General features: G+C 37.9%; 1 long non-coding RNA gene across 1 annotated transcript; it reads right to left on the minus strand.

Moving 5' to 3' along the window:
- Nucleotides 1-24,835: 24,835 nt before the first annotated feature.
- Nucleotides 24,836-58,446, minus strand: LOC136790256 (uncharacterized). Its single transcript, XR_010829796.1, has 3 exons — nucleotides 58,258-58,446; nucleotides 26,473-26,693; nucleotides 24,836-25,508 (listed from the first exon to the last, which is right to left on the minus strand). It is a non-coding gene; the product is annotated as an uncharacterized lncRNA (long non-coding RNA).
- Nucleotides 58,447-68,750: the final 10,304 nt, after the last annotated feature.

Raw genomic sequence — 68,750 nt, forward strand, 5'->3', positions numbered from 1 at the left:
TAAACACAGATATTTATTTATTTATTTGCATTCCATCTAGGTTGTGAACATTAATGAAATCAAGAATGTTGAGATAACTGTATTGCAATCAGAAGATTAGGAAACTATTCTTTTTATGATCTGACTAACCTCTGAGAGTAGAACATCAGCCTGTAGAGAAGAGATACTCACTTTCTAATTTATCATTGTCTTTTTTTGAAGCTAGGTACTAGGTCATAGCCCAAATAATTGGCAACAACAGTATGTGTAGCACTGCACTCACAAATATGTTTTTGTTGCTTGCTACAAGGAGTGGATATATATATATATTTATTATTAATTTTATATAATTATCCCCTTTGCATCTACACCTGTAATATTTATATTCATCACTCTACTGTCATCAGTGCAGTATATTCTGTTCTAAAGGCTTGGAGATTCTAACATTATTTTCTGTTCAATCTTAACATTTAAATAGTTCATTAAAAAAGTCAAATAATTGTGCAATTGCCTATTGCAATTGCTCAACTACACTGCATTGTACCCAGAAGTTCTACATCCATAGTTCTGTTGATTCTTTGTTTAGGTAAATTCTAGGGTTGGGGCAGTTTTTCACCAGGGAATTCTATTGCTAATGTTAGTCAATTGGCTAGCTGGGAATTGACTGCAAGAGTCATCCAGATGCACAAAAAATAGGGTACCAAACAAAAACAGGTCATGGAAAAGCAAAAGCATGGCTTATAATAGTAATGTAAAATCAAGCAAATGAAGATATTTTAAAATATATTTTAAAATATAATTAAAAAAAATATCTTTGGGTTCACTACCTATTATGTTCTAATTAACATCTGCTTTTCTTCCCCCTCTCTACTCCCTGTACAATGACAGGTGAGTTTTGACTAATGATGCATTCTTTGTATCAGTCTCCAGGGGAAACTTTCTGCCATGAAGTGAGCCTCAGCAGCCGTGCATTAAGCAGGCTCTTAGCATGGTCAAATTTTGTCTCTGGCACCGAGGAGCTAATTCTTTGCATTTGCCCAAACAGCCTTAGTCATTTGGCTCAGCAAAGACCCCTTCAAGGCTCTCTTTCTACTCCTGCCTTGTGCAGGCTGCCAGTAGTCACTGCGGGAACTTGATAACAGCACTGGGTTTCTCCAGTATAACCGTATTTAGCTGAGTATGAGGAAATGTCATGTGGTGCCTTTGACAATGCCATACCTGTTACCTTTAAATCTTTAGTGGATCAGCAGACTAATGTAGTGAAGTAAAGCAATTTGAGAGCAATGGGAACCATCTAAGGTACTAAATGGCATCTTGTGGCAGTTGGGAATTTAACTTAATGGGGATGAATTGTTGTTGCTGGAGGTCTTTTTTCTTATTAGACAAATTTCACTGTGTTTCCTTTGTTGGTGTTATTAAACTAGGGGAAAAAAAAGGTTTAATGGAGTTTCTAGTTCTCACTGATTATTGCAATGTTAGGAAATAGAAGTCTCAAACTTTTGTGCAGTGTAGGTCATTTTGTTAGGGAAACTGCCTTGCTGATGATCATTGTTTCTCATTTGAACTGGGTCACTTTTTGAGCTGTTCACGCTTGTGAGGTCAGCTCATTCTACCCATTTGGGGCATCTCCAGGCAACAGCTGTAACTGCCTATCTGGAAAAACAACACCAGGAAAGTACCAAATACTTAAGTATATATATTGCATGCCTTTTATTAATACATAACATTCAAACCCAAGAGAAGCTAATGCCATGAGAGGAGGTTTTTTGTTTTTTTTTTCTTCCTTTTCCTCTAGGAAACCATTTTGTGAAATTACTGTTGTAAAGAGAACTACTGTAGAAACATTACTGCAGTAAAGGTCATCTCTCTAGACCCTGCTGAACTGCCTTATAATATTTCTTTATGCATGTAAATGCCCACCAGGGCTGGTAGGGTGACCTTGCTCAGTTCTGTGATGACCTTAAAGGTGTCTGAGCTGAAGAGTCCGTTCATACTGTAGTTCCCTAAACTACCTCTCTCCTTGTTTTGGCATGCTTTTTTGTTGCTGTTTTTCAGCGTAGTTTCATTCTTCTTCCTTGCTGGTTTATTTATCTTCAAATGATGACCTATTTCTTCACCTTATGTGCTTTATTCTATGTCATATATTTCTAGCTGCTTCCTTCTCTGTTTTATAGATCTTCATAAAGTGGAATAATTTAACTCTATTATACAATTCTTTCTGAGTTAGATGTTTAACTTTTTCTGTACCAAGTTATTTTTAACCTTTCTGCAAGTCTCTGAAATAATTTTGATATTTTTCCTGTTTAAATCATAGTACAAAATATGCAAATCTTTGCAAAATCTGGAAAACCTTTTAAATTTACTATAGTATTGTTGTTCTGTTGGCATTTCATTTTGTTGCTGTTAGAAACATGAGTGTTGCTGCCACTTCCAAAGGGAATGCTTTAAAGAACATCCATTATTTTTTCTCACAAAAAGAAATCTAATCATATTAAATATTTCAGTAATTTTTCATTTTGCGTTCCAGTATTATTTAATCAGCTCCATTTCAAAGAGTAAATTTTCCTTCTAACCAAGCTGATCATGACAATGCTCATTTCATCAACATTATTCCAAACTAGAAACACCAGTTTGACCTTTACAGTCTTTTTTCCCAGTGCATTAATTGCCATTTTCCTACAAGCTTTATTATCCTCCTCTGCTGCCATGAGAAAACAAAATCCAGGATAAACCTCTGGAAATTAAATCTTTGCCCTTTTTCATCAACAGGAGTTTTGCTGTGGCCTCAGTAAAATCAACTTTCCATGTTGGTTTATGATATATTAGTAGGGCCTAGTGTTCGGAAGACACTAAGTCTTAATTCTCTATTACCTTATATAGTTGTCTTTACCTATGTAAAGAGTACACAGTGAAACAGAGTCAAGAGTATGAAGCTTCAGGGCTGTCTTCTCTAAGTTAAGAGCAAGGGGAAAATCAGACCCACACTGCGCTTATTCCCAACTCTTCTTTATCTTGGCTTTTACAAGTTCCAGTTCTGGTACCTATATAAAAATTTCTGAGTGTGACATTGACCAAAACCCTACTCTGGACTAGTATGACTACAACAAAGTTAAAGGATGGTGGGTTTAACCATTTAATGATTTACTGATGGTGGTTTATGACCACTGGGGTGTTGGAACTAGATGATCTTTAAGGTCCCTTCCAACCCAAATCATTCTGTGATTCTATGAAACTGTGATTTATGGTCTCAGCTTTCTTACTACTGGTGAAGCTCACAAGAATTGCAGAATTGCAATGTGCATATAGCAAAACAGTTAGTTATCCAGCTGAGAAAATGCTTTTGTCTTTATGAGACCTCTGGTGAGTCTTGTATTGCCTTATCCCTAATGAACAGGTTTCATGACATTATAGAAGTATACATCTCACATACTGACATGCACATAATGAATATAGAATCATGTTGCCCACATATCCCTGTCAATAAATAACTTCTAATCTATAGGCATCTCTGTGTATATTACAGGTGTGCCCAGGCAGCCAGACACATATTGAATTACACCATTTTCAAACCTGTAAAGTTGTCTTACAGGGTGTAAAATAGACTCAAACTAACAAGTTATCTGTCTTTACAAGATATCTGCCTAAATGTCTAGTCACTTTTGCATTTCTTCCCTAATACCCTTTAGAGAACTTGTACTGGACACCCATCAAACACAACCTGTGCTAGCATGGACATTCTGCTCAAGAAGAAAAGATCAGCCGAGCTTACAGTGCTTTCCTACTCTGAAACTCCAGTGACCATTTGAAAGCAGAGACAGAGACAGCATTCTAGTTTAAAGAACAAGTGTTCAGATCCATCACAGACACTTTCCAAAGAAAGAAGATGCCTATTTGTTTCATTCTAATCCTAGCAGAGTGAGCAGCCACACTGGAGTTTTTCTACAAGTGTGTCTGCTGCACTGACAGGCTGAAACAGTTTTTCCTAACCTGGTTTTGACACAGCATCATTCAGTTAAACAAGATGCATCTCTAATTTTAGACTGAAAAAAAAAAAGGTGTTTTGTGTTTTTTTTTTTTTCTTGTATGTTTGTTTCAATTAGGCAGTCAAGGATGAAGACTGTGAAAACAAGAAGCAAAATATCTCTGATTAAAATGATCTCACAGCAGAAAAAATATCCAGCACAGATTTCACTAAGTAAGAGTCTTCATCCTTTTTGTACACTTTTGACACTGAATGTATTATCATCCTTTTTTACACAATGCAGCTTGCTTTTTGTGAGCTTGTTTCAGAGGAGGTTACCTTCCATGGTGAATTGTGGACAGGGAAAGACTGTAGATGTAGCTTTTCTTGACCTGTTGATACCTTTTCATTAATGCCCAACTGGCAATACAAATGGTCTTAAATCCTGTTGAGGAGAGGTGGGTGGTGAATATCATTACAAGCTGAAAAGCCAGCAATTCTGGGACATTCATCTGCAGACAGAATGGGTTACAGCAAGGGCAAAGGAGGCATTAATAGCCATCTAATAGGTTTCAACTACGATCCTTGGAGCTCAGTTATCTGAAACCTCTGCAACTTATCATCAATCACTATGTGCTGCTTCTGACCTTCCTGACAAAGATTAATAATCCTATATGAGCATACAGGATGCCAAAGACTGTAGGAATAGGCACACATTTCAGATCTGTCTGCAGTGCTTTGCATCCAAAGTCATCATTTATAGCTGCAAAGCATTACCAGATTAGCAGAGAGTAAATTGTTTAATTAAGGATCCAACATTTGTTCCATTAGTTACTTCTCTGAAAATAACTGACTGACAATGCTTAGAATAGAGGGACATATAAGATTTCAGGAGGCTTTTAAAATTCTCCCTCAGTCTGCTCATGCAAGTGACCAAGAGGCAAGACCCTGAAAAGGCCACCTTTCCAGGTAACAAAGTATTTCTTCCTTCAGTCAGGAACTTGAAAGAGCTTCCTGTGAAGCTGAAAACTTCTTTTATTTTCACTTACTCACCCTGACAGTTGAAATGAACAATGTCCATCTTCTTGGGTTAGTCTTTTCTCCCTCTCCACCTTGCATTGACATATTTTAGATTATCCACTCTTATCACAGAGGTCCTGATTTGCTCCACTGAACACCTGATTTTCTGGCTTAATCTTTTGACAATAAGTTGTTCAATTTATGATTCATCCTCAGTGCTTTCATTAACATTCTCTCTTAGCAGGTGTTGCCTGCTCCTGTCTGTTTTTTCTCTTCCTCCTCAGATATTTTCTTTTATTGTACTTCACTTCTAGTACTGAGCAGCGTGCTGGACCTAGGTGAGATTACTTAGGTGGGACATCTGACCTACCAAAAGGCTTCTTAAATTTCTCTTCTAAGGAGTTAAAACCTGTACCATATATAAACCTGCTATCCATCTATATAATATAGCTCTACCCAAAATGTATAAACCTGTTCGTAACCCAATTTGTCCGCAACTTTCCAGATAACTCATAAGTTTCATGAAACCAGAGAGAAAGAGTTTTGTTATGGATAATCATTGTTTTGTCTTTATTTATTTATTTATTTGTTTGTTTTCCTGGAACCAGAAGGGCATTCAAAGATTAGTGTAAAACTGCTGTTCTTTGGTCTTCTGAAACAAAGATTTGTAACAAAGACTTGGGTTTCCTTCCTTTTCGAACAAAAAATGGATTGGATAGCAACAATTGACACTCTGCCCTGTTTCAGTGGCCACCTCCTTCATGTTGCCTCTTTCTTGAAGTACACGGGACATCAGAAGATAAGGTTCAAGATCCTTTCTGCTTACGCATCATATACACATCACAAAGAAAGTTTTATGCTGAAACTGCAGAATCAGAATTACTTGAAAGGTGGATACTGTTGCCCACTCTGTAGCCTCAAGAATGTTCACTTTCAGCCTCTCACATCTTCTTTTAGGAAGATATCAGTCTCCCAAATAAATTATCTGTTGAGGGTAGGAAATGAAAGAGAGCTGAGATTTCTTAGCATTGGTTCAGAAACCAATGTTTTCTGACATGCTTATTTTCTTATGTTTCTCAATCATTCATTTTTTTCACTTTTTGTTTTATTTATTTATTTATTTTAACTATATCTGAGGAGGACAATGATAGAAGCCATGGCACAAATTTTTTATTGCAAGTCTTTACCAGATAGACCAGTGTAGCTGATGTTTTAGATGCAATAAGTAAAGGATAGGTCGAACTCTATGAAATTGGGATAGGTTGCAAATTAAACTTACGGTTCATTTTTCAGGCAATGCAGATTGGGGTACATAGCATAAACATGCAATAACCAAGGATTTTTGTTACTGAATGTTCAAATCTGCCTGTGCTTTGGTTCTCCTCTCTGAAATAAGGAAAACAGTATCTTATCAAAATGTCTAATTCATTGCTGTCAGTAAATGCCTGGAGGTTTGTTCATGGAAAATCATAGAATCATACAATCATAGATTAGAAGGGACCCACAAGGATCATTGGGTCCAACTCCTCAGTCCCCAAAGGACCACCCAAAAAAACACCCCCAAAAAAAACAAAAAACACAAACAAACAAAAAAACCACCAGACCCTGTGTCTGAGAGCGTTGTCCAAATGCTTCTTGAACTCTGTCTGGCTCAGTGCCATGACCACTTCCCTGGGGAGCCTGTCCCAGTGCCCGACCACCCTCTTGGTGAAAAACCTTTTCCTGATATCCACCCTGAGCTTTCCCTGAGTATCAGAAGTTTACTGCTGTTTACAACAGCATTCTTATTTTCTACGAAGTCATTCAAAAGGCTCTCACTCTACACCAATTTCTCATGGCCATGCATCAGTAAATTTCATATATTTACATCCTGTACCCTGCTCAATATAAGCTATGAGAGCAGACATGCTGTGGTGGCACAACAGCAGTGTGCTGGTAAGGTATGTTGTATGAGCTGGTCCTGTGTGATTCTTGATACAGTTTATGTTTCTCAAATTCTATATGCCCAAGCTCCCACTCGCACCACATATATATAGAACATACTTATTTCAACACCTATGCTCAGCAGACAGGTTTATTAATAATTACTTAGCTGTCTTTAATTAAACAGAGTGGAGGCATGAATTTGTTTGCTTTGATCTCTGAGCCACCTTTATCCAGTGTGTGTAATTTGTCTGTGAATTTTGTGTTCTGTGAGAATCAAGCGTAAAAGGTCTGTTGCCATTTACTCTTTTTTTAAGCACTGTAAGTCATTGATTCTGCATAAAATACTGTGTTATAATTTGCAAACGAAAGAAGCTTTATTTTTGCTGTTATATTCTACCTCTGCTTATAAGGTTTCCCATACCATGCTGGCTTGTCAGAAAATGAACAAAATAATTGGAGATGAACATTTAAAATTCTACTTTGTCCTGGCATTTAAAAGGAATTTGTTTATAAGCAATAAAAATACAGGGCAATAATTAACAGAAGACAAATTGGGTTTTGACATTAGAGTTTCTCTTATATTTTAACCGAGACCCCTTCTTTTTCAAAGCCTAAGAAATACTAATCAATACATCCCTTCTTGTCAGCTCCATTTTCTGACAAAATGGCTTGTGTGATCTTTTGGTCCGTGACACTCAGACTAATCTATGTGATCATAATTGCCAGTCTGAATGTGTGTCACTAATGCACATGATAAGGTTAGCTTGCACATGTCCTTTCCCATTTCCAAGCAAGCTTTTCCTAAGGACTTGTGCATTATTTTTCTTTATGAATTGCATTTGGTTTATTTCTTGTAAAAATGCGAGGAACTACTTTAACCTGGGAAAGAAAACTAAGAAGCTCAATAGGTAATATGGTAAAAGATGTGCATTTAAAGATTTTGATGGAACAGTCTACTGTTGTTCTGTTGTTTTTTTGTTGTTTGTGTTTTTTTTTAAGATTAAAATGAGATAATTATTGAATTAGAGTGAATGAGAAGATTTCATACATATGAAAAGTTGGGTTTATTTAGTCACTAAGGAGCATCAGGCTGTGGTTTGTAACAGAATATTACAAGCTGTTGGATATTTATTACCAAAAGATCTGTTGATAATCTTCCTTGGGCTTCACAGGGAAAATGGTCACATTTCAAGAAATGGATTCATGTCATATCTGCTGACAGTTTCTACTGATCACTTCTTCCTGAAAAAAAAAAAAAAAAGTTCTAAAAGCAGGGGAACAATTAAAAAAGCAGGGGAAGCAAGGGAATATTATTTCAAAAAGTTTTAATGCACCTTTTATTCTTCTAGAAAATAGAGAACAAATGCTTCTGATTAGTTCATATTTGGTGTATTTGTATATTTTTTCTGTGTAAACATAACAGCACAGAGCAAAACAGTATATCTGTCTAGCTTTGCTGAATATCACACATAAATCAACCATGCCTCAAATCAGTCATTTTAATCATCTTGGGTAACACAATGAGCACAGATCTCTGAAGGAGATGTAGAGATACAAACGGTGTAATATAACACCATAGGAAATAAAGATATTAATAAATATCTATATTAATAAATAATATGTATATATTAAGAAAACAGTATGCTTTATGTTTTAATGAAGTTTTATTATGTTATTTAGTTGATAGATTTGTGTAAAAGTATAAAAAATTCCAAAATAGGTACTAGATAGTTCCCAGGACATTAAATAAATAAATAAAATCACCTGTAATGAATCAAAGCATAAATACATTGTAAAATTGTATTACAGTGCAGTCTACTATGGATTGCATTTACAACATTTACATCTATTTTCTGGTTTTGTTTTTACTCATGAACGTTTGGCTTTTCTTAGACAGAACTGAGAAATGTAATATTCTAAGGAGTGGGAGAGGAAGACCCCCTTTCTTCTTTTGTGAGAGCTGGTCCAGGTTGTCACTTCATGTCACTTTTCACTTTTAAATAAGAAGAGCAAATCATTATGGCGTTTTTTATAAAGACAATTTATATGAGCAATACTTCAAAATATGTGACAAAATGATGAAAAATACAGATTTTCTATCAGTGTATTACTTTTTGGGGGAAAAGGTGCAATATGTGATAATCATTTATTAGAAGGATGTCTTTATTGCAGAGATTCCCAAAAATTCACCCAAAATTTGGCATTGCAAAAATTTGAACATTGAATTTGAATTTCCCTAGCCAAAGGGATCACATTAGACGGTTCCACAAAGGAATGGGATTCACAAAGCTGGGAGTTAATTTAATTCTTTGCTGTTTAGTCCTGAATATATCTGAAGGATTAGTTTGTTTAGTTCCTTCTTTTTATATTCTGATACTTGGCAACAGCTTGACCATGATTAGTTTTGCATTTCTTGTATTATTGAAAACATTATTAAAATATTCATTAAAGGAATTCAAAGAACATCAAAAGAAATCTGAATTTTTTCCATCTTAGCATTCAGTTATCTTTATTTCTCTCTTTAGAGAAATCTGCCCGAATATATCTAGGATGTTAACGCTTGCATCTGTGTGAGTTTCATTATTGGATATCAATATACATTACTAAATACTGTGGGAAATCAATTTCCCGTTACACCAAAGTACTTTACTTTTTGTAGTCCTGTGGTTGATTTCACACCAACTCTAGCAGAAGCTTTTTATCTTCAGCGAATGCTAGAAATGATCAATGTCATTTGCAGTTTCTTTTTTTTTCTTTCTTTTTTTTTTTAATAATCCTTAGAAGTGAATTCCATGTGCAGAGAAGCCTTAAAATAAGTTTAAATTTTGGAGAGTTCACAGCGTACAATTTGCAAGGACTAGAATAACTTTATTGATAAATAAAAAAGGCTGTGGGAGATTGAATTTCTATTTTATATCTTGAATAAAGCACTAGAAAACTAAGACTATTTCTTATTACCATAATTCAGTTCTCTGGAGAGTAGTGGCAATTGCATTTCAATCAAGTAATTTGCAAGACATTGAACTAAACTAAATTTGTACAAAATTGCCATTACTGGATCAGACCCATGAAAACCTACTTTGTGAGGTGTTCATAGGGGAGAAAAATCTAACTACTGCACAAATGGCATGCCAGTTTCTGGGAATGACATAATTTACCCAAGTCCTGAACAATAGCATTTGGTAACTGCTGTTTGCCCGTTCCTGCCCAGGCAGGCAAAGGCAGAGTAACACTCTGGCCACTGCAGATTTACTGCCATCTCCCCATTTTCTTTACATAAGACACCTTACTTTGTCTGTGGTTAAATATTCTAGAAAAGAGAGGCAACAAGCTTCAGCAAATACAGTGTTGGTGACTAACCTAGGAAGAGGAGCTGGAATCTAGATTCTCTCAGTTTCCCAAATAAACTGTGAGGCAGGGGAGAACCTGTAGTCAAAAGACTTTCTGCTTTCATAAATTACAGTCCACACTGGTATAAGCTGTAAAAACTTAAAAGTGATAAGGGTTTTTCGATTTTTAGTCATTGATGCTGTACACTCCAGGCTTTTTGTCAGCGTCTCTAGTGTTTTGGTGATTCATGGGGTCAGATGGCTTTTAATAGGTACTTTCAGCTGTTTCCAGCCTCTGAACTGTGAAGAAGTTTTGAGAAGTCCATAGATGACAGCTGGGAGTAATTCTAGTTGTGTCTGTCTTGCAAAGGAAGAGGAGGCAAAACAGGATCAGTTGTCTGCCTGCAGCCATCTGAAAGGGAATGTGAAGGGAAAAGGGCTTAGGAGTAAAGTCTCTACAACGTCATGGCTTAAGGCACAAGAAGAAAAAAAGGAGCCACATGCTGAAGGAATTGTTCAGGGAAACAGCAAAGAGGGATTGAGATAGAAGACAGGAGTGAAGGGAACATGAAAGATAAACTGAATGGTAGGGAAAATAGAAGAGAAAAGAATGAAGCTATTTTTGCAAAAAATAAACAGCCTTAAAGACAGCTGCAGATGAAACCCTTCTTTTTCAAGCTATTGCTGGAGTTATTATTGTTATTGAATGAAAAAACCCTATGACAATTCTAGGTAAACATGTGCAATGTGCTGTGTAAAGTGCTTTGAACCTTTTATGCCTAGAATTCAGATGTCCAGATGGGAGATGTTGGATATAATGCCTTTTTTATAGCTAACATGTCTTGTGAATATGGTGTGATTTCAGTTTCCTGCTGTTAGCTCACAGTACTCCCTCTACAGACTTGGCATGAACACTTTCTGCTATCACATCGTTTTGTGTTGCAACATCAGCACAGGCTTTGAATAATTCTGTGCTTGGCATTCTCAGAAGTTATCTCTTAATACATTCTATCGAGTACCTCTCCATCAAAATCAAACATAATTAGTTACTGACATCCTTAGCTTGGGTATAAAAATAAATTTGCCATTTTAAGCAATTGTTTGAATATATAAGCTCTACACAGAGTGCTCTCTACAAGAAAAACAGGCAATGGAAGATCTCTACACATGTGGTCCAAGCCATGATTTAGGAAAAGTGACTTGTCCTTAGTGAAACTCACCAACAGTGAGTTTTAAACAAAGACCCCAAAAAAATACTGTTAATTCAGCAAGTCTGTTTCTATCATTTAAGACCTGACTGCTGTATGCTTACTCTTTGCACAGTGCCTGCCAGATGTGCCCAAATAAAAGTCATCCATATTTCTCAGAGAAAGCCTCCTCAGTTCCTCTGTGTAACAAATAAAAGCAAAGTAGTTAATTTGTGTATTGTTGTTCTTTTTTGTTTTGTTTTGTTCTTCCCAGGAACATTTTCTTATTTTTTTTTTCATTTCCAGGTATTTATGACCTTATTTCATTTAGCAATTTTGTATGATTAAATTACAATATATTCTTATATTAAAAGCCAAATTTCTGTGTAGTTTAGTGCTAATATTCAATTACCATGATGTAATTAACAATGATCTGTATTACCTTACTGTGGAGTTGATGTTTTTATTTAGTTAATTTCATGTGAGATTTTCTTACTGAGGAAATGAATGTGCATTATTTATATGAGCAGATAATATCTCTAATAGCATAGAAATCCACACCAGGATGTGCCTGTCAAAAAGAGTCAAAGGTAGATCTTGAACAGAGACCAGTATTTAAATATGCAGCATGTTAATAGCTACATCTGACAACAATTCTCCTTAAATTAGTGTCACTGTCACCTGGGTGAGAGCAATATATTAGCGGAGAGAGTAGTTCAGCTTCATCCAAGCTGCAACCTGTTAATGTTCCAGCAGGATGAGAGGCATCATCAAAGTCCAACGTCACTCTTTTTTGGGAAGGGACCTTCCTTTGGACCTCAGGATTTTACTTCATGCACCTTTGGGTTTGCAATGAAGCTATGCTTGTTGAAATGTAAAGAACGTATACTGCAGCTCCAGAAACTTGCTGACAGTGTCTCTGCCGAAAATCTAACCTCTGCTGAGAGATGTCCCCGCTTCATAAACGTGTTAGACTTCACAGAGTTTTAAGTACCTGGAAAGGATTCAATCCCACAGTAAGAGTGGAATGAATTGGAACAGGCACAATACATCAGGTCCCTGTCTAGCTAACGCACATGGTGTCAGGCCTTGACATTACAGGCAAAAATGTAGGAACCTTGGATATGCTGTATCTGAAGAAAGACAGTCCCACTGTGTGAGCAAGGCTTTCATTTCATAATGAACTAACTTTGTTTGTGTGCCCCAATGCCTGAAATCTGGATGGTTTTGAGGTATGTTAGAATCTATGATTTCATCCAGTGCCCAGAAATATTTAGGAACCTGTAACCTCAATTCATACCTGAAACCGTAATAACATGTGCATACTTGTTCTCCAAGCTGGAAGGAAACAGTAAGAAAATGTTTACGAGATTTCTTGTATTTCTGGGAGTATCTTCACAGAGTTTAATGAGGAATGCTTTTTCTGAAGGCTACATCTTCAGATGTTTTGTGAGAGGATCACTGGTGTAAATATATTTTTTTTATTAAAGGGACGTAGGATATATCACTTGAACAGTCACTGAAACAGTCACTGGAACAGGTTGCCCAGAGAAGCTGTGGATGCCCCATCCCTGGAAGTGTTCAAGGCCAGGTTGGGTGGGGCTTTGGGCAACCTGGTCTGGTGGGAGGCGTCCCTGCCCATGGCATGGGGGGGTTGGAACGAGATGGTCTTTAAGGTCCCTTCCAATCTCAACCATTCTAGGATTTTATGACTCTATGATTAGGGAATACGAAGCTTCTTTTTTTTTTTTTTTTTTTCAATTTCCTAATCTCAAAACTTACAGGAATTTCATCTTGAACATTTGTAATAATGCCAGCTGTCTGTAAAATCAGAATGAGCAGTTAAATATCTGAACGTGAGATCCACAAAACTGTGGAGCACTTTCCTAACAGAAATGTTAAACTATGAAGCAGGACGGGATAAAATAAACTGTTTAAAAAGCGTGTAGAAGAAACAAGACTCCAGAAGGGGTGTTCTGTATGACTGACTTGAAGATTGCTTCTCTCATGGGGGGCATGTAATCAGCCAAAAGGAATCAGCTTCTTCATACACTGAGAAAATTTTTAGATGAAGATGGTACCACTGCAGCTCAGCTGCTGAGCCATCCCTATTACCAGAAAAGACTAGTTGGTTGTGGTCTGTTTTGTTTGTTTGTTTGTTTGGGTGTATCTCCTGGCTGGATTTTGTTCTCTTATAAGAATTGATTAGGTTCCAGATCATATTTCACTTTTCTAAAATGTTAAGGGAGAGATACTTTGGCTTATTTGCAGGATTTTTACATATGGTCCACCGAGGAAAATCTTGTGAGGAATGATCTTATAAACAAACCTTCTGCGTCTCTCAGTTATGTGTGCAGTAACAGCAGCCTACCGTCTCACACTGGCAGAACGCTTGCTGTCCTTCAATGGCCTTGCTGTGACTTTCATTTCAAGTGCAGCATCAGCTGTGAGACCATACTTTGGATATTACTTGTTTATGAAAAATTGTTAGCAGCTTGTCCATGCCATAAGACCGTGAGATCTTTCACAGACATTTTCAAGGTGACTTTTTCCTATTAATATACTTGCTTTCTCAGGCCTATGGAATGTTGCCTATCCTATTTCTGAAAGTAGTACGTAGCTTGCTGAATCAGGGCATGGGAAGAGGAGCTTTGCCTCCCTACAATATTGATAGCAAATTACAGAACACCATGCTCTGATGTAGTAAACCAGCCATGGCAAGCCTTTCTTGGCATTTGCCACTGTTTTTATTTTAAAGCTATGGATAGTTTTAAAGGAGGCTTTTTACATGTGTATATCTATGGCCCTGTATTCCCTGTTCATGTGAAGAAAAGTTGGTTATACGTATAACTAATGCATCAACGATCAAGTGATAGATGTATAGCAGGTATTAAATGCACAGAGGAAACTGAAAATTACTGCCTGCAGTGAGAAATGCAGTGAGAAAAAGTAGGTTCAAAAACATAAGAATCAGCCAAAACCACATATGCACCTTATTCTGAAGACAGAAAATATATATATATATATTTGTTTCCCCTTTCAGATTCCTCTTACCAGACAGACCAAAAAAAAGTCACACCAGAACAGTGTGAGAAGACCAATTCTTGTGGTATTTCTAATCAGGATGGCAAAAACAGCATCAGAAGTCTAAAAATAAAGCTTGTATTAATGACATTGCTAGCCCTAATGTCAAAAAATTTGGGGGTAAATTTCAAATAAGCATTTGTGGGTTACAATTTTATTTGAATTATTAAGTCTAACAAAGTTCATGAACTGCTTTATAATGGTTGTCATATTCTTGTGGTTCTGTATGGTCTTTTCAGACATGAAGCATAATGAGTCAGTGCATCTTGTAGCTGCAAAGCTATCAGGTCCCAAGCTGAAATGAATATTATGTTACTTTTCATATGTTATAGATTTCATCTTCGCTTTTTATTTTCCTAATCCTTGTCTTGTTTGCAAATTATTATTGGGAAAAAAGAGAGAGAGAGAGAGAAGAATGCAGACACACTGCATAAACTACACATAAAAAGTTGCAGGTTTGTGAGAAAAAAAAAAAAAAGGTAATCTGACATGTATGCTTTTGCACATCTAATTTTGCCCTGGACATGCTCATGCTTGTAGCAGATCAACAATAGTTTGCAAAGTGATGTGTGAATTTTGGAAACTGCTGACTTGACTAGTGTTTGCTCTCTGATCCACTTGAGTCCCTCTTTTTAATTGTCTGGACACAGTCTACGAATGACTTCAAAGCTTTTCTTTCAACTCTCACAACTCACATTTTCATTTGCTCCCAAACATTTATGCAGCACCACAGGTACAGCTTGGCTTTGAGACTCTCTGTTTTCCTTCCTCTGTTTCCTACAGCTAAATCCTGTGAGAGCTCCTTGGTGCAGTGAGGGGCTCTGAGTTTCAGGTAACCTGAACAGGGGGTGGGCAGTGCTGAGAGACTGCTCAGAAACACATTTATTTGCCAGGGTGGACTGTGGCAGAGCCTAGGAGTGGGTCCTTGTGCTGGTGCTCAGTCTCATGCCGGAGTCCATGGCACTAGTCCATCTGCACCTTCACAGTTTTCTGAAGTTAGTTCCCTAGGAGCTTTCTCTTGAGTTTTAGAAAAACAAGTAGGACCCTGTTGAATAATGTGTTACTGTTTAGAGTCAAGTGAAAGATCTATTATTTATAGGCTTTTTTTTTTTTATAAGAACTTCAGAGATGTGCCCAATATAATTATTTGAAAATACAGTCAAGAAAAGCAGATTAAAACCAGCCATCATCCGTCAAATATGACTAATTATGTAGATGACACTATGCAGATGAAGAATCTGTCAGAAACACTGAGCAGCCCCATTTGAGCTGGATGTCTAACACAAAAAGCTTCCAAAAATGTGTGTATATATATAAATATTTATATATGCATATATACATAAAAAAATAGTAATGAAGCCTTCAGCCATTAACATTTAACCACAAGTCAGTAAGTGGAGCCTGTCTGCTGCTTCTCATCTCCATAGCCTTGATTGCTTTTTGCTGTTCTGTGATCCTTTATCACCCTGACACCTTGTGAAACAATCCTTTATGCCGATCCTAACTTGATATAAGATGCTACTAGTTCCGAGTAGTGGCATTTTTTCGTTCATGGAAATGAGTACATGAGGACAAGAGCAAAGGTAAAGTTGTCCTAAGGACAGGGAGCATACTAGAATAAAGACCACTCTCTACCACTCCAACATTGTTTCTGCCTGTTTTTGCTAGAAGCAGCTATCACGGATACAGCTAGATGGCATTTAGAAAGAGAATTTAAAATAAATCTTTTATTTCCCTTGGAATTACTGAAGAAGCATTAAATTACATTTCAAAGGAGTTTAACATGGTTAGGTTGTTTCATTTTTCTGAATATGCAGACTGTTTCTGCTTGGAATGCAGCATCTTTTTCAAACTAACATGTTGTTCAATTTCCTGGCTGTGATACTGCAGAAATACGCTGCCTTTTTTTCTAACACTCTGCAGCCGTTTATCACCACAATACTAGCTGTGTGTGTGTGTGTGTGTGTTACTTATTTCATAGTGGCAAGAAACTTTTCTTTTATTATAGCATTCATTTCTAAGGTGATTATTTTCCATCTGAATGATCTTGAAGCTCATCCTTTTCCGTAAGGCCAGTATGGAACCCTAGGTCTCACTTAAACTTCTTTTGAGGAAGTAAATGGTACATCGACTTGGCACTGGCTTTTGGCAGATGGGTAAATTCTCCCTTCTGCTTCAACTCTTGATTTATAAAATGCATTTTTCAAATGTTGTAGAGCACTCAGGCCTAATAATGGGCACCTTATATATTTTTTTAAACCCAGATAGATCACTGAGGAATTACTAAACCATTCACCAGTGAGTGGCGTTTCCTTCACAAGGTAGCAGCAAACAGGCACATCTCAGCAGCTGGGTCTGGCTGCAGCTGTCACTATACAACAGCACATATGCGGTGCCAGCGCTTTTGGCAGAAAGAGCCCTGCACAACCCTTCCTTCCTCTTCCTGTCATTGTTACCAAGGGTAAGGAGGACAGCTTCACTTCCCCAGCTAATCCAAGGTGAAGCATTGCCAGGGAGAGGTTCAGGTTAACTTCTTTTCTCATGCTGGTTTCATGTTCACAGGATCATAGAGTCACAGAATCACAAAACTGTTTATGTTGTAAGGGACATTAAAGACCATCCCGTTCTAATCCCCATGCCATGGGCAGGGAGACCTCCCACCTGACCAGGGACACCTCCCACTAGACACCTCCCACAAGCCCCCTCCAGCCTGGCCTTGAACAGTTCTAGGAATAGGAACTGTTCCAATGCCTCACCACCCTCATCATGAAGAACTTCTTCTGAATAGCCAATCTAAATCTACCCTTTTTTAGCTTAAAACCATTACTTCTTGTCCTGTCACAACACTCCCAGATAGGGTCCCTCCCCAGCTTTCCTGTAGGTCCCTTTCAGGTACTAGAAGGCTGCTATAAGGTCTCCTCAGTGACTTATCTTTTCTAGGCTAAATAACCCCAACTTTCTCATGCTTTCTTCATAGAAGAGGTACTCCAAGCCTTCTCATCATCCTCCTCTGGAGCTGCTCTAACAGGTCTATTGCACATTGAAATTACTTCTTTCTATGTTGTTCTAGATTGGCCTCTTTCAACTGCTAGTTGATAGTCATGGGTCCCTCTGATTTTCCTTATTGAATTTATGGAGTTCCAGAGCAACTCTCTGGCTTCCTAAGGTTGCTCTAGATTTAACAAACAAATAACTGCTCTATCAGGTTTTATGTCAGAGTAAGAAATCTCATCCACTTACCAAGTACAGCTTCCAAGTACCTCGTTAGAAGCCAGCTCCCTCTAGCTGTGAAGACAGTGTCATCTTGAACACTGAGAGGGAAGAAAGGGAATGCAAATAAAAAGGCTTGAAAAAGAAACATTCACCTTGTTTTAATCCTCTCAGCACTCAGTCTGTAACACAGTGCATGGGGACTTCTGTTGACAAATCCTGTTAGCAAACAACAGGATTTACATATATAGTTCCCAAGGCACCACGTTTAAAATTGTTCTCCTTATGATTTTGCTCCAGCAAAATCTGTTCACAGTTTATAAAAATTACTCATGGAAATAAATCTTTTGGGAATATTAGTAGTGCTTTCCCACATTACAATTTTTTTTTTTTGGAGAGCTGTCTCAGAAGAGATTTCTCCAACTTTCAAATTCTAAATCCAGTTTTCTTCTGTACTTATGAGAGCTGTTCAAAAATAAATTTTACTAAAAGGTAATGTAAGGAAGGTAATGGGAACATTTTGGGATGGAATGCTTATCTTTAGTGAGTAAAGTGAAAGAAATTAATTTCTAACAACTCAAGGCTAAATTTAATTTTTCATTGCCGTTAAGTCAATCTTCATTTAGGTGTTCTGCTTTCTTTAAGAACAAACACTCTGTTAAATATTTAAAATAATTTCAATGTGCAAACAATTCTTCTTTCTTTGAAATTTTTAGTAGAAACATAAGATGCTCTGCAGTAATTCTCTAAGTCAGTGCTTTCCTGTCAACCTAAAATAAGCAAAGAACTTTGTTTTTATGATTAAGCCATTTTCTCATTTTATTTATTTTTCTTTTCTATACATATCACTCTTTAAGCCATTCCAGTTCAACTGGAGAGAGTACTGATGCTGAAAAATCGCATTTAAAAAAATGCTGCTTCTTAGTTCATGAGTTTGCACTGAAGAGAGACAGCAGGATCTCTGAAACTATAAATAGCACAGGAATAGCAGAGTTATTCCCCAGTATAATACTAATGTGGTGCACTGAAGTCAACATTCACTAATGGTTACTAATTGCCAATGAACACTTAAGTGGTGAATTACGTAAAGGGGTGTTGTATTAACAGACAGGAGATCTTAGTCTCAGCTCAGCTACTGATCTACTCTGTTGTCTTTACTTCTGGCTTATAAGTAGTCATGTTAACATACCACTGCTGGCATCACAGGTAGCAATAAAAAAAAAAAAGAATAATTAATGGATGTCATCCAGAACTTTCTGCCCCTGGAGCAGCTCCCAGAGGACTGTGTGGCTGCTCTGATACGGACTATCAAGGCCTGAAACTGCCCATGGCCATCTTCCTCCTTCTTGCAAGGACATGTTGTAATCCTGGCTACACCATCAGACACAGAAAACTGAGTAGCTAGTTATGGTGAAGACTTGATGTAGCTTTTGATGAATGGGGACAGGTAGCGTATTGTACACATATGGGTTTTACAGCTGCATTGGGATGGCTCTGAGCCATTCACATGGACTGAGTTTTGCTATGGGGCACCCACTTTTATACTTGAATAGTTGCAGGGTAAGGGACACTTTAAACAAATTAATGCTATAGACATTACATTGTATTTTAGCTAAAATAAACCCAAGGCAATTTTCAGAAAACAAGCTGGAGCAGTAAACTGTAGAGGATCTCACAAATGTAAATGTAATGCCCAAGGCTTAACATTTACTTATTCTCTCTACTTTTTTTTTTTTTTAATTTTATTTTGCTTCTCCAAGCAACAGTTCATGTGAAGCTTCACAGCATATCATAATTTTTTCTTCCAAATAATAATTAACTTACATCTGGGTAATATATCTTGCAGAATGACAGCATGAAACTGTCAAGAGAACATAGTAATGGCATGGTGCTTGAGGTTGTGGAGAAAGTTTATGAGTTTGCTTACCCCTTCAAATTAAATATATTAAAGCTTGCTTGGGGGGGAACAAGCATGAATGTTTAAACAACTAAATGCATTGCTGAACCAATTTGGGGATCTATTATTGAAACCAGGACATACGTCAGATATTCTACCATTGATCACAGACTTTGAGCTCACAGCTACCTGAGCCCGATTGATCAAAAACCTTTAAAACAACATCAAAACTGATGCAGATTTTTATTTATTTATTTTTATTTTTGTTATCAAAACTCCATAAATATTTAACAGGTTTTGTTGTCTGGGTTTACAAAGGCTTTCATGGGGTAAGGAAGTGTCTCTGATAAAGAAAGGCAGCATTGAAGGTGGCAGTATTTGATGATCAGACAGACTATTTGATTCACATTGGAGCTGCTGTTCTTGAATGATAAAAAGAGTTATTGCAAGATGTAGAACACTTTCACTGTTCATTGTTTCCATGGAACAGAAAGAGCCAATTCATTCATGAGAAACAGTTTGTCACAGAAAGTGTAAATAATAAGGCTGAAAAGCAGGAGTTTGGAGTTATCATTTCCCTTTGAAGCACAGGAGAAGCATTAATCACCTCTTTGCCATGCTCTTATGTCCTCATATATATCTGATTCCTTATCTAGCTTTTTTAGATCCTTTTCTTTGAAAAATCAGAAGCAGGGAGAAATTCTCATATGCCAAAAAATACCTTAGAAAGCTTCCTCGTATCTGCAGCTCTCTTCATTATTCTTCAGTTCCCAGACAATTCATTTCCAGTGTTGATTTTAGCTTCCTTTCAGAAATGTTTTCTGAAGTGATGCACTGAAACTGAGGCCAGACTCTGGAAGTTCTTATTTACAGTGAGAAGACTGGACACAAACCCCTCGACTCCTAACACCAGGTCTTTCCCTTTTAGTTGCTTGACTATGGCAAACTATGCTACAGTGTGTCTGAAAACCTTTGTCTAGGGGAGGACATAGGCTACACTTTGAAAAACAAACAAACAAACAAAGCAAAACAAAAACTGAAGGTCAGTGACTCCCGTTTCAAACTCCAAGCTCCGTTATGATTTAGGTAAAATTTTGAAACTTCATTGTTAAAATACCCAATTCTCTCTGTACCTCTTATTTGCTAGTCATGCTGAAAAGACCTGGCCTTTGGGAAACCAAGTTCCTTGTAAACTGCTTAATCTAAGGCCTTCAAACACCAGATTATGCTGAAAAATTCAGGCCATGAATTCTCCTTTGAAAAAGCTGTTGTGAAGAATGAAATCTTGTTTGGTGAAAATATTTTACACTTTTGCTCTGTACCATCTGTTTTGTATTTAAGCTAACTAACTAATTATTCCCAATAATAAGTTTCACAAATGGCAAATTCTTTAAAAATAATTTAAGCCATTCAAAAAAAAAATATATATATATACGTTTGTCAAAGCAAAAGTCACTTCTTTGGAAATGTCTGAGAGGCATGAGAAAGTCTATGAGGGGAAGTAGCATGGACTTTCTACTCTTGTGATGTTTCTATCACTTTGTCTGGCCAATTCTACCTTCTGATTTGACCTCCAATAAGAAAACCTTGCCTACTCCAGTGTCAGTAAAGAGTCATCCAGGAGCCAGGCAAGGCTGAGGTGAAACCCACCAAGAAGGGATAAGCTGGGAATGTGTGTTAAATTGGCATCAAGGTGCATACCTAGGAGAATGGTTTTGAGAGTTAGGAACAGGAGGTGTGAAGATGAGAACAACATTATTGTATAGAAAGGAGGAAGATTAAACTTCAGATCTTTTTATTTGATTACTAATTCCTCTTATAAACCCCAAATTTAATCTCCACTAGAAATTGAAGGATTTTTTTTTATTATTTTTTTTTTGTCTTATTCACAGATTCCTAGGGTTATTCAGGTTGCAAAGGATCACAGGAAGTCTCTACTCCAAACTCCTGCCAAAAGTAGGATCAGCAAGGAGCTCAGACAGAATCAGGGTTTGAGCCAGTTGAGTCTTGAAAACCTATGACTGGAGATTAGTATGGAGACTAGAATTTGTGGTTGAAACAACAGCAGCCCCCAGATTTGCACCTTCCTGGTCCGAACAAATATTTAATAGAGTTCTTCTTCAACCCTTGTATATGTCTGCATTGCCCTTTTGCTTCTTTTTCCACTGCGTCCTGCCAGCCAGAAGTCAGATACTTATCTGAGTGTTCTTTCTGTCTTCTGAAGAAATTTTACATCCAATCTGCTGAAATGAGAGACAGACTTGAATTGATGGCAAATGGAACATTTGAAATGTTTAATGACAAAAATGACACAAAGATATGCCTGGGGTGGAAGTAACATGGGAAAAGATAAAACAGACAAATAATATGATGCTATCATATGCATTGAATCAGAAATATTCATATATTCTAGATGCTGGAAACAACTTGAGACACCTCAGAAATGTGAAAAAAAATCCTCCTTATTTCAGTGGTGATTTTTATGTTTTACTAATTATCTGATTAGATATGAGAAGAAGCAAAGAATCCCACTCCATTTTTTATGACCTACATTGCCCTATATGTTAGCTAGTGTGCTGTAAGAATACATCAGCCTGAGAATCATGGTCATGAGATTCCACCTGCATTATGGATCTGCAGTCATTCTATCCCGCCATGCCCAGTGGCATCACCAAGTCAAAAAATCTAAGAGTGGGAGATAATCCTTCAGAAAAAAACTTGTGTTCAGCAACCCAACTAATTTATACTCATAGGACTCTTGTATGACAGCATGCACGCTGGAGAAATTTAAATCTCGTCTGGCCCCTCAAAGAAGCCTGTGTATGTAAATTAAATAGACTCCCAGACTACCATGATCTTCCCTAAAGGCAATCCGCAAGATGTAGGTTGTACCTAAGAAAAAGGTTCCCAAGGAGAAAGTTGAGACATCTCCTTGACAGATTGATAGCTGAGAGATGTTGAGAGATCTCTCAGAGCTCATTCAGAGTAACATTAGTTAAAGGTCAGTTATTTATATTTTTCTTCCTAAGCAACTGAAAATTCTTTGTGAATAGTTTGTGTCTGGATTGCATTAATAAATTATTTATTTTAAACTTTATATATGCTTGTATTAATTGTAATTTTAAGACATATGGAAAATCCTACAGCTTTCTGCTGCCATTAAGTAGGGATAATGGAGTATTCTCACAGTGTCTATTACTGTAATACACTACCACTAAACAGCATGGACCAGTTGGTAACTGGAAATGCAGACTATATGTGCAATATTTTCCAGTGAGTTGCATCACTCATGGTCCTTGGCAAGCAGCAGGACACTGGAGATACTGTCTGAGTTCAAGAATCCACTGGCAAAATTGTAACACCTTGTTTTGTCCTCCTTTGCAACAATCATGTTTTTAGGCTGCAGAAAAGATAAGACTTAAAAATATGCAAAAAAGATGCCATCAGAGTAAATAGTAGGACATCAGCCGTTGCCCGTAACAAGATATCTGAGAAGCCAATATGTCCTTTATTTCACTGCCAACTCCAGAACCACAAATAAGGATGCACAGTATTTGCACAGATCTTTAAATATAGTGCAGGCTTGGCTCAGCATACTGCAGTTTGTGTGGCTGTTACTAGCATTGTTACAATTCACCTTCTTAATTCTAAATTCAAGAGATTATTTTCAGTTTCAAGAAATGGTAATTAATAATAAACCATGCACTACTCCCCAGGGTAAATCAGGTGTGTTTTTTGTTTTTGTTTTTTTTTTTTCCCAAGCTTTGGGGGGAAAAAAAAATCTCAAATTCAGAGTTATTTAAAATTGCAGCTAATACAGAAGGAAATATGCAGGCAGCTTCTACAGGATTCTGTTAGAGATATATGGACAGACAAGTCTCACTGCCTGGCATGTAGTGTGCATCCAACCTGAGGTGTGCCTGTCCTTGAATAAAATGCAATGAGGAAGGTAAGGTTAACACTTCTGACAGCAGTAGAGACATACTCTGCTTGTGCTCTTCAGCCACAGAAAAACTGGTCTTTCTCAAGGCCTGAAGCCTCTCCTACGAGACTTGCAAAGGAGGAGAGCAAAGAATACTAACCCTCCAGGAGTGTTTTGTTTGTTAGCTACAGATCTTCCTCCCCTTGCTCCTCCCTGATGTATGCAAAATGGCACCAGTGCTACATTGCCACCCACTGACTCTTGCAATGCTTGCTGCCAGGTGCCTCATCAGTTCAAACACCCATCACTACTCAAGGAACCTGAGAGAGGCCTGGGAGGCCTCGACAAAGTGCTCAAGCCTTGTGAGGTCAAAGTGGAGCTCCAAAGCTTGCAAAGACAGTAGTCAGACTGCTCTTTCCCCCCCAGAAATGGAATTCTGTTAATGTCAAAAAAAGCTCAGACTTTGTTTCATTTTTTTCGTCAAATCTTTTCGTTGTGAAAATAGATTAGAAAAACAGCAGGGAGATTTTTGCCAAAAGCTCTAGGATTTTGCTTTCCTGTGCCTGCACAGCTGTCCAGCTGACATTTTTGGAGCCTGTTAAATTAACAGCTGACATTGTATAAAGAGAGGAAATCTAGACCAGGTCTTTGATTTTGGAGCTCAAGTGAGAGAAATAAATGTGGGTCCTTTCCCTGGTCACTTGGTAATATTTGCTGTTGTAGATATGACAGTTTCATATTTAGTCAGGGCAACCATCTGCACAGGAGAGTCTCACTAATAGCCCTACATGATCAAAAGGCAGCAAGAGGCTCTTACTCTAGTACTTATACTAATCACCTTGTTCAAAAAAATAAATAAAAAATCTCCTCTCAGTCTTGGAAAAAACGTGCTCACAGACCATGTTGGGAACTTATAAAGTGTTATGTGTAAACATTTAAGATAGAGATGAGGCTGGGATGAGTTTGACAAATAATGGGACATAAACAAAGCTGAAGAAACAGAGCCAGATAATGCTGAAATAAAGAGGATGGAAAGAAAAGAGAGGAAGGCAAGAGCTGGAATGAACAAAAGGGTAAGCTAGCAGCAGATGACATAAAAAGAGAGAGGTATTATTAAAACAGAATAGTTTACCCAGTTAAATGTAAATGAAGAAAGGAACTGGAAAAATAAGATAACAGACAGGGAGAAAGTAATCCAGAAATGGAAAAATGGAAGTAGGAAAAGAAAGAAAATGTATGATTTAGTTAACTGAAACACACATCATACTTATTTATTTTAAATACCTCTGCTCTTGATGATAGGGAGGGAGGAAAGGGAGCTATTTTGCACAAGGATAGGATAGCAATATGGTAGGTGTCTCTTGTCTATCATGAAACAAGTTCAGATGTGCCGTTGAATGAACTCGGAGCTTTTCCTACCAATACTTCTTAAATTCTTGAGGTAATACTTAACCATATCGTTCTCTTTCTTACATTATCTGTCCATCTCTTTCTTTATGTAGATATCCAGTAAGATTTGAGGTTGTCAGCCAAGTCAGTGCTATGTTGCAGAAGACAATATATTTTTAAAGGTATTCTTCCGAAGTGTCAGTCACATTCAAACCATGAAATATGATTTTTACGCTTTCCTTCTTCTACTCTTGCTAACTATGCAAATAAAAATGGGAAGCATAAAAATTGTTTGGAATTACCTTTAATATTTCATCAGTTTTTGGCAAGCATTTTCAGTGCTTGGTTCTCTTGCTTCAGCAAAACTCCTGTCCTTAATAGTGCCATCTTCTTACCCTTAAGTGTTTCAAAGAACTTAAAATGTCTTGCAGCACTCTTTAACTACTGTAAGAGATAACTGTAGATGGTAGCTGCTCCAGCTTCATCTGGTGTAAGTTCTTCATACCATCATCTACTGGCTTCAGTGATTCTTTATGGAAATGCAAGGACCTCTGTGCCAGTGCCAGGCTCAGGAAGAGTCAGCAGGAAACCCATGATTGCTGCTCTGTGAAAGCAAGCAGCATCAGTCATGTACCAATTACTAATCACGTTTTTTTCAAAATTTGTAATGTTCTTCCCCTTGTTTTGTTTTATTGTGCTACATGTCTAATACTGTACCATTTTCTATAACACTGTACAACAAAATACTTTTTTTTTTCTCCAATGAATTTTAGATCCACCACAGCAGATCTGATTTTCAGTTCAGCCATGCAATATTTCTAGTAGAATATTTATCCTTAGTAAAATAAGTCATTCTGCTATTTGCTTTATTTTGCTATTCTTTTTTTCTTTTTTTTTTCTTTTTTTTTTTTTTCATATTTATGCTGAATCCAAACCCAAAGGAAAAGCTTACCTTTCACTCCCAATTACTACCTTGAAAAGACAGTAGAAAGGATAAAATTCTGGTACCAAAGGAACTCAGGGGATTAACTGAAAAAATACCATTAGAATTGGAAATGAAAAAGAAAAGTAGTGTTGTTTTTTTTTTTTTTTTTCATTTCCAATTTTAATATGAATATGGTGAGAAGAAATTACAGTGAAAAACAGTGGAAATCTAGCCCTGCATCGGCACTTAAAAAATCTTTAAACTATAAAAATCTCAGTTGACCATACAGCATACATGCCTATTCTAACATCAATACTTTCGAAGTAAATGTACACAAAAATAAAATTAGTATTCTATCTTATTCTCATAAGATTTTTTATGGGTATTGTTGAGACAGAGAATTCTGAATACAAATTATTCATTATCTATTTTTTCATATGTGGAGCTAATAAAACTAGGAATTTCATGTTGAAGTTATTTAAAATAATGACTATAAGTAATAATAATAATTAGTCGCTCACTGTTAACAATAGCATTACTGAGAGATACTGCAGAGTATCTGTTATATATCAAAATATTTATGTGCCTTCAATTGACATAATGGCCAAACTCTGAAATCCTTGCTTCTTCCTCACAAACTCACCTTTGTCTTCTCTGGACAGCAAGTTGCTTCTCATCATTTTTCTGTGTTCACAGAACTTGCAGGGCAGGTGGCAGGCTGTGCTGTTGATGGCTTTTGCTATTCAGTCATAGCTGGGTGTTTTCTCCCTGCTACCAGTTCCAGTCAATGTTCACTCACCGGCTTATATGGTCCTTTCCAAGGGCGTTTGCAAGGACAGAGAAACCATGGAGCATCAGAAGACCCTATAGATGACAGCCCAGAAAGCGGAGGAACAAGGATCACCAGAGTTTTATCTGGAAAACTAAGTAATGACCCAAACAATTTTTAGCCACTTTTTTTTTTTTTTCCACCCTAGAAACTGCTCAAAGGAGTTGTGCTATTTTTTGTAATAGAGAATTATAGGGGTAGGTTATTTTAGGAACTGAAAACAGCCCTGAGGTGAAGGAGATCTGAGGAACTTGTTTTCCAATTTCATGCAATTGGGATTTCATGTCATAGGACATTTTTCTGCATTTGCTTGCATGAGGGAAATAGGGGCACAGACCCTATTAGCCTAGACCCTAATAGGCTTCAGCACTAGGGTGATTTTTGCTCTTCCTTTTCTATTGTCTCCTGATCCCCTGTTGTGCTAGTAGCACCACAGTTTCCCATCAGTTCCTTAAATTGAAACCATGGGATCTGAAAATCGGAGAGGAGCTTGGCACTGCACTAGAAGAGGGAGGTAGAAACTAATGCAACTGATTTCAGACCCTTGTATCTTGACAATTATAGGCAGGGAAAATAAGCATATGGCTTGGGCTGCTAGTTCTGATCATGTATTAAACACTTGTTGAATGGAGTAATTTAAGGAAAACTCTGGGCTAGCATGAAGAAATAAATCTGGAAAATTTAAACTCTGAATGTAGACATTTAAAACTGAGAAATTCCTAATTTTTCCAGCTTGTCCTAAAAGTTAAATTCTCCTGTGGGCCAAAGAAGAGCCACCATACATGATAGGAATGTCAGGCTGCAAAATGAAAATGGCAAACCATTAAGACAGATAGTTGACATAACTTAAAAGAACGCACACAAACTTGGTGTTATAGCAGTAATTTTACGGCACACATATATTACAAACAAAAAAATGATGAATGAATAAATTCTTCATTGCAAGGTCACATGGCATAACCATAGCTGGATAAATTCTCATGTTCACTATGTGTCAATTACAAAAAAAGATTTTCACAATTTCTTTTGCAATCAATTTTATCTTGTATATGTATCAATCTTTGTCTGTGCTGCCTTAGTTTGTGTCCTCTACTACTGACTCAAACACATCAGGTTGCAAGAGCTTTTATTTTTAGAAGGAAAACTGTTACTGGGACCTTCCTCCTTTTCAGGCTGTAGAATTTGCTCCCTAGAATTGCATTAGTTCAAGACAACAAACAAACAAACAAACAAAAAACCACATTATTTAGGTCAACAAAGGTTTTAAGACTAATGTACTGTGCAAGGGTGAAAAAAAAATGGCATTTTATCCTGAATGGCAATAAGAATTCCTCCAAATCAGGTATTTATTCTCACATCTTGTAAGGAGATTTTGATATTAAATGTATTCCATTACTGTAGAAAGAACAGCAATTTAGAGCATGTTTTACAGGTTTCTAAACTTTGTTAGCTCTAACTTTTCTCTCTCTGAGACTGGTTCTATTATCCATAAAAACATTTCTCTTCCTCTCCTTTTATCAGTTTTCTTTTGTTTTTAAATTACACTGTATTTATTCCTCTATGACAATGCCAGGAGGATCATATGGAGACAGCAGAAATTTAAGTGAAGTAAAGATGATATATAGAAATATAAAATGTGAGAAAGAGAACAGTGGCAAAGAGCCCTGTAAATCTGTGCAGAGTATTTGTCACAGACCTGGAAAACCACTGAAGACATAAGACACACATCTTGCCTTGTAACTTGATTAAACATTGATGGCAGAATTGTGCTCTCAGAGCTGAAAAATAACTTGCTTTGTGTTGAGGTTGTGTGGTCACTGCACATTCAGCCCATCTGCTGACATCAGTGCAAGACTCTCACTTTGAGGATTGTGCATTGAGCTTAAGGGCTGTGATGGCTTTGCTATGAAGATGAAAGTGCAATATTCATCTATTCAATAACAGTGCAGGAAGTGTTGCATTCAATAACTGCTGAAGCAGGACTGCCTGGAAAGGCAGGGACATGCGCTGGCATCCATGTCACCTTAACGGTAACTTCCTAATGGCTTTACCTTGGAAATGTTGCCAATATCCCTGTGACTTCCTTTCCTTTTCTGCAGCATGAGCGTAAAAATAGAGGCCATTTGTTCAGAACAATGTCTGAAAAGTTTTATTAAAAGAGCTCCTCTCTTTCCATGTTAAGAATCCCTTACTGTAAAGGATAACTACCTAAGTGCTATAACATTCCCTGACTCTGACCATCTTGAAGGTGTACATGCTGTTCAGTATGAAGGGTTCATTTTTAAAATTCTTTTAGCAATAATAATTGCTAATTAACAGAAAAACACTGTGAAATAATTTCTGACCCTTGGGATCAGTTTCCTTTCTTTTGCAGCCTAATCCTTCAATATTAAGCATGAAAAAAATCCTTTCTCAAACTTTGTGTGACTGAACAGCATTTCTGTGAGCAAGAACCAAAGCATCTAGTCTCAAGCCCTTTGAAAGAGCTGATCTGACTTGGCACTCTGCTTTCGTTTCATCTTAGCGGAGAGCATAATTGCAAGCAAAGCCTTTCTGGGACCATCTGACTTCCTTGAGTGCGGAGAATAGTCAAATCTGTTCTACTGAAAGTAGAATTATATCCTTTGGAGATTATCAAACAATATCATGTTCCTGAATTTTAGCTCTTCTCTTTTTCATGTAGAAAAGTATTAAAAACAACAAATGCATCCAAAAGCCAGTAGAGGTCTTTTCACAAGGGACAGTAGAATTTTTTGCTGCACACATCTCTTGGTTTTGCATACTAATCTCCATGACAAACTGTGCTTGATTCTGCTCCCATTGATGTCAGTGACAAAACTCCCACAGATTTTAGCTGGAACAGCATCAAACCCAATTTTGCTGACGGTTCAAAAGAAAATTCATATTTTTTTAAGTTTCCAATATAATTTCTTGGCCCCTTTCCTACACAGCCCGTCTAGAGGAATGTAGACTTCGTGGGATCTTAATATATAACATCCCTATTACTGTCACAGCTATAAATTACAATGTCAAAGTCCCAAGGACTGTATTGTTACAATTCACAAACAGCTCTTGGGAAAGAACAATACTACTAAATTTCACTGAAGGTATGTGACACGTCATGAGGAATGGCATGAAGAAAGTACATATTTGAATATCTATCTCTGCATGTGTTTTCTACTCCTTTATCTGTTTGAGCAACCTTTGGTCTTCAGAAACCATTGAATCATTGTTCTGTGCCTAATATTTCCTTTGGGAAAATGTTCCAAATGATGTGCCTGAGGAGCCAGATTCTGGCACAGCTCAAGTCTCCCTTTTACCTAAATGTATCTCCCATTGTCACACTTTTTTTTTTTCTTCTGTCATTCATCATGGTTTCTGCAGGGAATCTAGCTACAACCTTAAGTACTGAAAGGTACATCTGTAAGTGCTCCATCATGGTAGAAGGCTCTAGTCTGTAATTCACATTTGCAAGGCAAACAGTGTGTGGAAAGATGCCTGCACTCATTGCTGCGCTGACCGTACTTGGAAAATTCTAGTGTAGATGAGATTAATTCATACATGTAGTATATATTCAAATTATGGTAGCTTCATGTTTCTTCTGGAGAAACAGTTCCACAAGAACATCTGAACAATACCTTTCATTTTCAAACTAGACTCCCAAGCGAAACCCTCATTATGTTATGAGCCCTATTGGCCTAATGAGTGTGAGTGCTATGTTTAAGTTTTTCTACACAAAGAATTCTTGAAAGGAGTTTAGTGTGAGGAGAATAAATTTTCCTCATTAACATGAACTGGGAATACTGATAGTACGTGCCTAGATTTAGCAGCGTGGCTAAAGCAATAAAAGGTGAACGGTGATCACAGTCATTTTCTGAGTAGTGCTTGAACGATGATGTTTGCTAACTCCATTTCAATATTTTTATGCTAGAATAAAACTGCCTTTTAAAAATTAGATTGATCTAGTCTAATTAATCTAATCTAATCTAATCTAATCTAATCTAATCTAATCTAATCTATATTAATTTAATCTAATTTTAATTAAAATTAAATTAAATATATAGACAATCTTAACAAAGGTGTTCATGCAGAAAGTCGATGAAAAACATCTGCTCCAGAAAAAATGGCTGTGTAGATAAGCCATTTGATATGGACAAGTGACTACAGAGTGACTGAGTGGCTGCAGCAAGCAACCACTGCAGTCACAGGTGTGCACACTCATTTAGACTGAGCCTGCTGCAAGATGAAATATGTTATCTGAGCCCACGGTAAAGGTGTTATAAGGTCATACATTTTATCTGCAGGCAGGGTAGCGGGGAGACAGCAAGATGCACATGCTGTCTGGTGATGCGGTTTGACTGAAGATGAGCTCAGTTCTGGTAACGATTGCTAGAAATTGTCTGGCCACCATGCTGGCATCTGCAGTATGGTTACATTTTCTGCATTCGCCTTCATTCTTCCTGTGGACTGAAAAGAACTGTAAAAGGACAGCAACTTGGAGGATGGCCCCTGAAATTAAGTAAATGGAAATTAAACTGGGTTTCTCTGACTTGTGGTGGAGAAGACTTTTCTGGGGATTTTTGTAACAATCACTTTCCTCCAGTTGTCTAAGTCACAGAGTTTCCATAGCTGGCCTTGGATGAAGTTATTAGAATAAACATGCTCTCGTCTATATGGGCAGAAATTTCCTTCTGCTGTTTTGATTGATATGTGAAGACTTCAGTTAAAGGATTTATCAGACGTTTTCTCCACCCTCGAGAAAATAAAAAATCAATATTTTAATTTCAAGTTTATCTGTTTCATAACAGATCAAAAGAAATTCTCTAAGCCCTAGAGTCTTAGTGAGAGTTGTAGCAGCTAGTCGGAAGGACTTAGCAATACAAATGAAAGCACAACAGGTTGCTATTTAGGAAGAGATTGCACACAATAGCAACAATCACCAACAGCTAATCTTTAATTTAGACATGGTTTCCACTCTGTCTGGGTCAAAAATCATTCTACTTTTTGACTCTGTCTTGTCCAACTGTTTTGAAAGACGAGCTGGGGAGATTTTAGTGCTGTCCGCACTAGTTTTGTTTCAGGGTTATGTATGCGAGAATTAGGATGGAGTTCTGTAAATAAATGGGTTCCTGTAGCATAAAGAGAATCAAGGCAAAAAGAGATGTGTTGCCTTACTGAGGAGCTAATGACAAAGGCTAGATTTTAGTGTAAGGATCACAAAATCACAGAATCACAGAATGGCTGAGTTGGCAGGGACCTCTGAAGATCACCTAGTCCAACCCCCCCTGCTGAGCAGGATCACCTAGAGCACATTGCGCAGGATGGCATCCAGGCGGGTTTTGAATATCTCCAGAGAAGGAGACTCCACAACCTCTCTGGGCAACCAGTGCCAGTGCTCTGTCACCCTCAGAGTAAAGAAGTGCCCTCTCACATTCATCCGGAACCTCCTGATGCCAGTCTCAGGGTCCCAGTATGTTCAGTGCATAGAAATCAGCTACAAAGTTAGAAGGTTTTGAACAGTTAAATTACTCTCTCTTGTCTGCCCTCTTGCAGCATCTCCACCTCTTGTGTTCATCCCATACTGCCTCATCATGGCTTTCTCATTCCGTGCTTGGAAGCAACCTGTGATGTTTTCCTACCTGTGGTGGTGTGTTTTGTACACAGTGCACACAGCCCTAGCCACGTGGAGCTCTGCAGCTTAAGAGAAAAGGAGATGAAGGTATATGAAGAGAATCCCACAGAGTCATTTCTGTACTGGAAGGAGAAGCTGGGAGGGAAGGCGAAGATAGGGTTCTCTTTTTGCTCATCCTATCAAGCAGAAGAATTGGGGACTTAGGGTCTGGTTGTATTCTGCAGTGCAACATTGAAAGACAGCCAAGTTAGTCATGGAGCTAAAAGCAGAGTAGTCAAGGGAGGGTGGTGCTGTGCCCAGGCTAAATTAAACTGCTGAGAAAGTAATGAGCCCTGGTGGAACTTGGTGCTGATGTAGCTACACTTCCTCCCGGTCCTGAGCTGGTATCTGCACAGCACGTCACTGAACATACTCTTATTAATTGCTAGGAGAGTCTTAAATGTGGAGTTTACTTAATGAACTGGAATAATTCGGAGAGCAGATAACGAGGAAATGAATCTCTTTTGGTCTACAGAATAGGATGATTGTCTGGCCGATGCTGCAGTTAAGTATATCTTAAATATTTTCCTATGTGCCAGCCACCCAGCTGATCTCATTATGCAGAGTGCTGTCCGATGTCCCCATTCTGTTCATTCTCCTGATAAAGCTCCCAGATTTATACTCTTTTGTTACCATCTGATGAAGTTGTCTGGAATCACTGTTGGGGATAGAATCACAGAATCATAAAATATCATGAGTTGGAAGGGACCCACAAGGATCATTGAGTCCAGCTCCTGGGTCCCCAAAAGAACACCCAAAAATCAGACCATGTGTCTGAGAGCCTTGTCCAAATGCCTCTTGGATAGGCAGCTGGTATCACTTAGATGAGGTGAGCTGGGAAGTGTGAAAAGGAAGAGGTTAAATGGAATAAAGTGCAGATAGGATGCAGGTATTTTAAATAGCCTGGATATTATGTTGCAAAGGAATTGTGTAAACAGCAGGATCAGCAAATACGAGCTGTGGAATAGTAGGATTATGTTAGAAGGCTACAGAACATTGAATTATTCTTCTCAGAATTTAGCTTGGTTTAAAGTTCACTAGTATAATTATAGGCAATGAGAAGATAAGGCTTTTGTATCAGGATGTTAGGAGACATTTGGAAAAAAAAAAAAAAAAAGGAGAAGGGTAATGCTGCAATGAAGATTTACCTTAGAATTTGGGACAGACTGTGTGTATGCAGAGTTAGAATTTTCATGAGGATTTATCTCTCCCAACAGAACATGTCACCCTTGTAATTACTCACTCCTCCAAAGCCCCATTAAATTAAACAGTTTATATGAATTGTCTGCTATGCAATACAAAAAGTGCTTGAAATTTGAAGGAAATTAGTTTGCAAATACAGAAAAACTGAAAGTTAACTGGATTATCCAAAAAGATGTTTTTTAATTAAAAGTAAATTGCTACCTCAAATGATGAATTGCTATACCTGCCACCAACATAAGAAACACAAAAAGTAACTGCTGGTGAAGGAGACGGAGTGTTGGTAAACCCACTTTCCCTCAGAAGAAGGGTCATAAAGGGTTGGTTGACTCACCAGAAAGGAAGGAATGCTTTCAAAAATCTTTTCGGTATACATAACTCCTTCCTTTTGCTTTATCTTCACCACAAGATTTTAGGAAGCAAAAAACGTTATATTCAGATGTAATTAAGTACTGTGATGATCTACTAACTTTTTTTTCTTCTTTTACTGTTTCCTCTTACATAAGAAGATAATCTCTGGAGACTACTATATGATTATCTGGTTTTATTTGAGAAATGTGTTCTAATTTTGGAGGACTCGTGTCTGCACATCCAAGGAATGGGTGAGGTACTATGATGTTATTATCCTTTTGTGCGGACATAGAGGAAATGTGGCAGTTAGGCTTCAATGAACTTCTGCAAAACCAATTGACATGTGCAGCCCAGTGCTTGACAAAAGCATTTCTTGAGGCACACTGGTCACCTACAATATGACAATGGCATAAGTCAGTTTTGTGCATCTGCCACCCTGATCCCAGCTGTGAAATAACTGAATTCTAGCTTCAGAGTTGAACTGAGGTTTTGGTAACTGTTTTCCTTTTAGTCCTCAACTGGCCTAAATTGTTATGGTTAACTGTGAGCTGTAAAGCAGTTACGATTTTCTGCACATAGGAAAAGCTGAGTCATTCTGGTAGAAAAGTGATTTCCAAATATGTAAAAAAAAAAAAAAAAATAATCTTGAGAACCTATGTAAAGTCAGGAGTCAAGTCTTCAAATAATGTAAAAAAAAATAAAAAAAAATTGGTTCTCAAGCTCTTGTTCTCCTAGTGAATTTTGTTTTTATGAGAACAACGAGAAGCTTGCTGTTCCTTTTGTGTGTTTTTTGTTTGTTTGTTTTTCTTTTCTTTTAAAATAGGCTGCTGTTCTGTGTGAACTCTGAATTGTATTTCTAATGTGCATTGCTCGCCTCTATAGTTACCTCTAGAGAGCATAATACGACTCCCTTTGGCTAAAGCATTTGATTTAATTAGCTACATTTTCTCCAGCTGTTCAGCTCAACTATGTATCTTACAATGAAGGTCCTGCAGCCACTTATTCCCTTCCCAGATGACCATCCTTATTGGGATAGCAACCTGTACAGCATGTAGGAAGACGAGAACACTCAGAACGGAGGAGGAGCTGTACACATCCAAGTCAACACTGAAAATGCATACATATTTTATGAGAGAGATAGGTTTTTACAAGAGCAGAATGATTCAAATTTTTCAGAAGATATGAACACCTAGTGCTAGATGGAAGTGCTGTGATTTTACATTGGGTTAAACTGTGATGTCTGAATAGCAGTTATTGGAAATGACCTGGAAGCTGTTTGTAAACTAGGATACCACTTTACCATATCCAGTACTTCCTCATTTAAATTTTTCAGCAAGTTTTTTTTAGGTATTTTTTAGAATTCTCTAGCATGACATGCAGCTTTTTCCTTTGCTCCCCACCACAGTCCACAACTTCTGTACTTATATCAAATTTACACCAGTGTGTAGCAGACATCTCAAGAGCAACAGGTTAGGTCGACCTAGATTACGCTGATTAAGGAGCATCTGCATTGAGGAAAAAAAAAATTAAATTGACATAAAAGAGAGAAGTAACATATACAAAACAGTGAAATTCTTATGATTTTTTTTTCTGATTCATTTGTAGAAAAATTGAAATAAAAGCAGAAGCTGTTTCAGAATCTTAAGCCTCAGAATGTATCCTTGATCCTGAATACTACAAAAAGATAGGAAAACACCAAACATTTCCATTTTATATTGCAAGAAATTAATGCAAATGGAAGAGGTAATTTTATTTATAAACAATTGACAGATCACTTTTGCAAGATCACTGTGTCTGGCCTCTACAGCTACATATGTTTAAATGTTTAAAAAAGATGTTTAAAAAGGGAATCAGATTGTGGTTTATGAAATTTAAGGCACAGCTTTCACTGCTGATCAGAATGAGAAATGCAAGCATAGGTTGGAAGAACGAGTTGAAGCAAGATTTGAGGTGGTACCTCATTTGAAGAAAAACATAATAAACCAACAAAAGAGCCAATCTGCTATCATTCTCATCTCTGGACTGTTAGTATTATGTCCTTTATTCACTTACTGCTATACATTGAGCTCAGACTATTGCAGGAAAAATACAGGTGGTAACTGAAGTCAGAAATCTATTGGAAAGAAGGTTTGTTTAGTTCTGCTGCTCGTGAAAAAAAATTGCATGGATTTTGTTTGTTTATTCATTTGCCTTCCTCTGTAGCCTCCAATTTTATTCTTAAAGTTGTCTTTTTCTGGTGTCGATATGACATTTGCATGCCAGGGCGCTGTTCTGAACTCTTTCATAGTTTCTTCATCCACTTCAGTTGATGAATTAAATCAAATTAGTAATACTAGTATAGCCAAAGTGGTGGAAAATTAACCCCATTTATAAGATTTGAGCTTTAAAGAATTAATGCTACTATTTATGTACAGAGATATAAGCTGTTATATACTGTTCCATTTTGAGAATGTAGGTTCAGCATTGGAGTGTGTGACTTGTATATTATTACATGTGATTACAGTCAGCAATATCACTTGTGTTACTGTTAGGAGAAAAACATAAGAAAAATAAGTTCTTCTACTTCCTATGTATATAGTTTGGATACATGACTGTGGATTCCCTACGGTTTGCAGTACAGTTTGTTTCATTGATTGGAAGTAGAAGTCAAAGTCTCTACAAAGCTGACAGTAGAGGAACAGGAGAAGTAATATGATAATATTTTCTAAAATATGATGCCTCCCAATGAAGTTTGGTTCTTAAATAAGAGATCTCTTTACTGCTGCAAGAGATCTCCTTTTAAATAGGAAAATGAGAAGCTGATGGTCAACACTTAAGAGTGACTATTCAAACTCCTGTTTTTTCACAGCATTATTCAAAACTCCACAATGCATAAAGTAATTATCTCCTGTTGTTACTAACGGCATTGGTTATTACCCATACGTTTTGGGGAATGATCAGTCGACATCCTTTTAATCAGTTCTGCTCCATGTTTTATTGGGCATTCCTCCAACAGAAGAATTTTTAACCATGTTTTTGCTCATTTCTCCTTGTGTTTGTGATTATTCCTTTTTCAGTTTTCAGGGACATATCGTGTATCACTTCTCTGATTAGCTTTGCTTATGATGCCATGTTTCCCAGTCTTTTTGGACTACAGTTTTAAAAATAAATAATAATAATTAAAAAAGCTCTTCCAGTTGGTTATTAACTAGAATTTCTTCTCTTGGTTTCAGCGGTGAGGCAGTTCCTTTCTCACGTGTCTTAGAAAGCATGTGTGGAGTGTATTTCCTACACTGTCTGGAAGTTACACTTTTATCTTCTACAGTGTAATGGCAGTAACCCATTTTTGTTAAAAACAATATTTTAGTCATATTTTAAGTTCTCTTTACTGTTGCAGAAGCCTTTAAGATGAATTTTCATACAGGTGTATTACAGAGATGCAGGAGGTTGACAACAGAGCTACTTCTAGATCTTGATACGAATTTGATGCCTCAACCCTCTGCATCAAAATGCCATTAACAACTAGAGTTATTAAAAAATGCTTTCTTTCAGAAGCACTTATGGCATTTAAAGCATGTGTCCCATTGACCCTTAACGTGTCATAAGCAAAACTAGCTCTCACTATTTCAGCATTCTGAGAAAATTGATTTCCAGAACCCCACAGCAAATTGGTAGCTATAATGATCAGTTAGCATTTAGTGCCTAGTTCACTTTAGAAATGCTGTCTTTCTGGTTCTGCCAAATGGGTATTCTCAGCTTATTCAGAAGTTAGGTCAGCCTCTGTCACTAATTCCTAAAACTCACAGCTGTTTAAAAAACAGCTTAATTATTTATTGTTTTTGAGCATTAGGCTCTTTTTAACCTAGCACTAGAAGGAGGTGATTAACGTATACAGACTTTTCCCAAACATCCTGCTGTAGCTCAGCCAGAAACTTTATGCTTAGACAGGAAATTCTCATTGAAATTCTATTGTATTTATCATGTGAGATGTCAGACTGGTTAACTGCAATGATCTTATAAAGTTTTGACCATACCAAAAATGCCATATTGTATCACCAAATTTGAGAAGTAACAATGATCTCTGCATACCTGGGATAGGAGAGACTATGCTATATTGTGGCAGTTGCTGATTTTACGTGAATCTTATGTAAAAGAAAATCCACAAAAACCCATTCTAATGCAGTTTTCAGGCAGCTTTTTGTGCTTTTTGTGCTAATCTACACAGTCAAAGAGAGAACAAACAAACAAACAAACAAAAAGTGGAACTGTATTAATTCCATTATATAAATGTTAACAGTACTATGATGTGAAGCACCTTTTCACTTTATTCTTCCATCTAACACTAGTGATGTCATGCACCATAAATCAGACTTAGATGTTCGTGAATTAGCAGGCCTCCAAGCATATACTGTCAGAATAATTAAATGGCCTAGAGAAAACTTCCTTCAGCCCTATACCAGAAGAGAAGGAGAGGAACACAAAGAATTTATGATTCCTCTGAAGAACATCTAGTTGACTCAATCAATGTGCCTTCTATCAATAACTAATAACATATCTGCATCTACTGATGAAGACCATCACTTTTTGCTGTCACAGATATGTATCTTTTTAACATACCCTGGTTAAGTGAAGTTAGTTACATGGTAGGCTCAAAACCAGGACTGGGAAGCTGCAATATCTGAAGTGCACCTGTGATTGTGCCAGATTTCAGCTTAGGAATGTATGCCATGTTTGTACTTTCTGGATTTCCTGTATTACTAGTAAGTAGCGTCACTGATGTAGGCTGTACCCTTTACTCCCAATTTCCCCCTCCACCAAGTGCATCTTTCCAGGAATTTTTCTTTCACCATTATCGTTCACATTTTAAAGAGTATCATAGAGCCAAAAGCAATCAAAGACAAGGAGAGAGATAAGAAAATTATTTAAATAATGCTTGACTTACTGGTTTTGAATAAAGATTGTGCTGAAACTGGGTTGTGAGTAACTACAGTTCTAGCAAATGCACAAGGGTTTAAAACGGGATGTTATTAAGAACTTTCATATAACAAACTGATTGTTAGCTAGATGAGAACTTTCCCATTACTGCGTTTCCCAAAATATGAATGGAGCCCTAACCACGCATAGCAGACACATGTTTAAAAATGCCAAGAAAGAGAAGTGGAGTAAATATTAAAAGACACAAGCATACGAAGATGGAAAGGACAAAATGAGAGATGCGGCACTGTGTTATTTTAGACAGCTGTGCTGGTTAAGTATTCTCGCAATTGCTTGTATGTAGATGTCTTATCAAAATCTCTCTCTTTTATATACGAATTTAAAAAATATATTAAATATATAAATAATGTGAATATTAAAAAATATGGTAGAAACAGTGTGGCTAATTATTTATGGACAAACTTTGAGTAAAATGCAAGTGATCAGAAAGTAAATATTTTTTTAAATGCCAAAGGCCACTGTTTTTCATAATCCCTAGGTAGCAAGCTCTGGCAAGAGCAGAGGCACATTTGCCAAACAGTGCCTCAGAGAGATGAGGGGAAAAGTCTGCTTGGGACTGTGTTACTTTTTTTTCCACCCTCCTCATCCCACCTGAGTCCTGCCTACTAAACTACTGAAATCGGTCAGTCACGAGTGGATTGCCCCTAAAAAACTCCTATCTGGTTGCAGTCACAAAGATGGACACTTATATTCAGTATCTGTTGTATTTTGTGAGAGGCAAAGGAAGATCTATGTCCCCTGCAAACTTGAGCTAAGCCTGGAAAAAGACATTGAAAAAAAATATAGATCTGCAGTGTCACTTCATAAGTCAGACAAAGGATGTGATATAATAAATACTTGCACTCATCCTCTTTCACTGATGTTGTTTTTCATTTTGATTAGTGATTTAAAAGGCTCATTTCTTAGTTTTTACCTCTTGGAAGGCTTTTCATTATACTGCTCCTATAAGTACACGAAAACAGAAATCACAATGAAACAATATATATACTGATGCTAGAACTTTCTTCTCAAATGAAATGATGCTGGTGCTTTTAAGAGCTGAAAATATTTTACCAAAGTTTTAACAGCCTCAGGATCAGTATTAATGACAGGCTTATTAGTGTGTGAAATACCTCCTAGCTGTTCTCCAAGGTGTTTAAACTAATCAACTACTAAGAATAAGGGAATAATTTTCCTTTTACTGTCACTAGCATCAGTTCATTGACTTTACTGATATCTCTTCTGCTTTACACTAATGCAAGAGAAGCAACATGTTCCTAAGTCCACATATAGCATCAGGTCTGTAGGGTGAGTTGGAAGTAGTATTATTGAATGACCCTAATTTTTGAATGATAGATAAGCAAAATTATATCACCATGATGAAAATGTATCCTAAACAGTCTTTTCTCAGCATTTTCCTTGCATCCATGTAAAATTTGTTCCCCCAAACTGACAGTTGGCAATTGTGCATCAATTAAAATAAAAAGGAAAAGGAAAACACTAATAATTCACAAAATTTGTATTTGTCTTTCCTTTTTTTGGAGCGTGGTGTCAACGACTGATGTGACAGGACAGTGCCAGGACAAGAGGCAATGGGCGCAAACTGAAGCACAGGAGGTTTCCTCCGAACACGAGGAAGCACTTCTGTGCTGTGCGGGTGATAGAGCACTGGTACACGTTGCCCAGAGAGGTTGTGGAGTCTCCCACCTTGGAGATCTTTAAAAGCCATCTGGACATGGTCCCAGGAAACCTGCTCTGGGTGGCCCTGCTTGAACAGGGGAGTTGGACCAGATGATCTGCAGCGGCCCCTGCCAACCTTAGCCATTCTGTGATTCTGTGCTGCTGATTGTTTTTGTGAGTTGTTTTAATTTGGGGAGGGGAAATCTGCACAAGGAGATTTTTTATTTTGTAGACAAATTGAAGGACGTAGGACATGCATAGACTTTTGAAGAAGAATTTGCTGTTCAAAAGATAAAGCAAGGGAAAAAGGAAAACTCTTTTGAGCCATGAAATAAACAAAAATATATCTCACCATCAGAAGGTCAGATGGAGTGTCTAAAGGAGCCTGCAAAAGTTTCACATACTAATTCTTTAAACCTAGCCTGGAATCTGAAATGGAAATCTTAACTATTTCTTTTGGTTTATGCAAGACTGAGCATCTGAGGTGACCAGAGTCTGTGGCACAGCCAAATACACTGAAGGCTGCTGGGCATGCAGTGCTTTAGAAAAAATGATGGATGGATGCTAGCAGTATCTGTAAAGAAAAAGCATTAACCTGAAAATAGTCTTCACATGGAACTGACTGGTATCCCTTCCTATCTGAAGAAGGAAGCTGATTAGAGGTGTCTGCTGACAGATCACAGATGTGAAAGATTGTAGAAAAAGGATTCTGGGTTTTTTGAAAGTCAAGACTGAGCTGAGGATCAGCATTCTGCCCTGTAGCATCCCAACCAAGATAATACTTTAAGGATTAGCAGTGCTTTCAGAAAAAGCACACTGCAATTGCCACTGAGCTTTGTGAGTCAAGTACAACATTATAGAAAGGGGTATTAAGTGCTCTTACCTGTAAAAAGGCACTGAAATACTGAGAAGGATGAACAAGGAAAGAAGAAACTCAAAATGGTATCACTGAACAGCTGAACAGACTGGACAACAAGGGGAAAACACTGGAAATTGATGCTACCAGTATAACAAACAGTTTGGTCTTTCACCTTCCCACTCACTTGGGATTTTCAATGACATTTTCCCAGCTAAAGAATGAGCCAGGTTGTAAATGCTCTGGAATCATAGGTCATTTGTATAAGTCCAGTTTGGGCAATGTTTGTGATTCATTTAAGCACAGTGTGTGGAATTAACTCATTTAAAACTGACTACAGGAAACATACTTTTGATGATCACATGTTCCCTTTAGTCATGCTTGAATTTATCTTCCCAATTATCTTTATCAACAAACATTTCCAGATTGCTTCTGACTTGTCTATTAAAATATACTTGGTGCTAATCAAAACTGTGCATAACCTACTAATCATGCTGTCAGCTGCTACTAGCTCTATGGCGATAGCAAGATTCAAGGAAAAAAAATAACATTTCAATTATACGGTTATCTAACCCCATATTTGTTGATGGGCTTATTATGTAAATTCTAAAAGGTCGGGAAAAAGGATAAACTTAAGATATTTGGACAGGGGTTAGCAGATGGTCCAGAACTGAAGTCAGGTGTCTAGAGACTTGCACATGAGAAAGGATAGATGAGCCTTTAGTGAGATATGTTCCAGTGTGATTTTCTAAGTAGAACTTAAGCAATTTATTTCAATTCTCATATAGTGAATAATTGCATGTAAATCAGAAAGCAGCAAATGCAGAACTACTTTGCTGCACTATAAACAACAACAAGAAAAAATCACACTTTTTGTTTCATTGGAAAATATTTCTTATCATTCTGAACTTGCTGTTCTGCTTTACTGACTTATTTCTTTATTAATGACTTCCATGGCAGTAGCACCCACATGCTTAGAGAATTCTCAGGCAGTGATTTGTATACATGATCATGCATACTCTCCAACTCATCATCTTGCCTGAAATCTTGCAGTGACAACAAAGAGGGCAAGAAATAAATTTATTATTTTTACTCCTCAGACTGGAAATCAAGATCTGGAGAGATCACAGTTGGGAGTTCTGCAATTCTCAGTGCACAAGTTACAAGCACATAGAAGTCTCCTGTTTTCAGAAGGAGCTGCTTGAACATAGCACAGGACCGGATGGAATGGACTGCAAGGCCAGATCCTAGTTTACCATTTAATGACACTCAGAGACCTAGCTATTTGCATGCAGAATGAGTCCAGCAATATACGCCAATAAAAGTTACTGAGAAACAATATAAACACATATTTTCAATGTCGTTGTGTTGTTCCCCTCCCCCCCCCCTCTTAATTTAGCAATTCATGGTTCACTAGTTAAAACACTAAAATTCTGCAATAATTGCAAAGTGCTTGTTAAATGCATGATGAATTGGGAAAGTGATACCTTTCAAAAAGGAGTTATCAATCAGCAGGAATATAGAAAGATGAAGGGGTGTAATAGAGTTTCTCAACAACTCCTTATCACAGTAAGTGTTATTCCCAGGGGTAGCTATGTGGTAGTCTAGACCTTTTGTCTGCTTCTTACTTCTTTCTTTAAAAGTGGGTTGCGGAAGTTTGACAAGCTGCAGTGGATGGTTTGCTTATTATTCTGAAATATATCAAACTGTTTCTAAGAAATAGGAAGGAACACATGCTTTATGGCGTAATAATTATGGGATTTATAAGGAAAGGTCCCTCAAAAAATTTTTAAATGATTGTGGCTAGGCTTTCTGTCATCATGGATTTAAAGAGAATATCTGAAATCAGAGCAGGAAAGAGACAAATGTATTTGTATATGTTCCTGTCTGTGGTCCTCTTTAGACCCAAATTCATCTGAAATTGCTTGGGTCAGGCCCCCTGAGTCTTTGCCCAGGCACAGTTTGTGTTGAAATCAAAGATCAAATATCTTACTTCTTACAATAATCAAAAATGCAGTGGAATCACAGAACAGAGGAGTTTGTTCTTTAGATCTGTATTTCTAAAACTCATAAGCTGCTTTGTAACTGCCGTTGACCACCAGTGCACTCAGACTCTGTTTTGCTGGTGCTCAGGGAGCAAATGGGAAATAGTGAGAGGTAAGAACCTGCTTTAAACCAATTGACTGCCTCATTAACGGGTGAGGAGGTGGGATTCTAACAATGGTTAAAAATCATAACCATCAGAAACTCATAGCCCTCAGATGTAGCCACGCAAAGCTAATCTCTCCACTCCTGCCCTATAGTTAATGAAGTGGGAGACCTCCTTCAGAATACCAGGTGCCTCCATGGAAGAAGCTCCTTTCTCTTCCCTGCCCATGAAGGCAGACATCTTCATAGTTTTTGTGGATACATCCCCACAGGTGTTAAGGAAACGGTTAGCAATATAATATTTCTAGTTAGATCTGTTCACTTCCGTTTTGTTCAAGGTACTACTTAAGGTTTGTAGAATCGACGCTACAATGTTCACTTATATGGAACAAGAATAAAGTTCAGTTCAGCATGTATAGGTATTTCTAGGAAACATCAATTTTTATTTATTTATTTCACAGAAAGAGCTGAAAATTCAAGTGGTTTTCCATAACAAGAATTGAGAAAGATACCAAGAAAATTCAGAAGAGAGATACGACCTCAGTGTGGATGTTGATGAATACAGGCAGAATTTATGCGTTATCCAGTGCCATGCCTACAGTTGATCACGCTAAGGCAGTTACACTAAAAAAGTTCTATTAGGTGCATACTGAATGTACATAATAATGTTGCTGAACAAACTGCAGAGTCCATATGCCTCTGCAGTTTGTTAGAAGTATGATACTTTAAAAAACAATAAGTCATATTCTCTGTCTCTAAAATATGGACATATGCCTCAGCAGGATGCATCTGCTAAGCTTAAAATTAAGTCAAATCATGACACATTAGGGATCCTGAGGAAGCACTGGAGGAAGAAGAGAAACGGGGTGAAAATTTAATGAAACATATCAGTACACATATATTAAAGATTCACTTTACTTCTGCCATTCTTCATATACTTAGTGCAAATATATGCAAATGCAGAGGTACTGATGACATTTCCCATTTTACAAAGCTGTTATACAAATGGCTTTGTGGAATGACAGTATAGACTTTGAATGAAATGAGAAAAGTGAAATAAATGATGTATGCATTGGCTTAGGATGAACTTAAGAAAGCTGGGATGTCTACCAGTGATTGGGAAGGTAAAGATCATCTGCTGTGACAAATAATTTAATTGGAGATATGAGGAAGAATGAAGTAAAGGAAGTCTTATTTGTGCTATTGGAAATTTCATTAGAACATAATACATTACGGGGGGAAAAAAAAAGGAATAAGAATGGTAAATTAAGAGATTTGTTTAAAAGCAGGGAAAATGGGCTTGTAAATAAAAAAAAATATATAATAATAAGAGGAATCAGGGGAATGGAAGCAGAGCTTGGACAACATAATGCCTTTAAAGACTAAGGAAAGATGTTTTTGAGACACTGGAGTTAAAGGATGAGAATGGAAATCAAACCTCGTAGCTTGGGAAACAATTTGTTTGTTTTTGAGCCAGGTAGCCAGCAACAGGCAGTCAGTGAGTTTAGGAAGGGAACGCTGTGGGCAGCTGCTGCAACACCTGTGCTGTCAGGGAAAGGAAAAGAGCTTGTGTGTTTTCCATGTGTCACATTAGGGAATCAGTGTCCTCTGTTCAAGAACCTGACCTCACTGGTGCTCAGGACATGCTCAACAGTGACACATGAGAGGAAGAGACAACTACCCAGCTGCCTACCATCAAAGAAGTTTTCAATACCAGCTTCATTTTCTTCCTTCATACTTAGTGGGGGTCCTTTTGGCCATTAGTAGCAGGACTTAGCCCAGTTATTATTGTTTTTTTCTTACCTAGGGTTCCTGTTCCTTGAGATCTTTCCTGCTCCTGGAAGAAGCTCTTTTTTTGATGTCTGAAGGGTTTCTTCTGCCCTGAACCATTCCTCTGCTGCTTCATACTGTCTGCTGCTTTGTCGCTAACTATTCTGCCTTTTAACCATTCTTTTTTTTTTCCTCATTTTGCTTAGTACTCACAAGTCCTCAAGCCTTTCACTCATATTCACATTTCTGTCTTTGAGCCTTGGTCCTTTGCATCCTGTCTGCTCCTGCCACCTTTGTCAGATGGGTTTGGAAACGACAAAGCTCTAACAGAGTAGTTTGTCTTTTGTTTTGTTGTGTTTTCTACAGACGGCTCAATCAAATAAGTTACAAAATACAGGAGACAGCATAAAGGACAGCATTTTCACCAATGCAAGCAGGCAATCCAAAAGATTGCTTAGGGTCCCAAAAATTTCTAAGAAGCTTTGAGAATCAATAAACAATTCAATACTTGGATTTCATTGGTATGTTCCCTGTTTAAGGTCTTCTTTCTGTGCAACTAATATAAATAATTGTATTACTATGGCAATAATACAATTTTATACAGTAATACAATAATAAAATAATGCCATTTTATACAAGAATACAATATTGTGTAATCATATTTGCATTATTATGACAATAATACAAATAATTGTCTTATTGCATTACTGGTAGGAAAAAGAAATGTAATTTTGTTGATAAACTGAACAGAGAGTAAAGATAGCAAAGAAGTTAGGCTGCTAACCTCGGATTTGGGAAATCTGAGTCCAAATCTTTTTGAGGCTCGAGGTCTTCATGGGCTTCTGAGCGAATAAGGGTTTTTCTCTCTCCTTCCATGCACTATGAAAGGAGTGAGGTGGTTTCCTTTCCTCACAGAAGTAAGGATGTTGTAAGTGCTCTGTCACTACGTAAGTGCTGCACTTTAAGTGCCTATACAAATTTATTACTCTTATGCTAAAGACCTAAGAGCATTCTGGTAGCATTAAACAGACGTATTCAATATCTTTATTTAACTTATACTCTTCTCTTTCACAAAGTAGTTGTGTTTTCATATCCCCCCATGCATAATTATAGAAATATGACAATATCTGATGGGATGGAAAAGGCACAGGTTCCTTCAGCACTAGAAATGACATTAGAGTGATGTAGATTTATTTTGGTTTTAAATAGGACTGTCGATTCTATAGCTAAGAAGAATGTTTTGCAAACATCATTCATATTCTGTATGAGTATACATTTCACACTTTTGACTTTCCTGATTTTCTATTCTCTAATAAAAATATGAAGGGTGTGAAATACAGAAAAACAGCTTGGGCATCACTCCAAGTCCTTGTGTATTTTGTATGGATATTCATTTTGACAACTCCTTTTGGGACTTCATATAGGTTAAGGGGCTTCAGGGTATCAATGGAGGTCACATTTCGGTGACAACTTCTTGTAAATGTTCCTAAGAGGCTACTGGCATTAGTCCAACACCTTGATTAAGAGACTTTTCATTTGTCTTGCACAATGTTATGATGGAAAAATTATTCTCAGGCAGAGGAGAAGACCAAGAATTATGAACCACATGTTCTCCTTACTTCATTTTTGAAGTCTCAACAACAGCCATACATGTTTAAAGCCTTGGTCTAAGCTGCAGAATTGTGCATATTTTCCCCTCAAGGAAGAAGTGGAAGGGCTTCAACATTTTCCCAAATTAAATTACAACTTTGATCATGATTTAATTCACTGTGGGAGATGGCTGTAAATTGCTACAGATTTAGCAATTTATGGGTGCCAGGCACCCATTTCATCTGCAAAAGCTGTTAGATATTATGTTAGAGGCAAATGGTCAAAACCATTAAAAATCTATTTTGCATATAATACACAACAGTAACAAAAAATGAGTTCACACTTTTAAACAAAAATAAACCTTGCACATCTACTTTTCTCTGCAGGAATGTTGATAAATACATTTAAATTCCTCTATAAATCTATGCTATTTTTCCCTGGTGATAGTGTGAAAGATTGGTAATAAAGTATAATTTCTTTGTAAAACAGGCACACACATCATGCACACATGGTTTGGTTTTCAGAAGGACTGATAAAATAAAAAAGAATTGACTGGTCTTGACAAAAATCAATCAGTATGGGATGTTGCAAGGACTTTGAAGTGCATTCAACATAGAAAATGTCATACTCTAAATCTGCCAGCCTTGAGAATGTCTCCTTAATTTTTAGCAACAGACATTTTAGCACAATGGATAAAAACAAACATTTAAGTAACATGAAAAATCAGCTTTGAAGAGAGCAACTCTAGGCCATTTTTAATCACAAAAAGTAATGACAGCAATGACTTCCCCAAAGACTTTAAAAATACTGAAGGCTTGCACCATTTTGTGCATTTAATCATCATGTTTCATATTGCAAATCCTCTGTCAGCTTTTTTGGGAAGCCCTTCCTACAGCCTGACACCTCTCCCACAGCAGCAGAAGAGGCTGAGATGACAACAGTGCGGGGGGACGCATGGTCTGTCAGGGCTGCTGATGGGAAATGAGGACATTCAGGTGGACGACCACCCAAAGCGACCAATGCTGGAGCTTTTTGGTTGGAGCGGTTGTCCCCTGAGGTGCAATTTGCTATTTAAATCTGTCAAAAGCTTTTAATATTGAAGGCTTAATTGCATCATTTGGGAAGACTTTTATGAAGAAAGATGAGCCTTTATAAAGGCTTAGCTAAGGATGTCCAGTTAATACAGTGCTTTGGGTATCTACAGTATCATATAAATGGTACCAAAATGATGCAAGGACGTATTTCTGTCTTTCTCCCTTCCCTTCCCCTTTATTTGACATTTAAGTCTAGGGACAGGAGTTTATGCTCTGGGCTCTGTCCTTTATGTTTTGCTCACTGGTGCCACTCTGCCCAGGGTCTCCATGGCCCAGCACCCAGCCCAGCTCCTGGCAGGCGTTACTGCCTCCAGACACCCCTCCCTGACCTCCTGGATGCCTTTGATGGGACCCAGGCACTCAGCAGTGGCAGCAGCTGGAAGGTGGGCAGGACGGACATAGAGGATGGGTTTAGCCAAACTTTGGCAAAAAAGAAACAAACCAGCAAATCACTCTGACTCCCACTGCTCCCATGACCTGTGAAGCTACTCCAGATGGCCCAGATGGCCCAGCACCACCCAGGAGAGCAGGGCACAGGTACAGCACTCTTCTCTACTCCCTGCTGCCTGTCAGCTATGCACACAAACCATAACATTCCTGCATATTCTGGTGCTATCACAAACCCACCAAGATGAGACACCCGCCCCCCAATGCACACCTTTCCTATTGCCCCCTCCTTCCCCTCCAACCCATTCTCTTACACACCAGGCACCCTCTCCGACTTATCCATAACTGGCTGATTTTGTACTTATCTCTTTCTTTCCCTAACAGTATTTGTGGAGGGGGAGATTAACCATAAACTGAAATTAATTGGCATGTAAAATTATTTGAAAAATGCAAATTAGACCATTAAATCATTTAAAATGTCATGCATAGTGCAGCACAAAATTTGGCAGGGAGAAGGGGTGATTATCACAGGTAGGCAGTCCAGCAGATGGCTGAGTGCTTGGGAACACTGGCTGCAAGAAAAGGATGTTGTTCATAGCTCCTGGACTGCCTCTTTACATGTTAATAAACAACTACTACTACAGTAATGGAAATTCCTATCAGCTCTTTTTGCTATACTGTGGAGCCTGTGAATGGTGATATTTGCATAACCACAATGCTACCACATACTTATCTCTGCAGGATCAATTTAAACTTTAATACTTCCAAAGCTGGTAAACTCAAGCTGGTGAAATAAGTGGTGTTTTTAGTGGGCGAGTAATGATGCCCATTTAGTTCTCATATTTAAGTTCTTATGGAGTGTTTTCATAAATCTTAGCTTTAGTTGGATACCATGGTGAATTGTATGTCTATGTGGATGTAATAACTCCTATATGTTGTAAGGCAGTTCAGGTGCACTGTGAGATGCAGTTATATTTCATCAGACTTTTTGTTCACACTGTTTGCTGCCCCTTCATGATCCAATGAATCGGGAAACATGTTAATTGCAATGAATACTACGGTTCTTTATTGGCTGAATGGTGATATTGTGGGAATGTGCACAGAATCTGGTTAGGGAGCTGTGTCCTTCCTACAGTACAGGAAAAGGAACCGTAAGCTACAACCCGATGGGATCAATCTCAGAAAAGAACCTGCGGTATCAAGCAGGTGGCAGATGGAAACTGCCTGTGTAGGAAAGTCCAGATAGTCAGTACTGCAAATATCCTACTTTGGGAAGGCTGAATCTTTATTCATTTCTGGACCACTGTCATCTGTATTTTTTCTTATAGTCAGCCTGAACTCAGTGTAGATTCAGACTGCCCCCAGGTGAATCCTATTCTGTCCTTTGCACCAGGAGACTTTGAAAGGAGTGCCCTGGGTCCCTGTGGCTGTTTGAGAGGGTGATCAGAAACTTCAGGGCATGGGCCCATGCCCAGCCTGAGGAGGAAGCCTTCACTAGACGAAGACTCGGAAGGAAATCCTGACCTTCATAACACGGTTCCTGCTAGGAACAGAAATGGGAAGCTCTCTCAGGTTTGAAGGTGCCCTGTGGGCCAGCCTACACGTGGAGCAGATAACACTTACAGTAAAAATGCTGGAGCCATACAAAGCCATACCTGATGCTGTCTGAGACTTGCAGTTGCCCCTGAAAGCAAAAACACAGTCTTGCTCAGAGGTAGGAGGTTAAAGTGGAGACAGTCCAAAATGAGGTTTTTGTCTGTTAGGACAGTGCTTACATTTCATCAAAATAATAGACAACCCATCCCACAAGCCAGGCGGAGCATGATGGTTATCATACTACTCAGGGTAAACTTCCCTAGAACTGGTGCAATGTATAAAGTATCCTCAGGCATCCATATCCATTGATATCTGTGGGGATATTCAAAACCTGACTGGTCCATGGGCAACCTGCTATAGCTGTTTCTGCTTGAGCAGGGGGACTGGAGCAAGTGATCTCAAGAGGTCCCTTCCAACTGGTTCTGATTCTTAGTTTAGAAGCAGCTGTAAGGTATAGTGAGGAAATAGCAGCTGCAACTTTAAAAAAAAGTTTAGAAAATGCTTCAAAAAACAAAGTAGACAAAGTGCCAGGTGGCCAGTATGATATTGCCACAGAGTGGATTTATAGCATCATTAATTTGACATCAGACTTCTCTGTGTTCTCCCTTACCGAAAGTACCAGTGCTGCCATCAACTGTTCCACAAAAAGACAAATTACTTTCGGTGGCACAGAGCACATAAACTTCAAGTTCATTTCTAAAACTGGAATCTTGGATCGAAGCAAATATAAACCTCATGATTTTCATCTTCTCAATCTGAACGGAATATTGTCAAACAGATACTTTCTCATTAAACCTTCGAGAAGTCAGGATTGTAATAATCAGCATTCCTTTAAACAATAAGGTATTATCGAAAAAGCAGTAGATTTTGGATCTAACAAAAGATATGTCAATACACAATTCATGATCAATATTATTTATAGATATACTTAGAATTCATCCTCTCACTATAGAACATGCAATTAATATTTCTCTTTCCCCCACTAACTTGCTGTGTGATATTAATCATGTAACTACTCTGAGGTGAAATCAAACTGAGACCCTATACATATTTCAAGTCAGTTTATACATTGTCATGCTATATATATATATATATATTTACTGACATCTAATTTAGAGGTTTATCTAGCTTCATAGGTATTCTGTAAATGTGTTTTCTTTTAATTATCAGTACAAACTAAAGGTAGCACTAGAGTCCTGGTATGTATTCGTGTGTGTGTTGGTATCTTTATTTTTTTTTAGTAATCTATTCACTAGAAATACATAAGCGGCATTACATAAGGAAAATGTCAGTCTGATCACTGACAGTTTCTGACTTTTTTACATGAAGTTAATCTTAGAAATCTTTGCACAACCCATCTGCATGCTATAAACTATTTAATGTTCTTTAGCTGCTTTTTAAAGACTTCATACAAACCCTTCAGAGGACTGTTTTTCAGACAGTCAATAACCAGAATTTTCGCTCCCTGTGACAATTCCTATTAAAGCCTCACATAATATAGATAAGCAGTAAATACAAGTGAAAAAGCCAAGAATCTGCGGTCACTCACAAATCTCATGGCATAACATGTTTCTTTCTTACTTGTGACAACATTATAATGACTATTTAACCCTGAGGCTCAATTAAAGCCTTAAAAGTACTTTTAAATTATTGATTCAAAGGCATCAAGGATCAACCAATGGTTGCATATGATTTTATATTGTAAAAGTTACAGTAATTTAAATTGCAACCCACAAATGAATTATTAAAAGCAGTATTAATATTGCTGCCGGTAACATAATATGGTTTTAGATTTTACTGAAGAGGGGTTTGTAAGAGGAGGGAGCCCCCCACCCCTGGAAATCATTGATTTTTCTCTCTTTCTAAACACTGTCTGTCCCCATTGCTCAGAATGACATACGTGATCATTGCTGTCAGGCAGTAAATGAAGTTTCTGTTCAACACACTCCCTGACAAGAGAAAGCCAATGCAAAAGCATTTGTCAAAGGAAAATGAGATGCTACTAAATCCTTCGAGGCAGCATTTGCCCGCTTCTCTATCCAAAGAAAGTGAATAAAAGAACCTCTGCATGGAAGAAGGTATGTTCTGGAAAAGAAGAGTAGCAAAGTAGAAAAACAAAGGAATGAGTAGAAAAACCCTCATTTGTAAGAGATTTGAAGTTTTAAGAATAAAAGCGCAGAACATCAGCAAGTCATACCCAGGCTGGTGATACAGCTGCACACCTCCATTACAAAGAAAGAAAAAGGCTGTGAAAAAGATGAATCCTTTCTCTCCCTCTGATGTTTATCCTTGCTGGGGTCAAAGCAATTTGAATTGCTGACACTGAACATAAATATGTATTTGGCTACTTTCATATTTTGATCTAATTTTAAAAATATATCAGTTTATTAATCTGTCATCTGCAGCTATGTGGGAATTTTGTTAATAAAGTCAATCACCTCCACAGGACAGATTAAAAAAATATTCACCTAAATTTTATTACTCTGAATATTGAAGAAATTATACAAGTATGCAATAAGTCTTAGTTATTTCTCCAACCCCAAAAGAACCCTAATAATCCAGCAATATACTGGGAACATGACCCTATTTTCCTGAATCCTAATTCTGGCCAAACCACTAAGCCAAACTTTCATTATACAAAACATGGGAGAAATCCAGTCTGTCCTTCTCCTGCCTTGAGGGGACTCAAAAGAAGGATCCTGGTGAATGGTTTTCATGATTTTTAGATATCAAGATAATTTGAAATTTTTAGAAAACAATCCTATCCACATTATGATTTTACTTAGAGCTTCAGGATCAATTTAGGGAGAGCATTAGGAAATCTAAAGCTTCAGGAATCCATACTGCAGACCCCATTCAGCCTGATGCAAGGAGTTATGAAGAACGCTGGTAATCAGTAGCAAGCACGGGTTTATGTTCTGGTGTGAACAGTGGAGTCTTGGTTACACACAATTTTAGATTTAGGATTTGCACTAGGAAACTAGTGGCACCCACAGCCACATTTATTGCTGTATTTCAGCAGACTTGTTAAGCATCAGTGTAAGATCAGTTGTCTTAAACTGTGCATCATTTTAAGACAAAGCCTTACTTTGTTACTCTGCCACTGGAAATGATCCTCAATCCAAATTTCAGGTTAGGGTTAGGAATGGGGTTAGGATTAGGAAATCTGTAAAGCCTGAAGAACTCTGCTGAACTCGGTGGGCGTTGGAGAGTGCTGGTAAAGGTGGAGTCAGAGATATTTTTTAAGATTTCAGGCAAGAGACATCATTTTTTAAGGACAGAAGTGGATATAGAAAATGAATAGCCTGAATATCCCTTGTATTTGGACAGACTTGCAGAGTAAGAAAAACTGAGAGATTTAGTTTGTTTTCCATTGCCTTTCTCTCATTTTCCAGTCTAAAGTTCAGGAAAAGGTTAACGCTGGACTCAACATTAGTAAATCTAAAGCTGCTGCAGGACTTGCAGAAATTTGTTCTGGAGAATCTGAGAATTTAAAGTGGGACCTCGGGGCTACTGCTTCTGCTTTTTTTTTTTTTTTTTTTGGTAGTCCCAATGCTATATATGTACTTTATATATATACATGTTATATGTATATATGTGTTTTTTATATATATATATATATACACACACATATATATAATACACATAACACAGGCATGTGTTTTACCCAGCTGGGCAGCTGAGCTCCACCACATGCCACTCTCTCACTCCCCCTCCTCAAAGAGAAAGGAAGAGAAAATATAAGAAAAGGGCCCAAGGGTTGAGATAAGGACAGGGAGATCACTCTATGATTATCATCACAGGCAAAACAGACTCAGCATAGGGAGATTAATGTAATCTATTACTTATTACTAATGAGCTAGAGCAGTGAGAAACTTAAAGCAAACTAAAAACACCTTCTCCCCAACAATCCTCTTCAGTCTCCTCCCCCTGAACGGTGTAGAGGAATGGGGCATGGCGGCTGTGGTCAGAGTATAGTGCTTCTCCTCTGCTGCGCCTTCACGGTCCCTCCCTGCCCCTGCTCCCCGTGGGGTCCCTCCCACGGGATGCCGTCCTGCCCGAACTGAGCCTGCGGGGGCTGCCCACGGGCAGCAGCTCTTCAGGAACTGCTCCCACACGGCTCCGTACCACGGGGTCCATCCCCCAGGAGCAAACTGCTCCAGCACGGGTCCCCCACGGGCGGCAGCTCCCCCCAGACCCCCTGCTCCTGCGGGGGCTCCTCTCCACGGGCTGCAGCTCCGGCCCGGGGCCTGCTCCTGCGGGGGCTCTCCATGGGCCGCAGCCTCCTCCAGGCCGCATCCACCTGCTCCACCGGGGGCTCCTCCACGGGCTGCAGCGTGGAGATCTGCTCCGTGTGGGACCCATGGGCTGCAGGGGGACAGCCTGCTCCACCAGGGGCCTCTCCACAGGCCGCAGGGGAACTGCTGCTGCGTGCCTGGAGCACCTCCTGCCCTCCCGCTGCACTGACCTTGGGATCTGCAGGGCTGGCTCTCACTTCGCATTCTCCTAGCTGCTGTTGTGCAGCAGGTTTTATCTCCCCTTTCTTAAAACTGCTCTCACAGAGGCACAAACAGCATTGTTTATTGGCTCAGCGCTGGCCAGCGGCAGGTCCCTTTGGAGCCAGCTGAAACTGGCCCTGATCTAACATGGGGCAGCTGCTGGATACTTCTCGCAGAGGCTACCCCTGCAGACCCCACTACCAAAACCTTGCCACGTAAACCCAATACAGCATGTATTACGTAATATTAAATATATTAGAATGTGTATTTTATAATAAAACTTATAAACATGTATCTATGGATCTAGTCCCTGTTCTTCAACAAGAGCAAGGAGGGTGGTTTATATTAACCCTATCTGGCTTTGTAACATCATGGCCTGGCATGATCCAGTATTTCTGTTTTTTTTTGTTTGTTTGTTTTTCAGCTTTAAGTTTACAATTTTAATGATAAACGCAATTGCATACTTAGCTAACCTGGAATACACACACACAACTAATCTCCAAAAGACAGAAGTCTACCACTTTACCCACTCAAAGCCCTGTAAATTCAACAATCATTTCAGTTCTTAAGACTATTACTTTTCTATCCATTGCTCTGTTTCTTTCTGAATCCTGTAAGATCTCTGAAGATTATAAGAAGGCTGGTGCCTATCCAGGACATTCAATTCTATTCTATTTCAAAATATGATTTCCCTCACTGTTTGATTCTCTATTGTCCTTTTAGACAGGAGCAGATTTGTGACTCGGAATCGGTATTTTTTGTTAATTCTTGTAGGATTAGAGACATCATATAATTAAGATTAGCATTGTAGGCTAAGGCTACTGTAGGCTATTGTTCTCTTTTATCATTAATATCAGTGCATTGTCTATAACTAAGCTTAGGTCTATGGGTTACAGTTAAGAAATCTAAAGCCTAAGGATCCTATTTTATTCCTGGATTGTTCCCAGCCTACAGAATACAGAGATGTGCTCATTCTGATAAGGACTTTTACTTCATTTTCATTTTTTTGGTCCCCTGGCTATGATAAGTTAAGTATTATGGTTGGAATAAAGTTAGTATTGAAAAAGTCTAAACACTCAAAAAGCTTATTTAAGATTCTTCAGAGTTTCCAAAGACAAAAAGAACAATTCCCACAGTTATTGCCACTGTCTTCCAGTAGAAGATTTTTTACCCAAAGATACAAGTTTAAGTTAGAATTGTGGTTACATTTCAATGATTAAGAATCACAAAAATGTCCAAAACAGAGAAAAGAACAAATTGGGATTGGACATTATTGTCTGTTTTACAGTAGGCTTTGAACCCCTCAGAGCCAGTTCCAGGAATGCAATTAAGGTTAGGGACTGTAAAATAGACAACTTCAACCATCCAATTTAGAGAATAGTTCTACACATCCTGAAAAGACAGAAAAAAAAATAGGTGTAAGATTAGGGACAAGCCCTTTAATCAAACTTGTTTGCAGGGAGTATCTGTAGTTTAAGGTCAGAGCTGTAGTCAGGGTTCCGGCTTTGCAACCTGTAGCATAGGAAGCTGTACTTACTACTGGGTTAGTTAAAGCCTTTGGCATTGGAAAGAATGCTCATAAGTGCCAGTAATATTTTCATATTACTGTGTTATTTGATTTTGTAGGCATCTTGGCTTACTACTAAATAAAATATGACAAGAGAGTGCACTGAAGCATTGGTCCCTACATCATTCCTATTGCTTATCAACAGCTTGCCTACACATCATTCACCTGCTCCAAATAACACACTTCAAGACAAATTCTATGTGTGATTTTAAGGATAGCTTACTCCAGGGGCAGTTCCCAAAAGGCCAGGCTGGATGGGACAGCAAATCTGTTTCATTCTGCTCTATAGAGTCCTCCAAAACCCATCCACTTAGCCTTTGTACCCACACCTCCTTCTATTCTTGGACACTCAACACACAACTTCCATTGCTGTTAAAAAAATAAAACAAACAAGCAAACCTTCCCCATTTCCATTACTAGCCTGGAAAGTGACAGTTGTTGAAATGGAGGCACATAGCTACACATAATCTCATCCCAATGAAACTTTGCTACTAAAATCAGGTCTGCTTCTTTAAATCTCATTTTAGCCATAGGAAGCACTGAATATTTTGAAAGAAAATTCTTAGGGGAAAGTTCCTGAAAAGTCTGTCAAAATAATATGATGGCAAAAGCTGTGCAAAGATATGATAACTCAAAGCAATTCAATGGTAAGCATGCCCTCAGAACAAGGATGTGACTGCTTAAATTATTCTGTTGGTTTAATACCCTAGAGCACTTCAGAAATGCCCCCAAACTCAATTTCAGCAAAATCCCTCCTTGGCCCAAGAAGTTGATGTCTTGAATGGATGAAAAAGTGAAGAGAACTCTGCACTGAACAAATGTAAAGAGAAAAAGAATAAAAACATACCACCGATGCTTAATATAGATGGAATACCTGGAGGTAACTTAGATAAAGGCTAGCCCAAAACATGACCTTCATAAACACCCTAAATGCTTTCACCTGAGGAAAAAAAAAAACAAACAAACTGGCATTTGCAATACAAAGGGCATTGAGAAAACAGAAATTTGGATGGATGCTATAGGTATTTTTCAGTGTGTGATCCCTTTTCTGTTTCTTGTAGCTGAATGAAATATTGAAATCACAAAGGCACAGCTGCAGCAAAACACACTAGCACAAAAACAACACAATTTATAAATGCCTTGTGTTATTGAAATCTTCCACATTTGAAACAAAAATTTAGCATTTCAGGGTAAGTACTGTATGAAATCTCTCCCCAGATTCTGTTTCACCTGGCTACAAATTACCTTCATTTTGCTATAAATGGAAAATGAGCAGATATGTTCTCAGTCTATTTGCATTAAGAAAGGTGAATCAGAAGCATCTTTCAGAGAGCTGTCTACTTCAGCAGTACCCTAACATTTCCTATTGTGAAAATTCTCTTTCCAATCCACAAGTACAGACTATATCTAGCTCAACCCACCAATACAACCTATAGTAGGAAAATCCTCTAATTTTGATATGAACTCAGGGCCCATCTCTAACACAATTTAGTGGTGGCAGTAGCGGGTGTTCAAAGGATTGACAAAGTGAATGCATTTTCCAGCCTCTTGAAAGTTAGTCTCAAAACACTACAGTTCCTGCATAGTGACTGAAATTCATTGTCATGAAATAACTGTAGGCTATCAGTACCATATGTGAAAGATGTTGATTTTAATCCATTTCTGTCACAATGAATCCAACACTGTGTTTAACACAGCAGCAGAGAAGCCAAGGGCCAAGGGACTATTGAGGGGGAAATACCCAGATGCTTAGAACCTAAGCAGTAGCTCTTCAGTATCAAAGCTGAGATTCTCTGAAAGAGCAAAATGCAGGCTCTTCCACTGTCAGGTCCTGCAGGACAGAGGTTTTGCAACTAAACAGAGCCTTGTGATGGCATAAGGCATTTGTTTCAATGCTTTGAGTATGCATTTCACAATGTATTTGCAGGTAACCATGTTCACAAATACAAACGGTCATGCTAGTTCTGTGCATGTGCTACCAGAGCTGTATCCTTTAATCCTCCATTTCCCATATATGTGGTTAGATTGGTTACCTAGCCTGTGCAAAAACAGGAGGGAGAAAAAATCTGTGCATGTTCCATACTGAACAAGCAAAATAAGCACATTTCTATGATTTAGTAGTAGGCTGAGCAGTCATTTTTTTACTGAAGAGTACTCATGAAACCTTCAGAAATGCTGAACAAGATGTCTAGCTTTCTAGACCATTTTATGTGTTATGAAAATAGCAAAACACCTACCTTCTTGCAGCTGTCTGTACGTCAGTGTGGCAAGTTCACTTCTGTTGCAGAACCAGTAAAGGATGCAAGCACATAGTTCAGGGCTTCTGAGATGCACTGGAAAGATTAAATAAACAAAATATATTTTTACTTCTTTTGTCTAAACTGGGGCAATATTTTACAGTTTGCAGTACTGCAGCTACACCACCACCTACATACTGGGAGCTGTAGTCACCCAACAGAGGATTCCCTACCTTAGTCACTGTAGTGCCAGGGAAACATTTACATTGCCCTTGCAGTCAGCTCCCATTTCACTTTTCATCTCAGAGGAAGCACGTATCAGTGGGGTTTCCCTGTGTGCCATTTACCTGAAGCAATACCTGCCTGGTATAGAGAGGTATTCTGAATGGTATTACAGCAAATCTGAAACAGATAGTAAATACCATAAGTTCTCAACATTAACGAATTTTCATGTGCAGACCTAACAGAGTCTACCACACGTACCCATGGTACTAAGTAGGTACCCATACCTACTTAGCTCCTTAGGGCCTTTTTCCCCACAGCTCTTCTTGCCCCTCTTTTTCCTCTTTTGCTCTTGCACTCTTTCCCATTGTCTTCCTCCCCCTTTCCTTCTCTGCTTCCCACACTATGAAGCACTTAGTTCTGTTCCCTCTACCACACACTCCATTGTGAATGCCTCTAATTTCTTAATTCATCGTTGCAAACAACCCTAATTCATAAATTAAATTGTGTTCACTGCCCTGTGAATTAAGTCAGTTCCCAAACTCGGTGCATAATTTCCAACTTTGCTGTAATTAAATGCATTCATAATGTAAATATTATTCCCCCTGTGTTATTTAACATTTTTCCTTCCACCTTAAATCTACTGTTTTAAGAGGCAGAATATATGCAACTTTAATATAATTTATTCAAAAGCTAGACTAAGCTGGACTATTTTACTGATGAAATCCCTGTTTCCAGTCATATGAATTATTGGGCATGAAGTTCTTAAATATTTTCCTTAGTAATGCTAGATAGCTCTCTTGAAGCTGGTTGCATTTCAGTTTTTCCTGTTTGTATTCTCACTCTTTGTAGTTTCAATTTTCTGTTCTCCTTGCAAATTATTTTCTTCTGATACTGATACTTCTCAGTTTGAGACAAAGGAGAAGAGAGACTGACTTTCTAAATATTATGCCTTGAATTACTCTTCTATAAAAGAAGCAGGTTTTATCATGCTCTAGCAAGTGCATTTGTTTTCCACTTTTCTTCTGCCCTTTCCTATGTGTTTGTCTATCTGATCCTGTAACCGTTCAATACAAAAAACACATATGGCCAGAGGGAAGGGCAAGGAGCAAAACCTCTGTCTCCTTCATAAGAGCCATACCCAGAAGCTTAGTGGAAGATCCTATCCTAAAGCCTTCTCCTCCCAACTCCCAGTACCAAAGTTCCCAGCCTAGCCACAGAAGTGACCTATCTTCCACCAAAAGAACCTTTCTTCTCCCAGTTTGGCTAGTCCTGCTCAAGGGGAAGAGCAGAGGTGGCCATGAGTCCCTTCAGGCAGCCATGGGAAATTAACTACAGACTACTGTTTCTTGTAGGATTACTACCCTGTTACATGCTAGTGGGGGGTTGGAAATGGCTGTTTCTACTTCCAGCTGTGTTTTCTAAGACAGCCTTTTTTTTTTTTTTTTAAGTAGTTAAAACAAACAAAACCAAAACCCTCTGTGAGTAGTACCTTAAATCAAGATGTTATCTAAGAAGCTTCCAAATTTTATTAAGAAAGAATATTATTTTACTATATGGGAAAATGAGGAATTATGTAATTATTCATATTTATTTCAGATCTAATGGAAAATAGTCCCATAATCATAGAGCAGGAAATAATTTGTAATTATAATAATTATAGAAGAAATAGATGTAAAATTATACACAAGTTTCCAGCAGTGTATAAACCCAGTAGGCTGGGAATTTACTAGCACTATGGGAGACATTCATTAAAACTTTCATATATTGGTATGAAATACCATAATTACTTTGAGAAGAACAGTATCTCATTACAGATAATTACTCCCATTTCAAGCAGCTTTAGGCTATTGGAACTGGCAAGGAGAACTCTGAGGGTGCTGGGTTTTGCACCCTGGTGATACACAGGTTTTGTCACATGAGGATCTCCATAGCACAAGTGATGTTGTGTCTTTGGGTACTCACTATTGAAAGAAAGCTGGTGGCAGGACTTCTGGTGACCTTCACTCATGTTCACTAGATTCCAGCGCATGTATTGGTGGCGCATGAAAATCTGAACAGTAAGCTTTTTTAACTGTGTCTGTGTGGTAACAGCATCTAATTATCCGTGTGTGTTTTGTTCAGCTAATTATATTCACAGGGAAAAATAGCTTCTAGAAGCTGTTTTCCAGGCATGTGCCATCAATATGCCATGTCTGGATGTGTATTATTAGGTTTCATGCCACGCAGTCAGTTTAAGACATGCTCCACTAGCATTCCAATGCTAGTAATTTGGGCCTTAATGCTTAATTACATCACAGCCCTCAGACAGTAACTGGGTAGTGCTCTGGTCAAAATCTTGACTCAGCAGTGTGAGGTTAATTAGGTAGGACTATAAAACAAATGAGTGTGAGTATCGCAGCTTAAAATGCCTTTTTTTTTTTTTTTTTTTCAGTAGCAGTTCATTGAGGTTGGGTACATCACTTCTCTTGCTTTATTTAGGGAAAGGAAAAGGCTCAAGAGAGCTGGAGATTTTATCATCTGAGTATCAGGCTGCCTGGATCCCATCTCAAACTCAGATGACCACAAAAAAACCACAACCCTACAAGCACACCAAATTTAACAATCAAAGAAACTGTCACAACAGAAGGGCAGGTTATGTGCTGCCAAATGCACACTGATTGTCACTCTCAGGAGTCCAATATCCCCCCACACCCCCAAGGTCTAGGAGAGCTCCTACCTACCAAAGCCCCTTCCTTGGGTGAGTAGGAAAGTATTAAATTAAATGGTGTCAAAAGTGCCAGTTTCTGTGGAACTTGCTTTGACATATGTAAGGAAAACATTTAGATTATATATATGGCTACAGTACAGACAGCCATTCGCCTATGAAGCTTGATTTGTGTATGTTTATAAAGTATGTGGAAACCCTCAGAAAAAAAAATGATGTAAGAAGCAGTGCAAAATAATCCTTGTAACCAGTAACTGGTAGAAGGGGGGCACATTGCTCTGGTTTCCATTACTGCCCCCTGTCTTCAGCCCACCCAGCAATATAGCCTCATTACTCCCACTTAATTCTTTGTTGTATTACAACAACATAACACTTTAAATAATATTTCAGCCGTATTGTGTTTTCCTTCATTGTACACCTAAACACATAGAATATGCATTCAGCACATATGCATTCAGCATAGTTTTTTCGGTGCTTACTTTCTTATCTCTTGCAGGAAGTCTTGCCTGTATTTTTCTGACGTATTTGCTACTCTTATCTCAGTAATACGTCTAAAGAAAGTCATCAAAGGGCAGAGAAGTGTCATATTTATCAATGAAGTCACTGGATTCAAGGAGTCTTGTCTTTAAAAAAAATGTATTAAGAAGATGGAATAAATAACCCAGTGGGGCAGATGTCTTGTAGTGAGCTAAGGAAGGCTAAATAGGAGGTTGGTAGGTAGTGATAAGTTGGAACTTATTTTTTCCCTAGCATTAAATATAGAAAAAAATATCAGAAAAGTGGATTATTGAAATTTCTGGGCCTTGTTGCATTCATTCACTAATCCTGGCTGCCTACTTACCTGCAGTGAGAAATATCATTCCTGACCTTCTTATTATGATACCCTGGGGACAGGATCTGACCATAGCTTGACTGCGTTACTACTACTGCATTCAACTGCTCTGCCTCTAGAATAAGAAACTGAAGTAATATGATTACCCCAACATGTCCAGGAAATGATTTTGCAACAGGATAATCATTAAGAGTAGTTTAATTCTACTTTCCATCTGTTTTTACTAGCCATCCAATTCTGTCTGTTTCCTGACCAAAAAAATAGTTTTCCTGACAGATGTATTGGAATGGGATGCCACCGGGGACCGCTTCTTCTTCTACACCTGACCAAAAACTAGTCATTTATCTGGAGCATGTCAAAAACAAGCAAATAAATAAATAAATAGGGGAAAATACATACAGAAAATCATAAAAGGATGGCATCATCTGAACTATGATATATTTCAGAGAATTCTACAGAACATATGTGTTTGACAAACACATCCAAAGATGACAAGATTAAGAAAAAAGCAAACTGAAAAACAGCAGGAAGCAAACAAACTGTGAAGGGAAAAGAGACTTACATTTACTTCTCTCTTTTTCTGTACTGATATTTCACTGAAGTTGTTTGTGATTACAGACAGGAAAACTTATTTTTTCCCCATTGAAATCAAGTTTTAAATAAGGTAAACATACCACTAAACAAATGGAAATGCATAGTCTAGTCAGTCAGTGTGCTTATTATTTCTCCAGAACATTATCACACTGTAACTGAAAATGGAAGGATATTTTTTGCAGGGAGCTAAAATGATTGTTTCTAAGGATAATTTGGGGTGAATCCATTGTACTCCAATGTACTGATTAATCAATGAGTTCAGAGAAAAGAAACAAACAAACAAAAAACAACATGTTTCTGGCAAGGGGGGGGGAAAAAAAAGCTGAATACAGAAGAGGAGAATCAAATCAGATGAAGAGAAAAATCAGCTTTGATTTCTTCTTTCATTTGGTTGCAGAATCCTGACAGGAATTTTCTGAGATCTACCATGAACACAAATAAAGAAAATACCTTCCTCTCTTCTAACCTAAGTTTGTTGAAGCAGCTTGGAAAAAATAAAAAATAAAAATAAACAAAACACTTTCAGTAGATCTATTCAGCCAGAAAGCAACAATTCCTTTGCTTTGGCTAGCAAAATACTTGCAAATGGTTCATCTGAACTGACAAACTCCCATGGAAAATTTTGCAGTCCTCTCTCCTCCCCACCCTAAAAATAATAATAAAAAAAAAAAACAACAAAAATAGCAATGCTTGTGCTTTGGACCTAAAGCTATAAGGTGCCACTCTAACAATTTTATAGTGTAAATGATTGAATGACAGCCTCTAGGAATATTCTTGTTTCAATTACTGGTATAGACATAGCCAAAATGTCCAAGGGTTGTTCACATTTAAACTCAATGTTCTGGAAAGGCAAACTGCACTTATTACAAGGCTGACTTGCTGTGCTAGGATATTAAAGTGAACTGATTCATCAGAGTTAAGCAAATCTTTGTTTCTTTTAGTAAACAGTCTCAGTGAACTACTGATTCCATATAATCCCAGTCATGATAAAAAATTTGAATTGCTCAATATTAAAGGCTCATTCCATTTCAGAGAAACACATGTAGTTTTTGAAAGCCATGGTTTTGTTGTTGTTGTTGTATATTTGCTTTTTTTTTTTTTTTTTTCCAGTCCTGTTTGAAATAATGAGATTAGTCTTACTCTGGGTGATTTTTATGGAGTAACAGATTCTGACAATGTAGTGTACCCAAACTGTGAAATATTACCTTCTAACATTCATCTGAGTCTTTATTGAGCTTCATCCAATTCCTTCAGATGGGAAACCACTTGACTGTTATACTGTGTTATAACTTGCTTTTATACTGTGTTTGTGTTCTTCAGACATTTAGTTTGATTCCCTTCTAGTAACATAGTTCTTGGTGTGTGGCTATATTAAAGTCTCCAATCAAGCCTCTATAGAAGAGCTTTGTTGTTGCACCTCTCCATAACTGGAATTCCTCCAATTTATTTAAATCTTTCTGGTGCTAGTTTGATTAACATTGTGTTTAGGTGGGGACTATATTTAGACATGTGAAAGAAAGAAGCCATTTTCATGGACAATGAAAATATGTTTCTAGGATTTCTGTCCAAAATAATCAGTTTTTCTTCAGTTGTCATGTTGATACAGTATCTGACGTCTTTCCTGGATCACCAAAGACGTCAAAATTTGTCACACTCGTGTCCATCTAACAAAATTGTTATCTAAGCTTTAAAATAAAAATACAGCCATCTGCAAAGGGGAAAAGAAGGTAATGATACCCTTTTTGAATATCTTTGTTTTTCTCCCTCTTCTGTGTATGTGTGGGTTCTAGTGTCGGGTTCCTTCTTCATTATTGACTATTCCCCAAGAAGGAGCAACTCCAAGAATGGCAAGGTAATTCTGCAGTGCCCAAAGGTGAACATTCCCTCCGTATCTCATCTGACCTCTAGAAGTAGCAGGCTATTTCTATCAAAAATTACAATGTAGCCTTCCTTAATTTTAGTGCCCAGCAGCAAGAAAACTGCTGGCTGGTCCATGGGTAGGTCCAGCCATCCCATCATGTCTATAAAACAGAAGAGATTGACTTCTACAATAAGACAAAAAAAAAAAAAAAAGTGTGAAGGAGGGAGAAAAAAAGCAAGCGTGAAAGCTGGCATCATTTTCCCTTGTTGCAATTCTCTCCCTCTCCCACCCCTTCACAGTTTCTCAGGATCCTCTGGAAGAGCAACAAAGTGGTAAGTGGCAACACAACTGCAACACATCAAGTAGAGAGGGAGAAGACAGCAAAGTTATAAGATATGCAAGCAGTTCAGTCTTTATATTTCTTGAGATGTAAATAACATTTACCAAGCTTGTTGTCCAGAAGTTCAAAACCTAGCAAAGGACAGTAATGAACATCTTCAACGCTGAAACACTAAATTAAATATGACATTAACAGGAACCATTTAATGCAGTTCAGCTCTGCTTTGATGGCCATTTTAATTAGATTGCTGCTGTGTTGAACTGAAAAGCTGCTGACAGCCTCAGAAAAACATGGCTTGCAATATAGAACCTCAAAGACATTGCTGGATCCCAATTTGCATGTATAATTAAAGAGGTTCGTCTTTCTGTGTGCACCTCTTACAGGACTGTAACTTGATTCAGATGTCAGGAAAATGCATGGGTATTGACTGGCAACATTCTGGCCTATGATCTGAGTACAAGGGCCTTTTCCTTGATGGGCTCCAGTGGTGGGATGCTGCAACTGCTGTGACAATTGCTCCCGTATTATGGAGTTAATAGGTACTTGGTCTGCTGATTTAAATGTCAAATGTTTGTCACTGCCTGTGTGGACAAGAAGGTTAGACAAATTTTAATGGCAAGAAGGGGAACTGCTACAAATAACTTGCAAAAGCAACTGAAATTCCATCAGAACTAAAACCTTCCACAAAAAATAGTATCCCACACGATTTGTTTGATCTCATATGTAGCACATCATCCCTTCTATGGCTTTGTAGAGAACCAAGAAAGATAAAGTCCAACCTTCCTTAAACTCTAAAGGAAAAAAGGAAAAATAACTCTTCTATGACTACATTACATAGATACCTTTAAATGGCTTTGAAACTGGAGGAAAAACAAAACTGAAAAGACAATGTCTCTGGCAACAATGTCTGGGCAACAGCATCATAACTTCAGCATCTCATTTACATGTCTAGTCACTAACCATTTAGAATTACATCACATCTTGCAATTTAGCAAGCAATATTTTGCTGCCAATAAGTTCTGAAATCAGTCTGGCTGGTATTGGAAGTCAGTTCTGGTATTGGCAGTCAGCTGGCAATGGCTGTTACTGTACAGCCTCCAGTGCAACAAGCATAGTTTAAGGAACTCCTTCTTCCTCCACACACACTTAGGAAAGCAAAGATCAGCTCAATAATAAATACCAAACAAGACTGAAAATGAGTTATTTTATAGAGTCTCAGGAAGGGCTCAGTAGGAAATACTAGCAAAGACTTTCAGAGAATTAAGCTGGCCATGCAATGGAAGTGTTCAAAAACTATTCTGAATGCTATTTCATTGAAAAGAATGATGGAAATACAGTACAATCAATTCAATCAGGGAAACAAGTCCATTTCAAATGCAGCATAAGCAGCAAGAGCTTCAAACTTCCTTTTGGTATTCTTATGGAAGATAATGGATAAAATATCCAAAATTAGTATCAACACAGAGAAGTTAGACCAGAAAATTCAGCTCAATCTGCCTCATAAATGAGAAACAAAAGGAAACATCATGAAACTGAAAAGCTGGAAATGGAAGACAATGAAAAAGATGTTAATAGACATTTAAATAAAATGCAAGTTGTCATAAGATGCAAAGAGGTAGTTAGGATTCAAATAAAGAAATCAGGCTTTTGTAGTTAGCTAAGTCCCACAGGTTTCATGAGATAAATCAGAATAACATACAATATGTGAGGGAAGAGTTAAAAACAGAATAACTGCCCAGCATGTATAATCAAATGTGGTCTGTGTGATTTACAAGTATCTGTGGTGAGACAATGGAACAGGCTGCCTAGAGTGTTCAAAGTCAGGATGAATGGGGCTTTGAGCAACTTGATCTAGTGAAGGATGTCACTTCCCAAGGCAGATGATCTCTCAAGGTCACTTCCAACCTAAACCATTCTGTGATTCTATGATTCTATAATTATTACTTCTTGCTCCTCAGTAAGGTCCACAGCCTGAAACAGTCTCTTTCTTCTACAAACCTGCATTCAGTGGGTGTTCTTATGTTGTCAGCATTTCAGTTCAGATCAGGAATGCACTTCTGAGTGCAAATGTCCCTGTCATCTCCAGAGCCCCACTACGCACCTCCTTCTGTGCTTAGTGACACCAAAACCTGCATTCTGTGAAGGCACTTGACTGCAATTGACTGTGGTTCTGCATCTATTATCCCAAGTTCCCCTCTCATGTGAACAGACTTCAGATGATAGGAAAAGACATGACGAGGGAGGGTCTGCAAAGAAGTCAGCAATGGGTACCAGCGAGAGGAACAGTCTGGGCACACTATGTGCAGCAATGTAAACATGTTCTTAGTAGTTTATGATAAATAGCATTTTTCTGGAGATGCACTGGGGCAGAAGATCCAAATTTTGCACATCTTGCATCAAAGGTCCTGTTTTAAAAAGCAAGACTATCATCTTGCTAGCAATTTACCAGGTACCAAAAGTTTAGTTATTTAGTCTGTTCACTCTTCTCATCTACTATTTTCTTCTCTTTCCCCATACATTTCCTTTCTTCTTGTTCATCTACACATGCCTCTGCCAGAAGCTCCCCTGCTTTTCTGATTTTCTTGCTTCTTTTCCACTAACTATGCATCTGCAAAGGGTGCAGGGATGAAGAAAATGTGTGATGTATATGGGTCACTATAATGTGAACCTAAAAAGGAAAAAAAAAAAAAAAAGCAGAAGGAAGTACTTGTTCAGTTCAAGAAAGAAGCAATAATTTTTGTGCTACAAGTAAAACTGAAGTAAAAGCTTGAATTGTCTTATAATCTTTAAAACAATTTGTGCATAACAATTGATATTTTTCTTGGATAAAACCCTAGATTGTCCATTCATGTTTTTGACTTATCTCTTCATCTTTACAAATCCCTCTCATTTGAGTTCTCCCAGCTACAGATCTGTTGGACAAGTAATAAGGCATCTACATAAAGTACATTATAAATCCAACCAAATACCACCAGAATTACTGACAGGAGTAAGATGCGTGTGATTATCAGGCTAACATTTCAAATCACTGTTTATTTTAGCACTGTACATTGTAATTTATCTGAAAATGTAAGTCCGCCTTTTGAGATCTACCCTCCTCAGCCCGAAGGAGAGTTTGCTGATGAAATGAGCAAGCATGGAAGCATATCACATAAATCTTTACATTATTGCAAGAAAATACTTTAGATCTAAAATTCTCTGTCAGCATCCCTTAAGAAAAGGAAGATGAAAGTGCAAAAATCAGATTTTTGCTGCCCTTGGACTTCTCTTTTCCAAGGAGGATTTCCCTCCATACACTGTCTTAGCTGGAGGAGCTGAGGCATTAACCCTATCAACAAGGGAAAGGGACAGGCTGCAACAAGCCAAATGATGAGGCAAGTGCACTTGACCAATGCTAAAGAAAGTCAGACAGTGTAAAATGACTGAAAGAGGTAAAATGACTCAAAATTTGGGAGTCTGGAACAGGAGTGTTAATCCCACAGAGAAGAGTTTACTAACCGTCTATGAGAATGTCGGTGGACAACACAGGGATAAGTGCACTTTCCATGTCTGGAGGAGAATGGTAGCCAACAGTGTGGGTAACTGAAATAGGTTTTTGTGGCCTGCAGATGCGGAACAAGAATTTCAGAGGAAGAAGGCTGTAAAACAGCACAGGTATGATCTGGGAAAGCCTACACAAAAAGTGCAGCAATTGCCCCTGTCAGTGCCACTCGTGTTTCTAGGCAGAAACTTAGTTAAAGAGGGCTGAACATTCACCAGCATCAGAAACTGTCATACAACTACCGTCTACCTTTCCTGGCAAGTGCTGACGTGATGTATATACTTCACTAAGTTTCCCTGCAGAAATACAGCAGTAGGTGGCAGTAGTTTGCGGGGTTTTGCACTTCTACGTTTAGATTAATTGGGTTAAATTTGGAGCATTTGCAATAAATGAAGA

The sequence above is a fragment of the Anser cygnoides genome, chromosome 3 (assembly GCF_040182565.1).
Source record: "Anser cygnoides isolate HZ-2024a breed goose chromosome 3, Taihu_goose_T2T_genome, whole genome shotgun sequence".
Taxonomy (NCBI): Eukaryota; Metazoa; Chordata; class Aves; order Anseriformes; family Anatidae; genus Anser; species Anser cygnoides.